We start from the raw sequence: 72,089 nt of genomic DNA, 5'->3' as shown, positions 1-72,089 counted from the left end.
CTCTTTCTCCCTCTGCCCCTCCCTTATTTGAGATGCTCTCTTTCTAAAAAAAAGAAAAGAAAAGAAAAGAAAAGAAAAGAAAAGAAAAGAAAAGAAAAGAAAAGAAAGAAGGAAAGGAAGGAAGGAAGAAAGAAAAAGAAAAGATATTTCCATATAGCTAAAGTCAGGCAAATAGCTGATATATAAGTCTCTACACTACATGTTTAAGAGAGTGATTAAGACAATTAATTCTGGCATCAAACTGGCTAGTCCTTACTAGATTTTAGTATTGATCCTAATATACATCAGCTGAAGTATCTTGAGAAAGTTTATTAACTTCTCTATGTCTTAGTATTATCATTTTAGAAATGGGAAAAATGATAGTGGATACTTTATGGAAGTATTAAGAGTGCTTCATTATTTAAAAATATATATTATGTTCATAGAATAGTGCCTGGCAGAAACTAAATGTTTAATAAATGTTAAATTATCATCATCATCATCATCATCATCACCATCATCATCTCCTAGAGAGAGTATTGAATGAGAAGACATTCAGGACAGAGTTATGAGAAGCTTCACCATTTAATAACCACTTAGGAAATGAACATGAAGATTGAAAGGAGAATCCAGAAAGCATTAACACAGAAGAGAATTGAAAATATGCCCACTAGACTTAATAGTATGAAGATAATTTTTTACCTCAAGGCCATTTAAGCAAAAATCCAATGGTTGTGTTTGAGTCATTAATGGGAGGTGACCCAGCAGAGAGTACAGAAGGTACATAAAACTCTCTTAAGAAGTCACCTGTGAAAGGCAAGTAGTCAGAATGAAAGTGGCATAGGCAAAAAGTTTACATACATATAGGAATGTTCTAGTAATAATAAAGAGACTGAAGATATGGACAATGAGAGTGGGTCATGGAAAGATCATCAATAACCTAAGTTTCTGGGATAGAAACTGAGACTGTTCTGGTACCCATGTGGTAAGGAGAAGTGCTTCTAGATTTTACCTGGAAAGAAATATAATGCCATCCTTGCGATAGAAGAATAGAGAAAGGAAGAATAAAGACTATTTATAATTGGTTGTGAAAAAATGAGGTAATTTCTCTCTAAAATTTTTCTTTCTCACTGAAAGTAGGAGGTGAAGATATTTCCCAGGCTTGCAGTTTGAAAAATATTGGAGGAAACTTGTTATAGTACATACAGAAGTGACAATTAATTAAAGTGACAATTAATTATAGATATTAGTTCACTATGAAATAATATTAAATGCAATCCTGAGATTAAAGACCATCAATTTATGGTTCCTAGTGTGCCCTAATGTATAAAAATGTCCAGTGTTGCTTAGCTATTTGGGTGCATACATGGATAAGGTGGACAGTTTTATTCATCCACAGTTGAGGTATTTCTGGTAAGAGAGCCTGGGAAATTTAGGTATAGGCATTAATTCATGGAATCTAATTTGTATTAGAAAGGAAGTAATGCAAAGAAGGTTCTGATAGGGAGAAATAAGAAGGGTTGATAAGCTTGCATTCTCCATGAGCTCAGATAATGGAGATAATAGTTTTAATAAGTGAATAATCTGGAAGCATAGTATGTTACATTAGGACAGTGGGAATTCAAGACTATTGAGCTGAAAAGACTACTAGATTTGAGTGATAGAAAGGTACTGGGTGGTAGAGTCATGGGGTCAGAGCCCTGCTAGCAGAGCAGAATTTCTTCCTCACTTCAGCCCATGTGGATTTCAGGCCTTGATCACCCACTTGGTGCTTTTGTGCAGTTCACAAGCTGCACATCCTTCCACCCTTACACAGCAGTCCTTCTTGGGGTATGGCTACTAGACTTTAAGATTACTGTACTTGAGAAGAACTAAGAAGCCATTGTGACGAATTGGTCATCTCTGGATTTTATAGTCCAGAATGATGGCTGGACTTGAAAGTAAAAGACTTTAATGCAGATACCAAAGTATCAGTGAATCAAGACTAGGTGCTAGTCTCTAACGCAGAGACAAAAAGGGGTAGAAGTGGCTTTCTCAGATAATATGAGACTTGGTTTTACTGAGACAAACACCAAACTGTCCTCCACACAGAGGTAGTTAGGCTGTTATTTAACTTTTATTTAGTGAACATTTATATAACACTGTATCTCACAAACTGTTCCGAGTTCTTTAGAAATATTAACATACTTAATCTTCATAACAACCTTATAAATATTACTGTCTTACTCATTTAACAGATGAGGACATGTAAGCCCAGAGCAGTAAGTAAATTGTCTAAAGTCATAAAGCAAGTAAATAGTGGAACTGAGATTCAACCCAGTTGGTGAGAAAGAGAAAGGGGTGGTGGGGAGGGGGAGAGAGAGAGAGGACAGAGAGAGAGAGAGAGAGGGTAGCTACTTCTTAATTAAGCTACAATGGATGTGGAAGTTAGAAGAAAATCCACTTATATTTACAGCTAATATAAATATTGAATGATTTGAAACATGGTAAAGGAGACAGGCACAATTAAGATTATGGGTGATTGGGGCGCCTGGGTGGCGCAGTCGGTTAAGCGTCCAACTTCAGCCAGGTCACGATCTCGCGGTCCGTGAGTTCGAGCCCCGCGTCGGGCTCTGGGCTGATGGCTCAGAGCCTGGAGCCTGTTTCCGATTCTGTGTCTCCCTCTCTCTCTGCCCCTCCCCCGTTCATGCTCTGTCTCTCTCTGTCCCAAAAATAAAAAAAAAAAAAAACGTTGAAAAAAAAAAAAAAAAGATTATGGGTGAAACATCAAAAGTGAAAGGTTGAATTTAGAGGAAGTAAATGAGTATGCTCTTACCCTGGGAGTAAGTGAAAAGGAAGAAACATAACAGAAGTGTCACCTAAAAAAATAGAAGATAAACACTGTAAATTGTTTTTGAACAATCTTTTAATTAAAAAACAAAAAACAAAAACCAGTTTGTGCCATGACCAGAAACAATGCTAGAGTTGCTGTGTTTGGTTGGAGGTTTTTCCCCCTCCATGCCACAAGAGGCTGATACAAATGATTCCTATTTCCCAACAAGAATGGCATCTTGTGGTCAAGCACAAGTGTAAAGCGGGTGCTGGACATTAGTTGGACGTTAGTTAACACTGACCGTCATTTTATCTCATGGCCTTGTTTATCATGCTTGATTGTAGTCTCTTTCAGCGCTTTTATTCCATTCTACTATAAGTGGGTCATAAATTTCCATTATTTTCATCACACTAAAAATGATTAAACCATATTGTTTTCCATTTTGCGAATTTCTGTATATTTCATAGAAAGGACTGGCAGGCGGCTGTTGAATAAAGTTCTTAAGGACTTTAATAAGAGCTAAGCCTCTTGCTGTCTTGGTGATTAATTGAGCACAGGAGATTAGTGACACCACTACAGGGACACTGTGCCAAGCCAATACTTAGTGACAATGTTAATTTTTCATGAAGGAGGATCCAGACTTTCCACTGCTAATCTCACATCCAAAAAAAATTTTTTAATAAAGCAATGAAAGTCACTGGGTAAAAAAGAAACACCAAGAGAGAATAAATTACAAAAGAGCTAAGGTAAAACTTAGAACACATAGAATAAAGAACCCTGGGAGTTATCTAGTCAGGAAAATGCATGGCAGTCATACAACATCATCTCTTTGCCATAGCCAGGCAGGCGTCAGCAAGTAATCCTAGTGTTCTTTTCTGCCAAACACAAATCTGGTCCTAAAAACCTAAAAACGGTGTTTTGAATCGCCTTAGAAAATTAATGTACAGAGCTGGTCTCTATTATTATGACAGTAATTTGTGTTCCTCAATGGTGCATTATCTCTTCATGTAAGAGAAAAGGAAATAGAAAATGAAAAGAGACTAAGCAACTAATATAAGTCCAAATTACTGATTAAACTCAGATTCACCAACTGCTCAATCAGGAAACTTCCCATGAAGTGCTTGGGTTTGTCTTTAAAGACTGTCTTGGAATACCTTTATTCTTTCTTTCCTGTTTTCCTTTCTCTCACAATCACTGCTGATGGTTGTTTATCCTCACTAATGCACTTAGAGCAATCTTTGGTTTTTCAACTCAAGTTTCTGGTATATGTACACATTTGATTTTTAATTTGTGCCATTCTATAGAACACTTATGGTAATCAATGGTATCCAAATTTTTTAAAAAATTATCAGGCTTCAATGTTTGTTATTAAATCTGGATTAATGAAGAAGAGAACAAGGCCCATTTCATTTCATGCAAAAGCTCATCTATTTTTTTTTATGAGGTAAGACAGGTGTGTGTGCTATACATAAGTTTTCCTAATGAAAGGCACACATAAATTCTTCCCTACGAACAGAGTCATTCATCTTTTCTGCTAGTTCATTGACCCATCTACAGGGTTGTTGAGTCAGGATGACTGCTGCCCTTATGTAACAGATGAACGTGGTATGCTCAGGAGGAAAAGTCTAGTACTTTCCCTGAAATGCCACATCCAATGATTAAAGGTGGTCCTTTTGCTTTAAGTAGAGCTACTTTTTTTTCAGCTTTACTAAGGTATAATTGACAGAAAAATTGTAATATACTTAAAGTGTACCAATGAGATGATTTGATACGTGTATACATTGTAATGAGTTAATTAACACATTTTTTACTCTAGTTAATAATACTATATTGTATACTTGATATTTGCTAAGAGTTTATAATTTAAGTGTTCTCACAAACACAAAAAGGAAGTAAATATGGATAAAGCAATATTTTAAACTTCATAGACTAAGATTTATGGGGATTTTAAGAGTCAAAGCATGTTTTTTTCTGATAAGAAAAAAGTGAATTGAAATAGAAATTTAAAAATATGGTATTTTGCCATTTTGCTTCACTGTTTTGCCACGCTTGGGACCTTTCTTCACGCATGCCCTTATATTTATTTCTATGAGCACATTAATAGTACTAAAATATCCTTTGGGATCGGGACTGAGGATCTCCCAATCGAAATGACATTCATTTCGTTTCAGAATATTGTGATACCCTAGTTGTGGAAATTATAATGATTTAGTATTATTTTATTTTAAAACAGTGTGGAGCTTAAGTCATTGTCCTCCTTCTTGAGTATTAGGCTTGTAGAGAGCCTTCCTTTTCTCCCTCCTTCCTCATTAGTACTGTGAAACAGTACTTAAGTGGACTGTAGTAACAGATTCTATTTTTGCCAACTTTGACATTTTTCTTTGGCAACTCTCCATTTCCTAGCATGTAATTTGTTCCAGATAATGCAAAATGTTCCCTTGTACCTTAGGAATTACCTGGAGGTAATAAATTATTCAAAACCCGTAACTGGATCTTCTCAGATTTTCTTCTAAGTTAACTTTCTTATATTTCAGTTTTCATTTTAGCATTCCATTGTGTGTATCATGCTTGCAAAACATCTCAAACCCTTTGGGAATTTGAGGGTAAAGGGATAAATGCTGCCTTCTTTCCAAAAGATTTTTGTCAGCCTTAGGCTAGTTCTAAATCATGAATACTTAAAAATAATAGGAATGCCTGTGAATATTTAATTGACAGAAAAATATTTGACAGAAAAATATTTTAATTACCTATATTCTTTTATAATTTTTAAATTTAAAAATAAATTATTCGATGTATAATGAAGAGCTTAATAAAGTGGCTAATGTAAAGACCAGTGAGATGTAAGCTTGAATACAGATGGTAGAAGCTGTTCATCAGTGCGGTCTTATGGTCAGCATTCTCCTTGTAAACAGCTCACATCTCTAATATGCTCTCATTTTCAAATGCTAGTGATCTTTCTCGTCTTTTCTCTCAATATATAAGTAAGAAGTTTATTGTGTCCCTAGGGTTTGGAATAGAAAGGGCATATTCACACAGTGGCACAGAGTAGATTGACCTTTAAAAGCTTGCCATTAAAATTTATTTCCCTTCCTATTTGTGAGGAAAATTACCCTTGGCTTGTTTTAGGTTCAATTTTCTGCCAAATTCTAGTCTCCCACCACAAGTATTCCATCAATTTATTCAATAACTTTGTTGGTTCTTACTCAACAGGCATTTCATGGGGCTACTACATCTCTTAAGTTTTGTACAAAGTGGTATCAGTTCACAGATAAACCAAACACTGCACCAAGTGGTGTACCTCAGAGTCCAGTGTAGGAAAACCTGAAAGGTAGACGTCAGAAAGTGAATGTTTATGTCAGAATCTTTCATAATAGCCAGAAACTATTAGTCTCAAAAATGGCCATTACAGAATGGACAAATGCAGTATGGCACATTTACATAATAGAAAGCCATGGAAATGAAGGAATTGCAGCTATATGCAGCCACATGGATGAACCTTAGAAACATAATGTGAAATAAATAAAGCTACAGGAAAAAAATACTTACTATATTTTTCTACTTTATGTATATTTCAAGAAAAAAAAATGGCACAACAAAACTAGGAATTTTAGGTAGGTAAACCTAATTGGCAAAAGGACAAAGAAAGGCAAGGAAATTATTAACAATAAATGTTAGGGTATATCTGTTAAATCCATCTGATATATGCAAAACATTCCATCCTAAAACAGCAGAATACATTCTTTTCAAATACACATGGAACATTCTCCAGAATAGATCACATATTAGCACACAAAACAAACCTCAACAAATTCAAGAAGATCAAAATGATGCATATTATCTGACCATAACACTATGAAACTAGAAGTCAACCACAAGAAAATATCTGGAAAGACACAAATATGTATATGGAGGTTAAATAATATGCTACTGAACAATGGATGTGTCAACAAATAAATGAAAGAAGAAATTAAAAAGTACATGGAAACAAATGAAAATGAAAATGGTCCAAAACCTCTGGGATGCAGCAAAAGCGGTCACAAGAAGGAAATAATAGCAATACAGGCTTTCCTAAAGAAGCAAGAAAAATCTTAAAAAGACAACCTAACCTTGCACCTAAAGGAGCTATGCAAAGAACAACAAACAAAACCTGAAATGGACACAAGGAAGGAATTAATAAAGATTAGAGCAGAAATAAATGATACAGAAACTAATAATAACCAATAGAAAAGATCAATGAAACCAGAAGCTGGTTCTTTGAAAAAATCAGTAATGTTGATAAAACTTCAAAATTCATTCTATGAGGCCAGCATTACCCTGATACCAAAACCAGAAAAAGGCATCCCTGAAAAAGAGAACTACAGGCCAATATCCCTGATGAATGTAGATGCAAAAATTCTCAATAAAATAGTAGAAAACCAAATTCAGTAATACATTTAAAAAATCATTTACCACCATCAAATGGGATTTATTCCAGAGTTCAATGGTGCTTCAACATTTGCAAGTCAATCAATGTGATACATTACATCAATAAGAGAAAGGATAAGAACCAAATGATCATTTCAGTCATGACACAGAATCAAAGATGCAGAAAAAGCATTTGACAAAGTACAACTTCCATCCATGATAAAAACTCTTAACAAAATAGGTTTGGAGGAAACATATGTCAACATAATAAAGGCCATGTATGAAAATCCCACAGCTAACACCCTCAATAGGGAAAAACTGAGAGCTTTTCCCCTACATTCTGGAACAAGACAAATATGTCCATTTTCACCACTTTTATTCAACATACTACTGAAAGTCCTAGCCACAGCAATCAGACAACAAAAAGAAACAAAAGGAATCCAAATCAGTAAGGAAGAAGTAAAATGCTCACTATTTGCAGATGATGTGATACTCTAGTTAGAAAACTAAAGACTCCACCAAAACACTATTAGAACTGATAAATTCAGAAAAGTTATAGGATAAAAAAATCAAGGTATAGAAATCTGTTACATTTCTATATACTAACAATGAAATAGCAGAATGAGAAATTATGAAAACAGTCCCATTTACAATTGCACCCAAAATAATAAAATACCTAGGAAGAAACTTAACCAAAGAGGTGAGAGACCCTTACTCTGAAAACTATAACATTGGTGAAAGAAATTCAATATGACACAAAGAAATGGAAAGATATTCCATGTTCATGGATTGGAAGAATAAATATTGTTAAAATGTCTATACTACCCAAAGCAATCTATACATTTAATGCAATCTCTATAAAAATACCAACAGCATTTTTCACAGAGCTAGAAAAAACAATCCTAAAATTTGTATGGAACCAAAAAAGACCCCAAATAACCAAAGCAATTTTGAAAAAGAAAAGTAAAGCTGAAGTCACAATTCCAGGCTTCAAGTTATATTACAAAGCTGTACTGATTAAAACAGTATGGTACTGCACAAAAATAAATACATAGATCAATAGAACAGAATTTAAAAACCCAGAAATAAACCTACAAGTATATGGTCAATTAACTTTAACCAACCAGGTTACCCATTGGAAAAAGAATAGTCTCTTCAACAAATGGCGTTAGGAAAACTGGAGAGCAACGTGCAAAAGAATGAAACTGGATGACTTTCTTACACCATATACAAAAATAAATTCAAAATGGACAAAAGACTTAAATTTGAGACTTGAAACCATGAAAATCCTAGAGGAGAACACGAGAAATAACCTCTTTGACCATGGCTGTAGCAACTTCTTCCTAGATATGTCTCCTGAGGGAAGGGAAACAAGAGCAAAAATTAATCATTGGGACTGTATCAAAATAAAAAGCCTCTGCACAGGGAAGGAAACAATCAACAAAACCAAAAGTCAATCTATAGAATAGAAGATAATTACAAATGACATATCAGATAAAGGGTTAATATCCACAATATATAAAGACCTTATAAAACTCAACACCCAGAACAAATAATCCAATTTAAAAATAAGCAGAAAACATAAACAGACATTTCTCCAAAGAAGACATTCACATGGCCAATAGGCACATGAAAAGATGCTCATCATCACTTATCATCAGGGAAATGCAAATCAAAACTACAATGAGATATCACCTCACACCTGTCAGAATGACTAAAATCAACAGTACAAGAAATAACAGTTATTGGCAAGGATGTGGAGGAAACGGAACATTCTTACACTGTTGGTGGGACTACAAACTGGTGCAGCCCCTGTAGAAAACAATGTGCTGTTTCCTCAAAAAGGTAAAAATAGAACTATCCTAACATCAAGCAACTGCACTACTGGGTATTTACCCAAAGAATACAAGAACATTAATTCAAAGGGATACATATGCCCCTATGTTTATCATAGCATTGTTTATAATAGCCAAGACATGGAAGAAGCCCAAGTGTCCCTTGATCCCTTGATTGATGAATGGATAAAGAAGAAGTGGGTGGGTACACACACACACACACACACACACACACACACACACACACACCACAATGGAATATTACTCAGCCATAAAAAAAAAAAGAATGAAATCTTGCCAGTTGCATGACATGGATAGAACTAGAGGGTATAATACTAAGCAAAATAAGCCAGTCAGAGAAAGACAAATACTATATGATTTCACTCATATGTAGAAATTAAGAAACAAAACAAACAAGCAAAGGGTAAAAAATAAGAGAGACAGAGACAAAGCAAATAAGACTCTTAATTAAAGAGAACAATCCGATGGTTACCAGAGGGGAGGTGGGGGGGATGGGTGAAATACGTGAAGGGGATTAAGGAGGGCACTTGTCATGATGAGCACCAGGAGATGTATGGAACTATTGAATTACCATATTGTACATCTGAAACTAATATAACACTTCATGTTAACTAATGAATTAAAATAAAAACTTAAACAAAAATAAATAAATAAATGTTAGGGTAGTGGTAACTTTTGAGGAAAAAGGGGGAGATTGTAATTAAAAACAGTTATATAGAAAGACATGGTACCCTTCATAGTATATACACAGATGTTTGTTTTATTCCACTTTATCAGGTTGTGCTCATTGTTTCATTTTATATGTGTGTGTAATTTTTCAAAATAAAGATATTTTTAAAACAAAGAGTGTAGGGGCGCCTGGGTGGCGCAGTCGGTTAAGCGTCCGACTTCAGCCAGGTCACGATCTCGCGGTCCGTGAGTTCGAGCCCCGCGTCAGGCACTGGGCTGATGGCTCAGAGCCTGGAGCCTGTTTCCGATTCTGTGTCTCCCTCTCTCTCTGCCCCTCCCCCGTTCATTCTCTGTCTCTCTCTGTCCCAAAAATAAATAAAAATGTTGAAAAAAAATAAAAAAAAAAAGAGTGTAATATATCCTAGAAAGTGACACATTTGTTTTTGTTGTTGTTGTTGATGTGTTTTCTATACTAGAGTCTATATTCCATGACAGTAGAAACTGCTTTGCTCAACATTGCATACTTAACAGTTAGCACTTAGCAGGTGCTTACTGTTGTTGCTGAATAAATTAGCAGGTGGAAGTATTGGCGAGTAATAAAAATTATGCATACTCCCAAAACTTATGGTATACTTATTATGGGTATAATTTGTAGAAGATTTTAAAAAATTAAAAATCAAAGTCATTTTCTATTTAACTTACTAGTTATGTTGCAGAGAGTAAGGAAAGAAAAAAAATGTCAATCACAGTGTTGATGGACAGTTCTCTTAACAGACAGCTTTTGACACACAGACGTTTTCTCAGGAAACTCCTGAAACACCAGAGAGCTGAAGGGAAGAAATGTACACCTATAGCTTGTTTAAAATGCATATTTAATACAAAATCAGTAGAAGTTCTGGCAGTTTATTTTAATAAATAATAATACAGACTATTTCTAAGGAACTGTTGTAAGTTGTCACATTCAGAGCTTTACTTTGCCCAAAACAAGTGTTTTAAGTGAAATGAAAGGCTAAAAGTGAAAAAGAACAATGGAAGCATTTCTTCACTATTTCCCTGTTTAAGTATGTACAATGAGTGTTAGACTTCCCCCACATAGTGGATATTTTTAACTAGCTATTAAAAAAGGATTTGATAATTTGACTCCTTAAATGAAATCCTGAAAAAAAAAAAACATTCCTCTATGCACAGTATGCTAAAATTGCATTTATAGCTAATGCTTCACAAAATATGTCAAAGCTGAATGTGTTCTACAGGACGTTACACAGCAGGTATTTTGGACATGAAAATGTCAGAACAACAGGAAGCCAAAAGGCTTTTCTTTACTTTCTGAAAAGAAAAGTGACTGGAAAGTGAACACAAATACTATTTAGAACTACTCAAAGCCATCAAAATAACTTTCCTGAAAATTAGCGCCATTAAATACTCAGTATCTAATTAACTCTAGCTATTGCCAATGGGACTTTCCTTAATTTTGTTTGAGGCTTATTAGTCTCATGCCATAATACTTCAATATTAGAGAAGTCACTGAAAATAATGAGAATGTTCCCTATGTGCCAAGCTTTAAGTGCTTTGTATGTCTTATGTCACTTAATCTCTAAGTCTACAAAATACTATTGGGTACTATGAGGTAGGTATTAACAGATAAACACACCCTTAAATCACATATTTTCAAGACACGTCTTTTTTTCTATAATGTCCATACTTCATTGTCACTGTGGGGTAGAGAATTGTGCTAATAATTCCAAGCTCATGGGACTGCCTTCCTGTGGGTCAGGTAGGTTTGCTATGCTCCATGGTCAGTCATTTTCCCAAATGCATGCAACTTCCCATGGAAATTAGCAGATGAGACAATGACCACAGTGGTATTATTGGGAAAGCCATCCAGTGACGCCTTAAAATTGTGAGATGGTAATGTGATCCGTATTCGTGAGGGACAGCCCTATGTTTTTTACATTGTATAATGTGGAGTCCTTTCAAATAAGGCTTACCCTTCATTTACAGATATATTATGAATTATTAAATTATATCACCAGTTTATTTCTCTGTTTATGGCTTTATCATCACCACTATTATTATTTATTAAAACAAATGATGTGATAACAATACATTGGATGCTTCTAGATGTTATCTCATTTAATACAATCAGCCCCTGAGATAGGCATCAATACCTCTCATTTCATAGACCATAACTCAAAAACTTAGAAAATCATTTGTTCTTCCCCAGGCCATATATTTGTCTAGTGGATATCAAAGCAGGTTGAAATTTAGACCACTCAACCCCAAGAACTGCTTCCTTTTTAGCATTTTCATTGTGGAACCAATATTAGACTTATATTTGTTTATTTATATCAGATATTAATAGAATATATACTACATGCCAGACTATTATCTAGGAACTGGCATTTCAGTAGCAAGCAATCCAATGTCTCTGCTTTCCAGGTGTTTATATGTGGAGACAAAGGATAATTTCAGCTAGCATTTAGTGCTATACTTCAGTTATAAATTGCTGCATAAAGAACAACTACAAAACTCAAGGGGCTTAAAACATTTTTTTGGTCATGATTCTCTGGATCAACTGAAAAGATCTACTGATCTTACCTAGGCCCAATGACAGGGCTGGCCCCCTCACTCACATGTCTGGGTCTTGCTACTTGCTGTTGGTTGGCCTACCTCTCCATGCAGCCTCTTATTGTTGGGTGGTGTAGGGTAGGCATCATTATATAATGGGTGGAGCAAAGGGGGAAAAGCCCAAGCTTGTGACTCTAGTTAGTAGCTCCCAAGGTGTTTCATTCAGTCTTCCTGTCAAAAGATCATGGAGGGGTGCCTGGGTGGCTCAGTCAATTAAGCATCTGACTGGACTCTTGATTTCGCCTCAGGTTATGATCTCACGTTTCCATGACACTGAGCCTCGCATTAGGCTCTGAGTTGACAGTGCAGAGTCTGCTTGAGATTTTCTCTCTCCTCTCTCTCTTTCCCTTTTCTGCTTGCACTTTCTCTCTCCCTCAAAATAAATAAATAAACATGAAAAAACACACAAAAGACCATGGAAACACTAAAAACGATCTTTAAAAAATTCATACCACAAGTGTGGAGTGATAAGCAAATATTACTAGGATCTTGGAGAAATACAAGAATGGTCAAATTTGACCCAAATCATAGCAATACCCCATCGTGGTGTATACAGGCAAGGATTTGTGAAAACATCCTCCCACAATAGATTTAAAAATATTTTTCTCTCTATACTTCCCCACCCTCCCACGCAGTTTACTTTATCTTTAAAAACACATGGTTTAGAATCTTTCCAATGCAAGAGTGATGATTTTTAAAGCAACTAGAATGCTTCTCCTGCAACTCTAGTGCCTTTTATCTTTTTATCTAATTAAAAGTTACAATTCCATGAAAACTTCTGAGTAGGAACCAAGATGGGAAATGAACCCACAGGGACCTACTGCAGCATCCTGAGAAGTGAGGTCCCCACACAAAGCATTATGGATGGGGTTTAAGTCAGGGAGTGAGAAATGGAGATTGAAGTTCCACATGTACTAAAGCCATTCACAGTGTCTGTGGGCCAAGCAGGGCACCCAGAAAAAAGATGCCAGCAAAGACTGTGTAGATGAGCTTATTAGGTGCATTCTTTTCAATACGTCTTTCATCAGATGTCCAGGGGGCATGCACATATCTTGCCACAAATTTTTATGACTCAGGGAAATGCACCATATGGTTGAGTTTCTGGCAAAGAAGAAGAGGAATGCTACATCTTTAACATGAAATGCTGGAAGAAAAATTCTGCAAAAAAAGAATGTCTTGGGAGCTGATTTATGCTTAAAACCTTACCTGTGTTGGTGAAATGATAAAAAATGAATTTTGTCTCTGAACAGAACTTGATTCATATAGAGTTCTAGATAGCTCACATATACTGTCGTCTTTCTTTGATAATTTAAAAAACCTGCTAAAGGCACCCTAATCAGAGCGACTTTAATCCCTCCAACACACACCACAAAGTAAAACAGGATAAGGGTTTTCTTTTAATTTTAGTTAGAAATTGCAATTGGATCTTGCAGTTCCCTAGGCAACTAAGGAAGTAACTTTTGCATAATTTTGAATAAATAGTCCTTTTGACAAAAAGGGTGAAGGATTATAGAGACCATTGTCATTTAATTAGACCATTGCATTTAATTTAATACATGCAAATTTGAGAAAGTTAATTGGAAGTATTGTATACTTGTCATTTCAGGGATTCAATCAATTTTTGAATTCAGTTTTGTTGCAGGTAAATTTTTATTAATAAATTGATTATTATTTAGAATTTTTTTTGAATGCAGTACATATTTCTTTTTATTCTCTGTGTTAAAGGTGTATACCATCACAGAATACAAAATAGTGTAGGCATGAGGCTTTTCATCCCTGCAAAGTTTCATTTAGAAGTCTTGAAACCTGTTTGCAGTTGAATTTACTTAGAAATGCTTAAGAATTGCCATTGTGTTATTTATTGTGTTCTCTAAATTTGTAGAAAGGTATAGACAAAGATTTGGGGATTGTTGCCAGATGTAGCAATTATTTTCAATGTTAGTGGTTAACACCCATATTTTGGGTTAACACTAATGTGAATATGAAATTGAATTTAGGATGTGATTCAGAAAGCTATGGAAATGAGCAGAAGTAGGATTTCAATGGACTTTACTGATAAAAAATTTATCTTACTTCAGATTTAATATGAGCTGTTCAATGATATCAAATAGAATTGATTTGCTTGAGGCCTGGTTTGTATTACTGAAAGCTCCAAGATCTTTTCTTTTTCATCTAGATGTCTATGAAGGAAACTTTGGGATGAGTACTTATATTCTCAATTGGGGCTTTCCTCCCTTCAGTATGTCACCATTGTAGACTTTCTCAAAATGTCAGCCATCTGAGGCCTGGTACAGGTGGAAGGTTAAGTTCAGAATACTTTGCGTTGTTTCTCCATTTTTGCTTGTTTATAGCTTGAGAATAGGCTAGTGGGTAGCAAATAAAAGCGTGTGGGTATCCTAAATACAACCTCACAACTTTCTTCAGCATTACTACCAGTCATTGCTATGAATTTTTCTAAGTTCTGGTAATAGAAACCCAGAAGCCAGCTCTAATTCTGCCACTTTTCTTCTTGTCATGGTGTCTAGCCATAGCTTTTGTTGACAGTGAGAGCTCTTCCTCATTGACCATGGTTGTCCTCTCCCTATGATGACCACTACTACTGCCATTGTGTTTCAGGGCAGGAGACACTGCTTTTGCAACACTAGGAAGTGGACCCATTCCTTATCATCTGGTGAAATCTTATCTTGTGGTATAAGATTGTGGGCTCTATGGGCCCAACAGGAATGGAATTAAGTGGCTTTAAAATATGTTATTAAACTATATGTTATTTGATCTTCACATACTCTGTGGTATACCAACAGTTCAGGTCAAATGGAAATGTACCAAGATCAGACCAGTTTCATCTTCAAAGTCTGGTCCAGTCTTACCTACAGCCACCATTGCTAAAGAAATCTGAAGAAAAAAATGTAGTAGAATAATACAATGACATCATACATTAGTTAAAATTATTGAAAACTACATACATCAACATGGGTGAATCTCAAGAATATAATATTGAGCCAAACAGAGGGTTGCTGAGGGGTTGTGGGAAGGGATGGTCTAAATGGGTAAGGGACATTAAGGAATCTACTCCTGAAATCATTGTTGCACCATATACTAACTAACTTGGATGTAAATTAAACAATAATTAAGAATATAATATTAAGCCAAAGAAGACAGACTCAGAAGTATACATAGTACAATTCCCATTTTAAATAAATTTTCCCAACTAAACGATATATTGAACAAACAAGTACAGTACATAGATAATATTCAAACATACACTATGGAAACTAAACAATATTATTTAAAATAAATACATAGGGGAACCTGGGTGGCTCAATCAGTTAGATGTCTGATTCTTGGTTTCAGCTCAGGTCATGATCTCTCAGTTTGTGAATTCGAGCCCCACGTTAGGCTCTGCACTGATAGTGTGGAGACTGCTTGGGATTTATCTCTCCCTCTCTCTCTCTCCACCCTTCCCAGATTATTCTCTCTCTCTTTCTCCAAAAATAAACATTAAAAAAGTTATATACTAAAAAATAAATTAAAAAATAAAATAAAATAAAATAAATACATAGATGTAAAAATATGAGGAATGATCAGCATGTGATTCAGGGTATGCAAGGTCTTTCTTCACAGGTGGAAGGAGATGTGTGCAGGCAGGGGTATTCAAAAGCCTCCTATGCTCTATCTCAGTGTTGGGCAAGTCACTTTTCATTATTGGCATTTCAACTATGTATGCGTATTCATACATTATATTATTTCTATACCATATAACAGTTTTAAAAATGAGGAAAAATTATAGAAAGTAAGTCTTAAATATGATACAAAAGGTGAACAATAAAACTAATATGGAATATTGTTTTTAAAAAGAAAAGCAAGAAAGAAAGAGAGAGAAAGAAAGAAAGAAAGAAAGAAAGAAAGAAAGAAAGAAAGAAAGGTGAGATTCAAAAGAGTTTAAGTTTATAAAATAGGTTTTAACCTATGAGGGAAGGAACTCGAGTAGAATTTTTGCAAGAAGAGCAAATCATTCTTTGTTGTTGTTTTAACCATGTTTGTCATTGTTGTTGTTTGGTTTGTACACACTACAGATTGTGTTGCGGACTGTGCTATAGATTGCTTTGGGCCTTTCAAGGAAGCCACTGCTTTTTCTCTTCTTAACTAGCTGTATCTTTGCTTTGCTTAACGTTGCCAGTGAGTTGTGCTGGTTTATATGACCAGTCTGGAGCCAACTCCAGGATGCTCATTCCAAAGGTCAGAATGAACCAGTTCGTAATTGCCAAGCTTCCTGGGTTTTTTGATAGGCTAGATGGACTTTTTATGTTTGCCTTGTTATGTTCTGATTTTTAATTCTTGTTTATTTGAGAGAATAAATACTGAATAACCTGAGTGGGCTGGCAGAATGTTTTCCATGGTGTAATTTAGCATGGCTTTATGTAAAAGACATCTAGCCACGTGGGACAAAGATAGGAGACTTGTGACACACAGCAAAGTGCGTGGGTTTATTACAACTGGGAAAAAAGCCCCCTTAGGCTGATTGCCTACATGTGACACAAAGGGGTCGACAGACTAGATGTGGTATTTCAGCAGGTCTACCTTGGGAAAAATAAAGAGTGAAAAACATGAGAAGCTTGAGATTTTAACCACCAACTTACAGAGCCGAGACCAGAAATGGATACTGTGTATTTTTATGCTTCAGTATGAAATCTCTGTGGTGGTAGCTACACTTAATAATATCTTATGTATAAAGCAGTCCTAGGTCACACAGATTCATTTCCTTTAGTTAAGATGAGCTGAATGTGTCAATGAACTATTTGCACAACCTGTTAGAAGCATTCTAGTTATTGTCAGAAGTATTGCAGTTACTGTGGTATGGTCCGACCCCTCTCCTGCAAGGCAACAGCAAAGACTCATGCAATCTGTAAACCCCACAGTTCTAGGGGTATCGCTGTCATGGTAATGCAATGAGAACAGTATTCACTGGATTTGTAGTGTGGTAGCCCTGAACCCCTGAGCTCTATCTTGTCAAACATAGTGAATGAGAAACATCAAATAAGCTTGAATCTATAGAAACTGTATCCCACAAAGTGTGATGGGAACTGCTATAGATTGCATTGTGTGCCCCAGTCAAAATCCATATGTTAAAGTCCTAACCCCTGTGTGACTAGGTTGGAGATAGGGCCTTTAACAAGGTGATTAAGGTTAAGTGAGATCATAAGGATGAGCGCCAATCCAATAGAACTGTTTTCCTTATAAAAGAGGAAGAGGGGTGCCTGGGTGGCTCAGTCGGTTAACCATTGGACTTCAGCTCAGATCATGATCTCAGAGTTCATGAGTCCAAGTCCTGCATGGAGCTCTCTGCTGTCAGCCCACAGTCTGCTTCAGATCTTCTGTCCCCCTCTCTCTGCCCTTCCCCTGCTGGCACATATGCTGTCTCTCAAAAATAAATAAAACATTAAAAAAAGAGGGAGAGACACCAGAGACCTCTCTCTCTTCCCATGCATGCTCAAAGAGGTCAAATGAGGACGTAATGAGAAGGTGGTCACCTACAAGTCAGGAGAATTGCCTCCAGGATTGCAAGAAACAAACTTCTGTTCTTTAAGCCATTCAGTCTGTGATATTTTGTGATGGCAGCCTGAATACACTAATACAGGAACATGAGCTCCTGACCCCAAAATTTTACTAGTGCTCTGATTTCTACTTGGAACACTATCCTTCCTATTCCTCTCCATTTACTTGCAACTTTGTAATATGTGCCTTCTGCATCCTCAAATCCATCTCAGATGACCTCTCTTCCATAATATGTTTTCTGACCTTGCCTGGAATGTCATCATGCTGGCAACTGAAACTGCAGCATGTTTTTGCCCCTCATACTTTATGTTCCATTGGTCTATTTATGTGATTATGAACATTATCATGATTACTGTTATTATCCTCTCAGTAAATGGCAATTGCTCTCAGACCATGAATATTTCTTTTCCTCATACCTCACATGTAGTTCACTGGCAAGTTTTGTCAGCTCTGTGTCAGCATATTGCTTAAGGCTGACGATGTCCTTAAGCTCCGTCTCTGTCTGTTGATCCCAGCTACCATCACCATTCACCTGGACAAGGGCAGTAGCCTATTAACCGTTTATCTGCTTCCACTCTAGTTTCCTGAAGCCTAATCTTTTCAGAGCAGCCAGATGGATCTTTTTAAAAAGTAAGTCATATAGCATTACTTACCTGCTGAACCACCATGCTGCCATCTTGCTGCAAATCACTCTACTTGTTTCAGTAGAGAATCAAAAACTGTGAAAACTGGGATCATTTAATCCACTGTGTTTGTTCATTTCACAGAATGACTGAGAGTCTTGAAGTAGACAAGAGGCTCCCTGAGCCACACTCAACATATTAATTGCAAAATTGGTACCTATGCCTGCTCCAAGGCCATTCTTTTCTCACAACATAGAGGGAACACGGGGCGCCTGGGTGGCGCAGTCGGTTAAGCGTCCGACTTCAGCCAGGTCACGATCTCGCGGTCCGTGAGTTCGAGCCCCGCGTCAGGCTCTGGGCTGATGGCTCGGAGCCTGGAGCCTGTTTCCGATTCTGTGTCTCCCTCTCTCTCTGCCCCTCCCCCGTTCATGCTCTGTCTCTCTCTGTACCAAAAATAAATGTTGAAAAAAAAAAAAGTTAAAAAAAATATATTTAAAAAAAAAAAAAAAAAAACAACATAGAGGGAACAATTTTTCCTTTTGGTCAGGATAAAAGAAAGACACTCTTTGAGAAGACAGAGATTAATAGAGGGAAATGCCTAGTTGAAGTATAGTAATAGAAGTATTTCTAATGAATAATTATCTTTTATTCTGGCTTCCAGAATCTATCTAAAGAGCACAAATGTCCATTATGTTTGTTTTTATTACAATTTAATTTATATGCTTTCTACATCTTATGGGAATGACTAATAAATTAACATTAAATTAATTTGTTCATTCACTCTTCAAATATTACTGTAGATGTTCTATGTCCCAGGCATTATTCTAGATGTCAGGAAAAAGCAGTTAACAAATATACAAATATGTATAAGGCCAGGTAATTAAGTAAAATAATAAAAATTCATTGGTTTTGAGTTTTTATCAGAAAGCCATCATAATTGAAAAATTGAATAGTGATTTATACATCTGTAATGGACCAAAGACAGACAAGGAGCAAAACATTCAATAAAGTATGTAGTTTGTTAGATAGCATTAAATGATGAAAAGTAAAATTGAATAGGGAAGAGCTGGGAATAATTTGGGGACTGGAAGGGGGTATAGTTTTAGGTAGAGTATCCAGGAGAGTTTTCATTGACAAGCTGGCATTTTACTAAAACCCTGAAAGAAATGAAGGTATGAGCTCTGTGAGCTCTGTGGCTGCCTGAGGAAGAGCATTTCTAATAGAGTACAGCCAGAGCTAAGGTCTTGAGGCAGGATCTTGTCTGCACACATGAGGACTAGTAGGTGAGGGCAGCCAGAGCAGACTGAACAACAGGAGGTGATGCCAGAGAGGTGAAAAGAAACAAGTCATGTCAAATGTCATAGGTTGGTTTAAGGACTTTAGCTTTTTTGCTGAGTGAGACAGAAACCACTAGAAGGTTTGAGTGAGAAGAGAGGCATGATCTGACTTTCACTTTAACAGGCTGCTGAGTGGACAAGACTGACATTGCACCAGAAGAGAAATGGGGAGGCCGGCTTGAAGACTACTGCAATAATCCAGGCATTTAAAAGTATAGGCATTTCTGAATCATCTCCACACACAGGATCTCATCTAATACCATGGACTTTTGCACCAAAAACTCCCTAACCTACTCTCTTCCAGGTAACTGTCCAGATCAATAGATACTAGATACTCCCCATTCCCTTGGGAAAACCTCCTGCTTGAAAGGGTGTGGCTGACAGGCTCTCCTCAGTTCTCTTAGGCTCAACTACCTGTCAAGTGGTAGGCCTGCCAATTCTCACTTGTCTCCTTCACACATCTTTTGTACTAATTTTCTTATTTTATGTATTAATTTATTAAGCAAGCCAAATAAATATTACTTAAACAAGTTAAATGTCTGTACAAAAAGTGAGCTATCGTTTCTATGAAAACCAAGTGAAATTCTTTCCAAAAAATTGATAAAAAGTAATTTGGTTTTGGGGCACCTGAGTGGCTCAGTTGGTTAAGCATCTGACTTTGGCTCAGGTCATGACCTGACTGTGGGTTCGAGCCCCTAATCCGTCTCTGTGCTGACAGCTCACAACCTGGAGCCTGATTCAGATTCTGTGTGTGTGTGTCTCTCTCTCTGACCCTCCCCTCTCCCCCCTCCCTTTCTCTCAAAAATAAACTTACAAAAAATCTTTTAAAAAGTAATTTGGTTTTAAAATACTGTTGACTTGGGACACCTGGGTGGCTCAGTTGGTTGAGCGTCCAACTTCAGCTCTGATAGGGATCTCACATCTCACAGCTTGTGGGCTCAATCCCACATCAGGCTCTCTGCTGTCAGGACGGACCCCTCTTCAGATCCTCTGTCTCTGCCTCAGTCTCTCTCTGCCTCTCTCTCTCTTTTTCAAAAATAAATAAATATTTAAAAACAAAATAAAATACTATTGACTTATGTGAGAAAGATGATTTTAAAAGACTAGAGGAGGGGGAAAAACTAGAAAAATGCTTTACTTAGATTGCCTTGTGGGCCTCTTTAAGTATAGTGTCCACTTTAATGTAAACCAAATGAGATGCACTTGAGGTGTGGGTAGTGCAGGAAAGATAAGTCAATATTCAATCAACAGATTCATATTCAAATAAAAGACCTCAGGCAGAAATCAAAATGTTGGTAAATATATCTGCTGTTTTTTATTTATTTATTTTTTATTTTTTTTATTTTTAAAATTTTTTTTTCAACGTTTATTTATTTTTGGGACAGAGAGAGACAGAGCATGAACGGGGGAGGGGCAGAGAGAGAGGGAGACACAGAATCGGAAACAGGCTCCAGGCTCTGAGCCATCAGCCCAGAGCCCGACGCGGGGCTCGAACTCACGGACCGCGAGATCGTGACCTGGCTGAAGTCGGACGCTTAACCGACTGCGCCACCCAGGCGCCCCTGCTGTTTTTTTATTTAAATTAAAATACCAAAATCTTACACATCTTTAAATGATTCTCTGGTTTAAATATGTGTTTTCATTTACTCATTTGCAACCTCTACCCCTGATTGCATCAAGAAGAGGGTTTCTACCTTTGTTTAATGTCAGGTAATTAAGTGAAACCGTAAAAACTAGCTGTTTGGAATTTTTATCTGAAAACAATAGCTGATAGTGATTTATTCATCTACAAAACATGGAAGAATTGAAACAAGCTTTTGCCATAGATTGTTAGGTTATACTCATATATGCCTTAGCTAACTAGAAATTGAACTTTAAATAGGAATTTCTTTGATTCAGTCCTTTCCCTATAGAAACATGTAATTAATATAAAAATGTGTAAAGCTAAGCCTACCCATAAAAAACAAATCAACTTGCCCCTCACAGATTTCCACAGATGTCTGATGTCAAAATTGTGAATTTTCAAATTATATATTTAAAAAGCATGTGAAAGCTGACAATTTTTAGAATATAGAAAGTGGTACTTCAAAGGCTAGTAGTTGAAAGGTTTTGTGCTTTATATGTGTTTTATTTATTATTTTTTTAATTTACATCCAAATTAGTTAGCATATAGTGCAACAATGATTTCAGGAGTAGATTCTTTAATGACCTTTACCCATTTAGGCCATCCCCCCTCCCACAACCCCTCTGGTAACCCTCTGTTTGTTCTCCATATTTAATATATGTGTTTTATTTTATCACAATACTTAAGAAATATTATGGTCTCCCATAGACAATCTTCCTAACTGAGGAGTAATTGTGGAAATTGTACAAAAGCAATCCCAATGCAATATAATATTATACTCTTAGCATGATCATCCTCTCTCACCTTTCTAGTGAACAGATAAATGCTTTTGGTTGAACCACATACACACTTTAACCTTGATGCTTTCCTAACTCTTCCATGTTCAAGCTGCTGACAATCAGGCTACCACAATACCCTTGCCGGATTCTTTGCCCTTTGGGGAACATTTTTTATATCTCACAGAGCTATATGAAGTAAAAAATATATAAGGAGCTGACACAATATAGGCATACCTCATTTTATTGTGCTTCACAATTATGCTTGTTACAAATTAAAGGTTTTTGGCAACCCTGAACTCAGCAAATCCATTGGCGCCATTTTCCCAATAGCATTTGCTCACTTTGTGTCTCAGTGTTACCTTTTGGTAATTCTTACAGTATTTCTAACTTTTTCATTTATTATGTTGATTTGCGATGAGTGATCTTTGATATTGCTTTTGTAATTGTTTTGGTGTGCCACCAACCACGCCCATTTAACACGGCAAACATGGTCTACAAATGTGTGTGTTCTGACTGCTCTACTGAACATCATCCCCCATCTCTCTCCCTTCCCTTCGGTCTTCTTATTCCCTGAGACACAGCAATACTGAAATTGGGCCAGTTTAAGAATTGCACAATGGCCTCTGAGTGTTCAAGTTAAAGGAAAAGCCACATCTCTCACTTTAATACAAAGCCTAGAAATGTTAAGCTTAGTGAGGAAGGCATGCTGAGAACTGTGAGAAATGAGATAGGGGGCACTTGGGTGGCTCAGCTGGTTAAGCGTCTGACTCTTGACATTGGCTCAGGTCATGATCTCACAGTTTGTGAGTTCGAACCCCAGGTCAGGTTCTGTGCTGACAGTGTGGAGCTTGCTTGGGATTCTCTTTCTCCCTCTCCCTCTGCCTGTCTCCTACTCTCTCTTGCTCTCGCTCTCTCTCTCTCTCAATTTCAAAACAAATATATAAACTTTAAAAGAACTTTAAAAAAAGAAAGCTGAGATAAGCTAAAAGCCATGTCTCTTGCACCAGTTAGCCAAGATGAGAATGCAAAGGAAAAGTTCTTGAAGGAAATTATAAGTACTACTCCAGGGAACACATGAATGGTAAGAAAGTGAAATGTCCTCATTGTTAATATGGAGAAAGTTTTAGTGGTCTGGACAGAAGAACAAACTATCCACAATATTCCTTTAGGCTAAAACCTAACACAGAGTAAGGCTCTAACTCTCTTCAATTCTATGAAGGCAGAGAGAGGTGAAGAAGCTGCATAAGAGAAGCTGAAAGCTGGCAAAGGTTGGTTCATGGGGTTTAAGGACAGAAGCCATCTCAATAACAGAAGGGTGTAAGGTGAAGCAGCAGGTGCTGATGTAGAAGTGGCAGCAAGTTATCCAGAAGATCTAGCTCAGATAATTGATGAAGGCAGCTACCCTAAAAAATAGATTTTTAAGGTATACAAAACAACCTTCTATTGGAAGGTGTCGTCTGGGATTTAACCTAGCTAGAGCAAAGTGAATGCCTGGCTTGAAAGCTTTAGAGGGCAACATGACTCTTGTTAGGAGTTAATGCAGCTGATGACTTTAAGTTGAAGCCAATCTATTGACCGGTCCAAATATTCTAGGGCTTTTAAGAATTATGCTAAATCTACTCTGCTTGTACTCTAAAAATGGAACAACAAAGTCTACATGATAGCACATCTGTTTACAGTATGATTTATTGAATATTGTAAGCCTGTTTTGAGACTATGGTGCAGAAAAAAAGATTCCTTTCAAAATATGACTGCTCATTGACAGTGAACCTGGTCATCCAAGAGCTCTGATGGAGATCGACAATGAGATTAAGGTTGTTTTCATGCCTGCTAGCATAGCAGCCATTCTGTAGTCCATAGATCAAGGAGTGGTTTTGACTTTCAAGTCTTCTTATTTAAGAAATATATTTTGTAATGCATTGCTGCCACACATAGTAATTCTGGGCAAAGTTAATTGAAAACCTTCAGGAAAAAATTCACTATTCTAGATGCCATTAAGAATATTTATGACTCATAGGAAGAGGTCAAAATATCAACATTAATAGGAGTTTGGAAGAAGTTAATTTCAGCCCGCATGGATGACTTTGAGGGATTCAGGACTTTAGTGGAGGAAGTAACTGGAAACGTGGTGGAAATAGCAAGAGAACTAGAATTAGAAGTAGAGCCTGAAGATGTGACTGAATTCCTGGAATCTCATGATCAAACAGGAAGAATGAGGATTAGATTCTTATGGCTGAGCAAAGAAACTGGTTTCTTGAGATGGAATCTATTCCTGGTGAGGACACTGCAAAGATTGTTGAAGCAACAACAAAGGATTTAGAATATTCCATAAATTTGATAAACCAGTGGCAGGGTTTAAGAGGACTTGCTTCAATTTTGAAAGAAACTCTACTGTGGGTAAAATGCAATCAAAAAGCATTGCCATGCTACAGAGAAATTGTTGGTGAAATGAATAGTCAATTGATGTAGCACACTTCATTGTTGTCTAATTTTAGGACCCTGCCCTATAAATACCAAAAACAAACTGATGGTTACCAGAGAGGAGGGCTTTTGGAGTGAACAAAAATAGGTGAAGGGGAGTGAGAGATACAGGCTCCTAGTTATGGAAGGAATAAGTCATGAGAATCAAAAGCAGAGCATAAGGAACACAGTCAATGATACTGTAGTAGCGACATAATGGGACAGATGGTAGCTACACTGTTGGGAACATAGCATAATATGTCAACCTGTCAAATCACCAAGTTGTACACCTGAAACTTATGTAATATGTGTCAACTATACTCAAACAAGAAAAAAAAGAGGAATTGCCACAGCCACCCCAACCTTCCGCAACCACCATCCCATTAGTCAGCAGCTATTAACATCAAGGCAAGGCCCTCCACCATCAAAAAGATTATAACTCACTGAAAGATGATGGTTAGCATTTTTTAACAACAGAGTATTTTTTTAATTAAGGTATGTACATTTTTTAGACATAGTGCAATTGCATACTCAATAGACTATAGTGTAAACATAACTTTTATATGCACTAGGAAAACGAAAAATTCATTTATTGTGATATTTACTTTATTGTGGTTGTTTTGAACCAAATCCACAATATTCACAAGTATTTGATCAATCATATCTACGTCTGTAAAATTTTTTATAATTTTATTTTTAATTATATTGAGGGACATTAAGAGAGGTTTCAGTAATATGTCCAAACTCAAAGCAGTATAATATAGAAATTAGAGCATGAAAGTATGTCCAACATAGGTTTCTACTCTTTTTTTTTTTTTTAATAATCTCTACACCCAATGTGGGCCTCGAACTCACAACCCTCATGAGATCAAGACTCACATGATCCACCAACTGAGCCAGCCAGGCTCCCCAAGTCTGTACTCTTCAACCAGAATTTACTAGCTGAGCATTTTCAAAGCAATCATTTAACCTCTTTAGGCCTCAGAATGTTTTGTATGTTTTCCCTATGGGCCAAATGATATAAAAGAAAAGGAAAAAATCAAAACAGGATCTAGACAAAATAAGCAAATGATACTTATTGTTGTTATCAGTGTTGGCATTTTGGGGGCATGCTTCTAATGACCCTGACAATGTAAGAGAAACTACTAAGAATGTAATGCAGTATTTCATATAAAAGATATAAGTGAATACATTCCTAAGTTGGCACAAAGTTTTATATCTGAACAAACAATATTTTCAAAGTATAAAGACAAGATCTTTACTAAACGTGTTTTCTGGGGCACCTGGGTGGCTCAGCTGGTTAAGCTTCCACTTTTGCTCAGGTCATGATCTCATGGTTTGATTCTTGAGTTCAAGCCCAGCATTGGGCTCTCTGCTGTCAGTACTGAGCCTGCTTTGGAATCCTGGGTCTCCCTCTCTCTCTGCCCTCTCCCCACTTGCACTCTCTCCTCTCTCTCTCTCTCTCTCTCTCTCTCTCTCACACACACACACACACACACAAAATAAATAAACTTCAAAAAAAAGAGTGTCTTCTTTTATTATGTATATCCTCTTGAATCCTCCAAAGCCTCTTAAAATCAAACGAAATCTAAAATATATATTTTATCCATCCCTCCCAATGTTTACCTATCTTTCTGCATCACCTTGTTTGTCCACATTTACAATCTTTAGATAGTGATTCCCCCCAGCTCTGTGCACACCCTATGCCGTAGGCCAACATCACCTTTAAAAATATTTGGAGGGGTGTGCGCCTGGGTAGCTCAGTCGGTTGTGTTGGAGCCTCTGACCTTGGCTCAGGTCATGATCTCACAATTCATGAGTTCGAGCCCTGCATTGGGCTGTGGGCTGATAGCTCAGAGCCAGGAGCCTGCTTCAGAGTCTGTGTCTCCTCTCTCCTCTATCCCTCCCCCGCTCATGCTCTATCTCTCTTTCTCAAAAATAAATAAACATTAAAAAAATACAGAGCTATCTTTATTTGGGGCACCTGGGTGGTTCAATCAGTTGGGTCTCTGGCTCTTGGTTTTAACTCAGGTCATGATCTCACAGTTTGTGAGTTTGAGCTCCTCATTGGGCTCCATGCTGACAGTGTGGAGCCTGCTTGGGATTCTCTCTCTCCCACTCTCTCTGCCCCTCCCCTACTCTCTCTCTCTCTCTCTCTCTCTCTCTCTCTCTCTCTCTCTCCAAAATAAAAATAAATAAATTTAAAAAAGATATTTGGAGGAGAAAATAAACTTCATTCCATTGGCTCTTCTTAAAATGAAACCACAAGGTTAGGGTGCCTGGGTGGCTCAGTCAGTTAAGTGTCCAACTTCGGCTCAGGTCATGGTCTCACAGTCTTGTGAGTTCGAACCCTGCGTCGGGCTCTGTGCTGACAGTTCAGAGCCTGGAGCCTGCTTCGGATTCTGTGTCTCCCTGTCTCTCTGCCCCTCCCCTGCTCGTGCTCTGTCTCTCTCTGTCTCAAAAATAAATAAAACATTAAATTTTTTTTTAATGAAACCACAAGGGCACCTGGGTTGCTCAGTTGGTGAAACAACCCACTCTTGATTTTAGCTTCAGTCATGATCTTGTGGTTCATGGGATCCAGCCCCATGTCAGGCTCTGCACTGACAATGTGGAGGCTGCTTGGGATTCTCTCTCTCTTTCTCTCTCTCTCTCTCTATCTCTCTCCTTCCCTCCTCCCCCTCTCTCTTCCTCTCCCCTTCTCTTTCTTTCTCCCAAAATAAACATTTAAAATAAAATAAAATTGCATATGCAAATATTCTTATTAAATGCCTTCTTATGTAACTACATTTTTCTATATAATAAAAGAATCATTTTCTTAACCCATTTGACCCATTTGACCATTTCAGCACTCACAATTTTAGGTAAATAATATCCTGTATGATATTTAAATAGTCTATCATGTGCTTTTAATATTCATTTTTATTTTTCTTTCTTATCTACTTGTATTTTTCTATATAAGAGTCATAATTTCCACACATAACCCTCTTAGACTTCTGAGGCAATGCAAACTGAATTTGCCCTTCTTTTTTTTTTTTAATTTTTTTAACGTTTATTTATTTTTGAGACAGAGAGAGAGAAAGAGCATGAACAGGGGAGGGTCAGAGAAAGAGGGAGACACAGAATCTGAAACAGGCTCCAGGCTCTGAGCTGTCGGCACAGAGCCTGATGTGGGGCTCGAACTCACAGACCGCGAGATCATGACCTGAGTCGAAGTCAGACGCTTAACTGACTGAGCCACCCAAGCGCCCCTGAATTTGCCCTTCTGAAATAAATCATGGTTGGTACTGACATCAACCTTCAAAACACACCATTATGTTTCTCCCACGACGGCCTGCAAATATGACAAGCCTTACATACTAGCAACTCCTGTACCTCTCAGTATCTTTCTCTGTACGCTCCACATCATCTTTTCTTACCATGAACTGATACCTAAAATAAAAGAGTTGATTTACCCCAAGCCTAAAAATATACATATTAACCATTATTCAGTAAGCACAAACCTGCGACTACCAAAGCTGGAGACACACTCGACTGAGTTGCCACATATGAGAATTAATACAGTTGTCAACCAACAACCCCAGTTTAAAGCATCTGCATTCATAAACCCTTAAGGGATCATATTCAAAATTACTCTTTGTAATCTCTTTCTGGAGCATCTAGCACATAGGCCACGTTTCTGTTAGTCAATTATTACCTGGGACTGTTACATTGCTACTTATTTTCAAGTTATTTAAAGTAAACTTCATACACGTTACATTGTGCCAGTCCATCTCAAACAAATATTCTAAATCTGATGACAATCATCACAGATTTAGCTGCTCTGGGGGATGAATATTTAAGCCCTCTCTTACCTACTAGTATTATTTTATGTAGTCTGGTTTGAATAACTCTCATGTCCACATATCACCTTGCTATTTTTATATTATGTGATGTTAACCAGACTTCCCCCAATTGCATTTCATATGAATCATATACTCTGTAATTTAGTCAGCCCATCCCATACATCCCCTCCAAATAGGGAAAATATTCATATACTGTTTTAAAGCGATGCAATGTTAGAAAACAGTGCTCCATTTTGTATATACATAAATTATTGGTTATTGAATAACTCAAATATAATTGAATGAAAAATATAGTTGCTTTCACTTTTATTATTTATTTTTATTGACAAAATAAAATGTATTTTCTTGTGGGCACAAAAATAATATGAGCTCTTTTACTGCTTGATCATTTTTTTCTATATGCTTTTCTAGTAATTCCCTTAGATTTTTCCCTCACCTGATCTTGTCTTTAACCTTCTTATCTTTTCTTCTTGTCTTTAATTTTAATGTATAATTATTTTTGTGGACTTTTATGCTGACTTTTAAATTTTTTTTAACGTTTATTATTTATTTTTGAGAGACAGAGAGAGACAGAGTGCAAGCAGGAGAGGGGCAGAGAGAGAGGGAGACACAGAATCGGAAGCAGGGTCCAGGCTCTGAGCTGTCAGCACAGAGCCTGATGTGGGGCTCAAACTCACTAACTGCGAGATCATGACCTGAGCTGAAGTCGGATGCCTAACCGACTCAGCCACCCAGGAACCTCTATGCTGACTTTTAAAAATCTAAATATTTTGTTTTTTTCTATTTACCCTTTAAATTCTTTACAAATTAAATTTTGAATTGACCTAGGATTTCAAAGTAATGAAAAATGCTATAAACACTATGAAATATGTTACACACAGAGATACATGAATTTGATTAACTAAATCATTACAACTTTAGGTAGCCCAAAAATATGTTGTGATAATTAATTGAACCTAGAAAACATAACATTTTGGGGCACCTGTGTGGCTCAGTCAGTTGATTCTGTGTCTCCTTCTCTCTGCCCCCACCCCTCCTCTCTCTCTCTCTCTCTCTCAAAAATAAATAAACATTTAAAAAAGAAAGAAAGAAAACATAACACTTTGGAAACAGAAATAGATACCAAAGTAAGGATTATTATTATCAACTTATTTACAGTCTAACATTATTGAAGTAATATTGATGCCTTAAAAGCAGAGATATAGAGTTACTAATGATTTAAAATGAGAAGCTAACACTAAAGTATTGAACTGAATTGGGAAAAATTCCCATAATATGTATGCTGCAAGAAAAGCCCTTATAATTCAAATTGGAAACATATGATGGTGATGTTATAAAATGAATTGTCAAAAAGCAATACAAGGTTCTAGGAAAAATCCAGTTAGCTCACATAATACATGACTTCCACTACTGCTGGGTCTCTTCACCAAGTCAGAAAGAAAAGTAAAACAATATTTTGCTATTCAAATCCATTAATCTGTATGTGTATCCCTTCTTAAAATATTAAATATCATAAAGAATTTATAAATATTAATATTTCAATATAATAAGAGACTTTTGGTAGCTAACTTAAACAGCTTTCAAATCTTTTGAAGTGACTTTGCATATCACTAGCTATGTTAATTCAAACTCTTATTTTTAAAATGAGAATCACCAAGAAGCTCTGCCTATCAATGCTTTTGAGTTAAAAATGGTACAGATATAACTTCAGTCTTCTTGCTAATTCAGAGTATTTCCCTCTGATTATTTCCCTAACATCAGAATATTTTCCACATTGAACAAATTCTATTCATGGTCCTTATCTCTGATAACTCTTTAAATGTAAAATATTAAGATGATTTCTTCTTTTTTTGAAAAGTTTATTTATTTTGAGAGAGAGAGAGAACAGGAGAGGGACAGGGAGAGAGGTAGAGGGAGGATCCCAAGCAGGCTCCTCGCTGTCAGCGCAGAGCCTGATGTGGGGCTCAAACTCAGGAACCGTGAGATCATGACCTGAGCTGAAATCAAGAGTTGGACGCTCAGCCAACGGAGCCACCCAGGCACCCCTCAAGATGATTTATTCTTAAAGTGAAGAGATGAGCATATTAAATATTAGCTCACCTTTTTCTTCAAAGATATATGACTTCCTGGTTACATGCTTAAAAAGCACAAAAATGCAAATTATCATGGAAAGATTAATTGAAAATTGCAAATAATCATAGACAACCAAGGTTTTATTGAGGTGGGTCTCCTATTGAAGAGTTTATGTTTTCAATGAATAAAATCCCATGCAAATTAGTGTAAGAGTGAAATGTGAAATTGTAACATAAAGCAGACCTTGTAGTGCTCTCTCCTTATCCCTTCAGTCCATCAGATCTTAGCACAGCTGTCCTAGTTTGTTGCATGCACATTGCCAGCTTCCTACCTCTGGGTCACATGGAGTCTGCTTTACAGCCTAAGGGCTTTCTCAATGGTGAGGACAACCACCAGAGGATCTAGACATAACCAGCATACCCAGAATTGCAGGGGACTGTGCTCCTGAGGACAGCCCTCACCCTAAGGGAAAAATGACCTGGTGGGCAATTGCCCTAGCTTCCTGGTCTTTGGTGAAAAAACTATGAAGTATGTACTGTATGTTTTCTCAGAAGGTCCCTATGGGAAGTAAATCCATCCACTCACAGTGGTACCCAGCTTATAATGCACTTTTATCAGCCCTTTCCCTTCCTTGTCTCACTCTCTTTTTTACTTCTGCCTCCTGGAATCACTTTCAAATAAACTACCTGTTCCTATGGCCATGTTTCAGGCTCTGCTGTCAATAGAATCCAGAAATACAGGGCATAGAACTCTCATGCAAAAATTTCAGCAGATTTTTACTGGGTGTGAAAGAGCATCGAGAATGTAAACTTCTCAAAAATGTTCTCTTATATCTACTTCTCTTGATGGGGTCTCTCTTTTTCCAAAGTTGAGCAGTTTAATTCTCTTTTTTGGTTTATTTATCTTCTGTAAATCCACACAATCAAGGTCTCACCCTCCATCCTGGGCAAGTTATAAACAGGTTTTCTTAAACAAAGACAATTTTGTCCATGACAATTTTTCTGCCACTTTTTGAGATAATTTTTAATATGTTTATATATACGTCAAATTCATAAAGTAGAACTTGTTTTTATCTTTCGGGGACATTTTTATTCGCGTCCTTTTTCCATGATAATTCTAGGAGATAAATACCATATTTTGTCATTTCTTCATCTGTTACTTGATTGTAGGTTTAATGATAAGACCTAATATGTACCATGTGCTAAAGAAAAGGAGACAAAATGTAGTCAGGCAGAACTGACCGAGAATTTTAATTGGAATGACATAGCTAGTGAACTGGAAGTTTCAGTTTAAATCGTTGTATGGAACAGAATCCTTGGAACAAGTCTGGATTAGTGGAAAAATGTGTCAAGATCTGTTAGTGATTTCTACCAGGGGTGCAGAAGTGAAAATGCACATAGGTAGGCATTTTGCTCTTCCTAATTAAAATGGGTTAGAAAGAGTATGGGTTTTGAAACCAAAAAAAATATGTTCTAATTCTAAATCTGCACTTACTATGTGATTAAGGTAAATTGCTTAACTTCAGTGAATCTGTATCTTCATTTGTAAAACCAAAGAACAATAATATCTACTTCAGAAAAAAAGATTAAATCACAATGCATTTCAAAGTGCCAGTAGAATTCTTACTATATAACTGTACCCAATTAAAATTCACTGAACCCAATTCTTTTACTTCCTCATTAAGGGTAGATAATCCAGGGAAATGCTGTGATAGTGCCAATAATTGTCAAATTTATAAAAAATAATGGGTGTCAAAAGTTCAGGAAAAAAAATGAAGTGAAACCAATAAATTATTGAGGTAGTAACTAGTAAAAGCTTATTGTGCACACACCAAAAAGACACTTTGCAGTCCAGGAGCACTTAAACCAAAACACGGAACGAGGCTCTGAGATAATAGTGCTATAAAGCAGCTCATATAGTATGGAAGCAGTGATTGCTTATTCTTCACAGGGATTGGTTACAATATTATAATTGTTTTTTTAATGAAAGGGAATTGGTTAGTGGTTACCTCATGTCAGTTTTGGAGAGCAATTAAAGTTTTGTTTATGATTTTCAGAGGCATAAGCAAGAAGTGACCTAGGTCAAGTTAATATCAGTTGTTTTACAGAATAAACCAAATTACATTATTGTATTGTGGGAATTTTCAAATCTGGTTTCCATTTGTGTTTGGTTTTAAAACAGCTAAAGGTCAAGCATATACTTACTACCTGCTATGGACAAAGAATTGCACTAAATAATATAAAAGAAACAAAAATAAATGAGTTACTTAATAAACAATTTCTTTTTTCTTTTTTTTAATGTTTACTTATTTATTTTTTGAGATGAGAGAGGGGCAGAAAGAGACAGAGAGAATCTCAATCTGATAGCATAAAACCTGATATGAGGCTCGATCTCATGAATCCATGTGATCATGACCTGAGCTAAAATCAAGAGTCAGACGCTTAACCCACTGAGCCTCCCAGGTGCCCCCAAAATTTATTTTCTAAGGTAAATCTCTGCAACATTCAAATGTTTGCATTCCTGTTGAAATATTTTCTTTAGACAAGTTGTATTTTTAGGATGTTTCTTAAATTATTTTTATTGTACAATTAATATTTTCTCATGTTTGTAATACAGGCTCCGTTATATAGAAATTACTTCTATTTTAATTTTCAACTTCAGAAACACTTTTCAAGTACCAAGAAATATATTCAGTTGTTTTTTAGGACAATATAATATTTGTCATGTTGGGGCATAACAAAGTGATTTTTTTGCCATTATATAAACTTTGTTCTCCTATGCTTGTACTCTATAGAAAAATATTACCAGTAGTTCTTTGTTTTTCTTCCCCTAAATGCTGCATATTGTTTCTGATAGCATTCTCTCTGTACAAATCAATAAGATGTTAACAAATTTTTACCTTAGACATCTTTATATTTAACATCTTTTGCTCTATTAATTTTAAGGAAAGATTATTTTAAATTGTTTATTAAATATCAATCATAGACCCACCCTCTGAAGATCCAACATAGAGAGAACTCTAGGCATTTAATAGCCAAGAGCCCTAATATGGGACTTAAAAGTCAGCTACCAATCATATGCCATATTAACATAGGATTTAGTGTGTCACCTTCCACCTGATATCTGGCCCCGGGACCTACAATCCAAAATTACCACCTCTTCATGAGTCTTCATACTTTTAGTTTAGAACACAAAAGCCCCTGATTTTCAGGGCTTTGATGTTTTCCAAATCATGGTTAAAGGCCTAGACTTTTTGCTCTGGCCCAATCACTCCCTCCTGGCTGAGCCACTATCCCCTTCCCTTTTTTGAGGGGAGGGGAGACATTACCCTTTCTAGAGGAGAGGTGCCTCAATAAACTCATTAATCCTAGCTCACTGCTGCCACCTTCTGGTCTTGAGTGTTAGTTCTGACTCTCCTACCATCACCCCCCATCCACCCCACACAAGCTTTAGCCCTTAAAATTTAGTTTGTTAAACTTGGATAAAAAATATATATATTATTTGATTTTGAAATTAGAGTTTTAATTTACAACAGGGCCACATGCCCCTTATTATCTTGACATGTCATTATATCTATGGATTATTTTAAGCTTCACCATACTGGCATAATGTAGTCATAAAAATACAGCTTTCTTTGTCTCATCTTGACAAGCAACTACTGTGATGTAAATACTGTTGACTTAATTTTGTAATTATTGTATTATTTTCTAGTTTAAATTTAAATTCTGTAGCAAAGACTTATAATCAGCTGGATACCACCAACACGTCAGTGGGAGGTTATAACAAAGCACGTTGATGTGGACAAGCATTTCATGAACTAAGGGTAACAGCATTGGTATAATATGCTTCAAATTGGCTCACAGGCTCAGGTCCAAGGACAGATGTAACGTGGGTGGACAGCTAGTGAAGCTAGTCTAGGCTCCATCCCAAGCTTCCCACTCACTCTATGGACACAGCAGAATGTTACTAATAGAACCATGACTGTTATTACATCAAAAGTGTGGGAAAACATGGAAAGATAAGACAAAAAAGCATCAATAATGTCATAAGGATTCTTAAGATTTTCATTCAATAGTTAAACAGTGAATCTGAGCCAGAGAAAGTATTTCTTTTTTGTGAGAAATGTACTTATCTCTTGCAAAATGATGAAAATCCAAAAATATTGTCATTATAAATGTTAGCTTTTTCAACAGAACCACAGATCCAAGTGTGCTTTGTCTATAACCAATGCAGAACCTAAGTTCTATCACAGTAAGATGGAAGCCTGTAGGGGCTCATTTTATTCTCTCACATGAGGTCAAGGTTTGACCCAATCCTAAGCACGTAGGTCAAAGAAAAAGCTACTACTAGTTGTAGGACCAGCGACTACCTTTCAAAGTCAAGAGAAAACAGGTTAAAGCAGAGTTTGTAAACTCAGATGCATAGAGGGACTAGATTGGTACACTAAATTAGAGAAGAAATTTCTACTGTGCAGTGTAGCTATAAGGAAAAAGCCTAAGTGTGTGAAAACCGCTAACTGACCTTAAGCCTTAACATTTAGAGGACAATATAGAGTGATGGCTGCTATCATCAAGAGAGATGATCACCAGATTTACCTGAGTGAGCAACCCCAAGTTTGCACATGTAAACACATGGGCCAAGTAGACTGGAGTTGTTTTTTTTTTCAGTCAATAATTTGATTATTTAGGTGAAATCTCTTGTGAAAATTCATATAATTTTTATAATCATTGTAAGAACCAAAGGGGATGTCAAATCCCAATGAACAGCCTGACAATTGGTAACTCTTGAAATACAGGCTGTTGTGTACATCATCTTCTCGGGGCTCTGTTCGTTCATTTTAGGGTTTATTCTGTGATTACCCTTGGATTCCTTCAACTTCTGAGGGCCTCACTCTGAAGGTCTGGTGTGATAGAACAGGACTTGAGTTGGCACTAATTTAGAATGGAGCAGTGGCCTTTGGAAAGCAGGGCACCATCTGGAGTAAAGTAAAGGCACCATCTGAATCCAGCACAGTTGTCACTGTCCTGGGATTTGAGCCCAAATTCTTATAGGTACAGACATCATAACTTTCCCCAGAATGCCTCCTGGGTATTTCTTCCTCCCTTATAGACAGAAGTATTCAACTGGTAATAAATCAATCATTCATTCCCAACTGCTAGGTGTCTTTTAGTCTATTCTTTCATTTTGCATCTATAAACATAGTAATTAAATGCTATGAGACAAATAGAAAATTATAGAAAATTGTCTCCCATATCTTGTGTAGATAGTAATGTCTACCTGTGCCAGGTTTATGATAGGGGTGATGACTTACACACACTGATATCCAATTACTATGCCACTCACTGCTGGTCTCACAAATCTGTGCTTGACTACAGACCATGGAAATTTCTGGGATGCAGATCTCTTGCATTTCTGCATGTCTTGTTAGTGAGGCATTAACTCCTTTGTTGTGAATAATCTTTTCATGGGTGTTTGGTGAATGCCCTTGGAAGAGAGAGTATCTCCCTCGGCAGCAAAGGCTGAGCATACTTCTGCCCATAATATGAGATTTGTGTTCCTCAAGTTCAACACCACTACAATGCAGACATCCTCTGAGCCCATTCACATTATCCCATGAAACTCAAGGTCAAAGAAAACTGACACAAATAATGCTGATTCTCATGCTGCTGGCTGGATCATGAATAATAAAGCCCATTGTATTTGACCCAGAAGCCTCATGTCTTCTTCCAGCATCCAGAAAACTCTTGCTTTCTACCTTCTTAGTTTCCAAGTGAGGTGAAATTTCAGATACTTCACAGTTATCAATAATACCTTGCCTGTAACAGAATGCTGGTCACCTAATGCAACTTACCCTAGGATATATGCTTCCCATTCTCCTTCCTGCTTCTACTACCCTGTAAGTTTGGATCTCAGACTTGATTCATCATCTCAGGTTACTCTATTTTGCTGTTGGTCCAGTTTGCCCTTTCCTTCTCCCCGACCTAGAATTCTGCTATTGCTTTACAAGATAGATTTTGATGTCCTCTGACCATTTGCCGTAAGATAGGATTTTAATCAATTCTGTTCTCTATTCGTGCTAACTCTGCAAGGCAATGACAGATGACAGGGACTGTGGGTCACTACAGATGCTGACATAGCATTTACTTTTTCATTCTTTCACAAAACTGTAGAATAATTTAATGCTCCCAAATACATACTTATGATAGCTATCATTTGTTTTCAATCCAGATATCAATTATGTTATACTTGCTTCTAATGACCTGGATGAGGTTTCCTCAACAAACTATTTTTTCTTTTCTTTTTCTTTTTTTCTTTTTTCTTTCTTTCTTTTTTTTTTTTTTTTTTTTTTTTTGCATAAAAGGCAAACAATATTCTTCCAAAACTTTAAATCCCTACGGGTCTTGTGTCCTCAAGTTCTTCTCTGGCTCTGACTTCTTGACTCTGCTGATATGTTATTTTCTGTTCTTAGTCTTGCAGGGTTTTTTTTCATTTTTAATCTCTGCCCTGGCATTAACTCAAATACAACATGGTGTCCTTTATCTTGATTTTCACTGAGGGAAAAAATGCCATAAAAGTCCAGTGTACATGTATGAGATTTATTAAAGATTTGAAGACTGTTTTACACTGCAGCCAAGATACAGGAGTTAGTAGATATTTTGCTCTTCCTGTGGTAGAGTGGATAGTTAACACATGCCAGTGAGTGTGATGCCTATTCTCAATGTGCATTACCCTTAGGGACACCGTCTGCCTTTCTCTGGTGTACGGTGAGCTCCAGGACACCATGAACTGTGTCATTTGGGTACTTTTGTCTGCTAGCTGCCTGTTGCCTTTGGCCAATAGAAGGCACGAGACAAGATTAGAGCATAGTAGGAGAGTATAGGGCAGACTAACTGTTCCCCTGCTTCCTCTTTACCTCATCATGGTCTAGCAGAATCTATTACTCTACCAAAGTCCACTTTGGTAAGCCCTTCTGCCCCTGGCCCTTTTAGGCTTAATGCTGCTGCTACACTCTTGGTGCTTCACCATCTCTTACTGATTGCCTGGCCCAAAGTTCTTGAAATAGTCCTGTCGTTAAACTACCTTTGGCTAACTTTGTGAGTGTATCGTCTCTTTCCTTCTGCTAACCTGCCTCATGTACCCAAGTGCTGAAAATCTATTGTTTCTAATCCCAATTTTATAGTAAAGAAACTGAAAGAGAGAGTAAGTGACTTGCCCAGGGTCACTCAACCTCTAATGGGAATATCCAGGATAAATCTATCAATGAGTTGTTTCCAAAGCCTGCACTGTTTTTTAGCATGTAAGGCTGCTTCTCAAACAGTGTTTTATAATTCAGTTGATTGGTTTCACTAATGGATGCACCAGAATAGCAAGCATGTTTTAAAATACTTTTCTAAATGTTATTCTATTGCTTCTGTAAACTTCTGGATGTTTAAAAGTTGAAAAACAATAAAATCCCTACATGAAGTGCTTGAAATCATGAAATGTCTATATGATTTATACAAAAGAAAGAAAGAGAAAGGAAGGAAGGGAGGGAGGAAGGACAGAAGGAAGGAAATAAGGAAAAAGGGCTGGTAGGAGGGAAGGAAGGAAGGAAGGAAGGAAGGAAGGAAGGAAGGAAGGAAGGGAGGGAGGGAGGAAAGGAAATTAAAAAAATAGTCCAGATGTTGTTCAATTATTGCTTTATAGTTTCCCATAAAGCATTTATTTCTCTATCTGAATGAAGCAAAATCTAAAAGCAGGATTCCCTAAAGCTTCCTCAGTTTAATTAACCAGGATTAAAAACAAAAACCTGTTATTCATAATTATCTCTATCTGTCCATCACATTGTCAAGAAAAATTTAGAGACAAGTCTTAAAATTTAAAGTAAGAACAACAAGTACTAGAGTATCAATATAAGATATTCTTGAGGATGATTTTAAATTTTCTTTAATTAGAACCTGCCATGGAAGTCTTGGATAATCCAGAAAACAAAACAAATAAAGCAAAACAAAACAAAAAGATACAAAGAAAAAGAAAACCATCAAGATTGATTTCAATGGATGAAATGAAGCTTGGTCTCATTAGTTGTTAGAAATGCAGGACTAGACAACCGTTCTCTGCACAACTATTGAATAGATAATTGTCTTTGCAGACAGGCTCACAGATACTACAGACATCTAATGAAAATGTGTAAAATTAAAATCAGTTCCAGTTTTCTCAGTCACATTCAGTGTATCCCTCAGTATATTAATGTTCTTGCTTTTCTCTAACTCCCATGACTAATTTTACTTAAAATTATTTTTTAAAGAAATTTAGTTAACAGTTTGGCCATTTTTAAAAGAAATTTTATTGTGTCCCCTTTTCATTCCTTTGCATGTATAGCATGAAAATATTGTTTCCTAATATATTTAGTGGAAAAAACAACTCCCTCTCTTTGGATAGTACTGCCAGTTATATATATACACATATATATACATATATATGTATGTAGATATATGTATGTAGATACATACATATACATATATATATATATATGTATATATATATATGTATATGTATGTATCTAGATACATATACCTGTGAAAATTTTACCTCACTAAAATGATTCTAATAACAGCCCTGGGTTTAGATATTTGTTTGCAATAAAGAAATTTTTAAGACATTTAGAGGAAAATAGAAATTTAAGGCTAAATAATTGCATTTTGTCTAAACTTTCTGCCACATCTGATGAGGAATCTATAAACTAAAATGTCCAACAGTAAAAATAATGAAAGCATTTTCAATAAGAAATGGTAAAAAGTCATGGTAAATACAGGGAACACAAGAAGGTCACTTCAAGTACCATTAAAGAACTATAAAGTATCTGTGCCAGGAGCAGTGGGACCCAAACAAAGAAATTTCCGAGCTCTTTACGCACAATCTCAGGAACTAGAGTGAGTCATATCCAGATCTATACTGAAGCCCCACTTACCCTGCTCAGCACACATTATCCTGGCTTCAAGCAACTAAACTTCATAGTGGGGCTCAGCAAGATTGAGATGCTATCAGGTCAAAAGGCACTCATTTTCAAAAAGGACAACTCAGCTCCCTTTTTTCCAGCTTTTGATGTTCCTCATAGGTCGGGCTGTTCCTTCCAAACAAGTACCTGCATATTGTACCTATGAATCATGTCTCAAAGCTACAGTCGTCATTGCTGCTTTCTGGTTACAGCATAATATGGTCCTTCTCTTTCCTTTCATCCTGTGAAGACATAGCTCTCTGTGTGTCTTTGCATAGAATAATGTGTGCAAGAGTGCCTACCAATGTGCACCTGTGTACAGAGGTCTTTGTATATTGTGTGTGTGCGTGCATGCATGTGTGTAGGTAGCTAGATACATAGGAAAATCTTTAGAAAATTTGAAAAATATGAATACATTTTAACAGGTTTTCAGAACTTAGACTATTCTTTTGCTTTGGCATATATATAAGGTTCCCCCTCATTAAGATGTATAAACCCTACAAAAAACAATTCTTCACCTTTATTTTGTTGTTAGTGTCAACTTCATTTTCTACTTCCTGACTCTCATTTCATTCCTTCCTAGTGAGAAGATACATCCTGCAGTTCTATTTTTTCTCAGCAAATTAAGTTCTTTCATATATTTCAAAGTATAAAAATAATCACTGCTATAAATTTGGGAAAGCAAATAAGAGAACATGGAATATAAACAACTTTCCTCCTAAAATGACATATACTTAATAAACTATGAAGTCTAATTTGTTAAGTAATTTCTCTAGAGCTCACTGTCACTATGAGGAGCAGTTTACTGCATATTTTACTTGAGAAAACTGTCAGAATGTTTCTCAGGATTCCAAAACAATGTTAATGAAAGTCTATAGAGGTATTTTATATAGAGTTCATATTCAAAAACCATCTGTTGTATTTATTGCAAGTATAGAAGAAATAATAAACATAAATACACATGTGATTGAAATTACAGCTTTCCATATAAAAAATAAAAGCACACTTAGACATTTTAAACTAATACCTAATTATTTGAGTTCCATCCTAAACAAGAAGAATATTCTTAGAGAGTCACTGATACTCTTCCACTTTAAAAATTAAAAATTTTTTGGGGTGCCTGGGTGACTCAGTTCATTAAGCATTGGACTCTTCATTTTGGCTGAGGTCATGATCTCATGGTTCATTAGATCGAGCCCCAGGAGCTGCTCTGCGTTGACAGCATGGAGCCTGCTTGGGATACTCTGTCTCCCTCTCTCTGCCCCTCTCCCACTTTTGCACGAGCACACACATGCTCTCTCTGTCTCAAAATAAATAAACTTTAAAAAAATTAAAAATTAAAAAAATAAAACTTGAAAACGTTTCTTAGAATTTCATAAAGAGATCCTTGAGATGAGCTAGTCTATTGCTTTCTTACGTTCTGAAACTTTTGCTCAGTTGAAATCTTTCCAGAACCATAAACAAATGAAAATAGATCTGTTCTATTTGAAATGGGTTTTGGGGACCTATAATGCTGTCAGATACACTCTGCAACACCGTTTTCACAAAACCACCAGTGGGACAGGCTCTCTGAAGTTTCAAAATGTAAAACAAAGACAAGCAGAACCCTCTAGATTTAAAAGCTAATTCATGGATCCAGATCAGCTTCCAGATATCACAGAAGATACTAATTCTATAGAATATAATTTTAAAGCCATAGCTAATTAATATCAAGTTCAGGGCCACAGGCTCATTTTTTCTTAATTCCCATTTCAGCCCTGTCTATTTTGATTTAACTAACTTAATTTTCCTGTTTAAATTTCAATTAATACATATTGTATAGATGCTCATTTGTGTAAAAATATAGTTAACAACATTGTCCATGAATAAGCATCACTTCATAATTTTGTTATACTATAACAAGAACAAACTTTACCTAGCAGAAAAGTGCATTAAGGAGTTCAAAGAAAGGCAAAACCAGTAGCACAATGAATCACAATCTTGGTACCTACCTTTCATCTTTATCCTTTCCCCTCTTTGACCCTTGATAATAAGTTCCTTGGAATATTTCTCAACTCCTGGAGCAGCTTCAGGATTTCTAAATAAGATAGTCATCAGGTTGGCAATCTATTGGGAAGTAGTGGTGACAATGGCTTAGAAAATATTTTATTTATTTAGATTTTAGTTGTATTATGGAAGGCTTTGAGGGAAGATTGATGAAGGCTACAGCAATGCCAAACCTTAGTGATTCTACTGTCTAATCCTCAAACTGCCTTAAATCATGCAATCCCCAGTAGTTATTCTTCATAAAACTCTTTCTCCTGCATTTAAAAAAAATGGGGGTGCCTGGGTGGCTCAGTTGGTTAAGCATCCGACTTCAGCTCAGGTCATCATCTTAGAGCCCCGCATCGGGCTCTGTGCAACAGCTCAGAGCCTGAAGCCTGCTTCAGATTCTGTGTCTCTCCCTGTCTCTGCCCCTCCCCTGCTCACACTCTGTGTCTCTCTCTCTCTCTCAAAAATAAACATTAATTTTTTTTTTAAAAATCTATATTCCCAATTCTCCATTGTTTACCCTAACTCTTGACTACGAGGCTCCTAATATGCCTTTCTTTTAAACCTTTACATTATGTGATCAGACACACCTCTCCTATAAAAGCAAGATCATTATTCTTATTGACATACTGACTATATTCACCTATTCAGCTTTACTGAAACCTCTTTCCATGGATGCCACTTCCTTTCAAAGATCTCCAAAAGAAAATATCCAACGTATATCTTTCACTAACAAAGAAAATAATCCAGAACACATTTTTCATTATGATGTATAGCATCCATACATTCATATATATATGTATATGTATATATATATATTTAAAAATACATGTATACTTTAAATGTATGTTTTAAAGAAAACAACCCCCCCCAACTCAAGATATAAAACATTGCCAGTAGGTCCCTATATATCTCTCTTGATTCACAACCTAACACCCAGAGATTGCTACAGAAACTCATTAACATTTTCAAACCACTTTAAAGTGCATTCATTACTTCAGAATTTTTGAACCATATAATTTAAGCTGAGAATCCAAGAGAGAGCTGTCTTGTGGTTACATTTAGTATTTTTTTTCCTTTGCAGTCACACACAGGTAGACTTCAGTGTCACTCTGACACTCTTTCTAAGGAGCTCTTTGAAACTTTTCTCCTATAGTGTCTTATATACATTTTTTGTTTATTTTTATGTAAGAGTTCATCTGAACAACTTCTCCAACTATATGCCAAAAAGAGCAAACCAGTATTTATCTCCTTTTTTTTCCAGATGTAACAATAATTTTTTTTTGTTTTGTTTTGTTTTGTTTTTAATATAATTTATTGTCAAATTGGCTAACATACAGTGTGTAAAATGTGCTCTTGGTTTTTAGGGTAGATTCCCGTGATTCATTGCTTATGTACAGCACCCAGTGCTCATCCCAATAAGTGCCCTTCACAATGCCCATCACCCATTTGCCCCTCTTACCACCCCCATCCACACTCAGCTTATTTTCTGTATTTAAGAGTCTCTTATGGTTTGCCTCCCTTCCTTTTTGTTTGTAACTATTTATTTCCCTTCCCTTCCCCCATGGTCTTCTGTTAAGTTTCTCAAGATCCACATAGGAGTGAAAACATATGATATCTGTCCTTCTCTGACTGATTTATTTCACTCAGCATAATACATTCCAGTTTCATCCACATTACTGATAAATGGATAAAGAAATACGGAAGGGAGCTGAGATGACGGAACCTCATGGAAGTTTTTTGTGTGCCTTGCATTCATGAAATACAGCCAGACCAACACTAAACCATCCTGCACACCTAGAAAACTGATCTGAGGATTACCACAATAATCTGCACAATCTGAACCACAGAATTCAGCAGGCACGCAGCATGGAGAGGGGAACTTGGGGAGTGAGAAGCTGTGGGTAGGGAGGTGCTTTTGTGGGCGGAGAGAGGACGGAGACGGGGTGGGGGGAGTATACGGGAAAAGCACCCCTCCCCAAAAGCAGCTGGAGAGAAAGTGGAAAATTGGAAACAGCCACAGGGACTAAACTAAAAAGGGAGAAAGGAGAAAGGAGAGGGTTTAAATTCCATTCATACTGTGAACAGGGGGAGCACATTGAGTCTGCAACTCCACAGCTCGCTAACTGGCAGTGTTCTGGAGGGAAGGGTGAATCCCCAGGAATAGAGTGGGGTCCAGGAAGTTTGGCCACATGGGGAAAAGTGCTTCCACTGCTGGAAAGACATTTGGTAGAGACTGTTGAAGCCACCTGGTCCCAGCAGACCCCAGAAAATGGCCACATTCTCTGGTGTGGGAACAAGGTCGTTAAGGGTGAAGCCTGGTGCCAGATGTATGTTATGATTTTCCACAACCCCTGAAAAGCTGCTACTACACTATCTTGCAAACTTTTTCTGGGGTGGCCTAGAAACTGGCCGCAGTCTCGGGGCACTGACAGCAGCACAGTTCAGCAAGTGTTCCTGGGTGCAGCCGACATTCGGCTATTGCTTGGTGAGACCCTCCCACAGAGGGGCTGAACAGGTCAAGGCCACAGTACTTCAGAAGGGGGGGCCAGAGAAAACATTTGCATCTGAGACAAGACTCGGGATAGAGGTACTGCCTGGGGCTCGGTCACGGATAGTGAAAAGTCAGGGAGTGGACAAAAGCTGAAGATAGAGGACGGGTGCACAGTTGCTGATCAGGGAATATAGATTTCCAATACTAGAGACTGGGTAGCTGGGTGATGCCATTTTCACTGCTCCCGCGCATCCGCATACTCACCTACAAGCGCTACAAGAATCCACCATAGTAGGCTAGCAGCACCATCTAATGGAGAACAGAGTTGTTACACTAAGCCTGGCCCAACTGGGCCAACCTCTCTCCTCAAGAACACAACTCTCACCACCGGCTAGTTTATGGACTATAAAGCGCTTCAAAGTCTGATTTCTAGGGGCAAACGAAGTAATTTCAGTCGTATTTCAATCTCTGAGCATGCCCATCTATTCAATTTCCTTTTTTTTCCTCTTTTTTACTTCTTGAATACAGAAAGAGAAAAATTCTTTTTTATTTTCAATTTTTATTAAAAGTATTTTTTTTCATTTTTTTAGTATAGTTTTTACTTTTGTGTAAATTTTTCAAATTCTATTTTACTTCCATCATTTTATATTAGTCTACATCGTGTATACACTTTCTCAAATTTTCAAATGATTTCTTTTTTCTTTTTCTTCTCTTTTTCATTTCTTTTCATTTTCTTGAATACAGAAAGGGGAAAAATCATTTTATTTTTAATTTTTAATAAAAATATATTTCTTTAACTTTTTTCTACTATATTCTTTACTTTTGTGTAAATTTTTTCAAATTCTATTTTACTTCCATCATTTCATTTTATTCTACTTCAGTGTATTCATTTTTTCAAATTCCCAAACGATTTACTTTTTTTTCTTCCCCCTTTTTTCTCTAATCTAGCAAACCACTTTCTAACACCCAGACAAAAACACACCTAGGATCTAACATCATTTATTCAATTTTTGTGTGTGTCGGTTTTTAATTTTTTACTTTAATATTTTTTAAGTTTAATTTTTTTCATTTTAATTTTTCTACCTCATTAATTCCTTTTCTCCCTTCAAAATGATGAAATGAAGGAATTCATCCCAAAAGAAAAAGCATGAAGAAATGACAGCCAGGAATTTAACCAACACAGATACAAGCAAGATATCCGAACAAGAATTTAGAATCACGATAATAACAATACTAGCTGGAGTCAAAAATAAACTGGAAGCCATTTCTGCAGAGATAAAAGAAGTAAAAACTACTCAGGAGGAAATAAAAAATGCTATAACTGAGCTGCAATCACAGATGGATGCCACGGCAGCAAGGATGGATGAGGCAGAACAGAGAATCAGTGATATAGAAGACAAATGTATGGAGAATAATGAAGCAGAAAAAAAGAGGGATATGAGGGCAAAAGAAACTAAGAATTAGAGAAATCAGTGACTCATTTATTTATTTTTTTTTTCAACGTTTATTTATTTTTTTGGGACAGAGAGAGACAGAGCATGAACGGGGGAGGGGCAGAGAGAGAGGGAGACACAGAATCGGAAACAGGCTCCAGGCTCTGAGCCATCAGCCCAGAGCCTGACGCGGGGCTCGAACTCACGGACCGCGAGATCGTGACCTGGCTGAAGTCGGACGCTTAACACACTGCGCCACCCAGGCGCCCCATCAGTGACTCATTTAAAAGTAACAACATCAGAATCATCGGGGTCCCAGAAGAGGAAGAGAAAGAAATAGGGGTAGAAGGGTTATGTGAGCATATCACAGCAGAAAACTTTCCTAACCTGGGGAAGGACACAGACATCAAAATCCAGGAAGCACAGAGGACTCCCATTAGATTCAACAAAAACTGACCATCAACAAGGCATATCATAGTCATATTCACAAAATACTCAGCAAGGAGAGAATCATGAAAGCAGCAAGGGGAAAAAAGTCCCTAACCTACAAGGGAAGACAGGTCAGGTTTGCAGCAGACCTATCCACAGAAACATGGCAGGCCAGAGAGTGGTGGGATATATTCAGTGTGCTGAATCATAAAAATATGCAGCCAAAAATTCTTTATCCAGCAAGGCTGTCATTCAAAATAGAAAGAGAGATAAAAAGTTTCCCAGACAAACAAAAATTAAAGAAGTTTGTGACCACTAAGCCAGCCCGGCAAGAAATTTTAAGGGGGACTCTCTCAGGGGAGAAAAGATGAAAAAATAAATAAATAAATAAATAAATAAATAAATAAATAAATAAATACATAAATACATAAATACATAAATAAATAAATACCAAAAGCAACGAAGATGAGAAAGGACCAAAGGGGGATTCTCCAAGGGGAGAAAAGATGAAAATGAAAATATAAATAGGTAAATACATACATACATACCAAAAGCAACAAAGATTAGAAAGAACCAGAGAACACCACCAGAAATTCCAACACTAGAAGAATCATAATGGCAATAAATTCATATCTTTCAGTACTCACTCTAAACGTCAATGCACTTAATGCCCCAATCAAAAGACATAGGGTAACAGAATAGATAAGAAAACAAGATCCATCTATATGCTGTTTACAAGAGACCCCCTTTAGACTAAAGACACCTTCAGATTGAAAATAAGGGGATGGAGAACCATCTATCAGACTAATGGTCAACAAAAGAAAGCCAGAGTAGCCATCCTTATATCACACATTCTAGACTTTAAAATGAAGACTGTATCAAGAGATGCAGAAGGGCATTATATCATAATCAAGGGGTCTATCCACCAAAAAGACATAACAATTATAAACATTTATGCACCAAATGTAAGAGCACCCAAATATATAAATCAGTTAAGCACAAACATAAAGAAACTCATCAATAGTAATACCATAATAGTAGGAGACTTCAACACCCCACTCACAGCAATGGACAGATCATCTAATCACAAAATCAACAAGGAAACAATGGCTTTGAATGACACACTAGACCAGATGGACTTCACAGATACATTCAGAACATTTCATCCTAAAGCAGCAGAATATACATTCTTCTCCAGTGCACATGGAACGTTCTCCAGAATAGACCATTTACTGGGACACAAATCAGCCCTAAGTAAGTAAAAACAGATCGAGATCATATCATGCATATTTTCAGACCACAATGCTATGAAACTCGAAATCAACCACAAGAAAAAATTTCGAAAGGTAACAAAAACTTGGAGACTGAAGAACATCCTACTAAAGAGTGAATGGGCTAACCAAGCAGTTAAAGAGGAAACTAAAAAGTATATGGGAGTCAATGAAAATGATAACATACAACCCAAACCCTCTGGGATGCAGCAAAGGCGGTCATAAGAGGAAAGTATATAGCAATCCAGGCCTTCCTAAAGACAGAAGACAGATCTCAGATACATAACCTAAACTTATGCCTTAAAGAGATGGAAAAAGAACATCCCAAAACCAGCAGAAAAAAGGAAGTAATAAAGATTTAGAGCAGAAATTAATGCTATCAAAACCAAAAAAAACAGTAGAACAGATCAATGAAACCAGAAATCGGTTCTCTGAAAGAATTAACAAAATTGATAAACCACTAGCCAGTTTGGTCAAAAAGAAAAAGGAAAGGACCCAAATAAATAAAATCCAGAATGAAAGAGGAGAGATCACAACCAACACAGCAGAAATAAAAACAATAATAAGAGAACAGTATGTGCAATTCTATACCAATAAACTGGGCAATCTGGAAGAAATGGACAAACTCCTAGAAACATATACACTACCAAAACTGAAATAGGAAAAAACAGAAAATTGGAACAGACCCATAACCAGTAAGGAAATCAAATTAGTAATCAAAATCTGACAAAAAAACAAGAGTCTAGGGCCAGATGGCTTTCCAGGGGAATTCTACCAAACATTTAAGGAAGAGTGAACACCTATTCTCTTGAAGCTGTTCCAAAAAATAGAAATGGAAGGAAAACTTCCAAGCTCTTTCTATGAAGCCAGCATTACCTTGATTCCAAAACTAGACAGAGACCCCACTAAAAGGAGAACTATAGCACAATTTCCATGATGAACATGGATGCAAAAATCCTCAACAAGATGTTAGCTAACTGGTTCCAACAATACATTAGAAAAATTATTCACCAGCAGCGCCTGGGTGGCTCAGTCAGTTAAGTGTCTGACTTCAACTCAGGTCATGATCTGACAGTTTTTGAGTTCAAGCCCCACATCAGGCTCAGTGCTGACAGTGCAGAACCTGGACTCTGCTTCAGATTCTGTGTCTCTCTCTCTCTCTCTCTGCCCTTCCCCTGCTCATGCTCTGTCTCTGTCTCAAAAATAAGTAAAAACATTAAAATAAATTAAAAAAGAAAAAAGAAAAATCATTCACCACGTCCAAGTGGGATTTATACCTGGGATGTAGGGCTGGTTCAATATCTGCAAAACAATTAAGGTGATTCATCACAACAATAAAAAAAGGACAAGAACCATATGATCCTATCAATAGGTGCAGAGAAAGAATTTGACAAAATACAGCATCTTTTCTTGAAAAAAACCCTCAAGAAAGTAGGGATAGAAGGAGCATACCTCGAGATCATAAAAGCCATGTATGAAAAACCCAACACTAATATCATCCTCAGTGGGGAAAAACTGAGAGCTTCCCCCTAAGGTCAGGAACAAGACAGGGATATCCACTCTTGCCATTGTTCTTCAACATAATATTGGCAGTCTTAGCTTCTGCAATCAGACAACACAAAGAAATAAAAGGCATGCAAATTGGCCAGGAGGAGGTCAATCTTTCACTCTTTGCAGATGACAGGATACTCTGTATGGAAAACCCAAAAATATTCCACCAAAAAATTGCTAGAACTGATTCATGAATTCAACAAAGTTGCAGGATATAAAATCAATGCACAGAAAAAGGTTGCATTCCTATGCACCAACAATGAGGCAACAGAAAGAGAAATCAAGGAATTAATCCCATTTACAATTTCACCAAAACCCATAAAATACCCAGGAATATATATAACTGAAGAGGTAAAAAATATATACACTGAAAACTATAGAAAGCTTATGAAAAAAATTGAAGAAGCCACAAAAGAATGGAAAAAGATTCCACGCTCCTGGATAGGAAGAACAAATATTGTTAAAATGTCGATACTACCAAAAGAAATCTACATATTCAATGCAATCCCTATCAAAATAACACCAGCATTCTTCACAGAGCTAGAACAAACAATCCTGCAATTTGTATGGAATCAGAAAAGACCCTGAATAGCCAAAGCAATCTTGAAAAAGAAAACCAAAGCAGGAGGTATCACAATCCCAGATTTCACGCTATACTACAAAGCTGTAATCATCAAGACAGTATGGCACAAGAACAGACACTCAGATCAATGGAACAGAATAGAGAACCCAGAAATGGACCCACAAACATATGACCAATCTTTGACAAAGCTGGAAAGAATATCCAGTGGAATAAATACAATCTCTTCAGCAAGTGGTGCTTAGAAAACTGGACAGAGACATGCAGAAGTATGAACCTGGACCACTTTCTTACACCATACACAAATATAAACTTAAAATGGATGAAAGACCTCAATGTAAGACAGGAAGCCATCAAAATGCTCGAGGAAAAAGCAGGCAAAAACCTCTTTGATCTTGGCCACAGCAACTTCTTACTCAACATGTCTCCAGAGGCAAGGGAAACAAAAGCAAAAATGAACTAATGCGACCTCATCAAAATAAAAAGGGACCTCATCAAAATAAAAAGCTTCTGCACAGCGAAGGAAACAATCAGCAAAACTAAAAGGCAACCGATGGAATGGGAGAAGATATTTGAAAATGACATATCAGAGAAAGGTTAGTAACCAAAATCTATAAAGAACTGATCAAACTCAACACCCAAAATACAACTAATCCAGTGAAGAAATGGGCAAAAGACATGAATAGACATTTCTCCAAAGAAGATATCCAGATGACCAACCAACACGTGAAAAAATGCTCAACATCACTCATCATCAGGGAAATACAAATCAAAACCACAATGAGACACCACCTTACACCTGTCAGAATGGCTAACATTAACAACTCGGGCAACAACAGATGTTGGCAAGGATGTGGAGAAAGAGGATCTCTTTTGCAGTGTTGGTGGCAATGCAAGCTGGTGCAGCCACTCTGGAAACCAGTACAGAGTTTCCTCAGAAAAGTAAACAGTCGGTTAAGCAGCCGACTTTAGCTCAGGTCATGATCTCGCGGTCCGTGAGTTCGAGCCCCGCGTCGGGCTCTGTGCTGACAGCTCAGAGCCTGGAGCCTGTTTCAGATTCTGTGTCTCCCTCTCTCTGACCCTCCCCCATTCATGCTCTGTCTCTCTCTGTCTCAAAAATAAATAAACGTTAAAAAAAATAAAAATAAATTTAAAAAACCTAAAAATAGAACTACCCTATGACCCAGCAATTTCACTACTAGGCATTTATCCATGGGGTACAGGTGTGCTGTTCCGAAAGGACACATGAACCCCCACGTTTATAGCAGCACTATCAACAATAGACAAAGTATGGAAAGAGCCCAAATGTCCATCAATGGATGAATAGACAAAGAAGATGTGGTATATATATACACACACAATGGACTATTACTCAGCAATCAAAAAGAATGAAATCTTGCCATTTGCAACTACATGGATGGAACTGGAGGGTATTATGCTAAGTGAAATTAGTCAGTCAGAGAAAGACAAATTTCTATGACTTCACTCATATGAGGACTTTAAGCGACAAAACAGATGAACATAAGGGAAGGGAAACAAAAATAATATAAAAACAGAGAGGGGGACAAAACCAAAGAGACTCTTAAATATGGAGAACAGAGGGTTATTGGAGGGGTTGTGGGAGGGGGGATGTGCTAAATGGGTAAGGGTCACTAAGGAATCTACTCCTGAAATCATTGTTGCACTATATGCTAACTAATTTGGACGGCTATAAATTGAAAAAAAAATTAAAAGAAAAAATCAAAATTATACTAATTACTGTGTTTATCAATAACACCTGTACTTGTAATTTCTTTTTTCTAAAACCAAATAAAAACACAACCATTTTTAACCAAAAAAAAAAAAAAAAAGAAGAAGAAGAAGAGGTGTGGCATATATATAAAATGGAATACTACTTGGCAATGAGAAAGTATTTATCTCTTAATTATTTAATTACCGTCCCTTGATGACATCTACTCCAGAGACTTACATCCTGCCAAAATTTTTAGTTAGGGTCTTCACGGAAATGGGGTCATCTATAATTCTAACGAGAACAGAAAATATTGACATTCACTGTAAAGAATTTTATATAGATGGAGTGAAAAGATTGCTGGTCCATGTAAAAGCAAAATTGAATGTAACGTTTCAATTTGTTTTGAAACCAAACAGTAAAGATTTCCTCCGACAATGTTGGCAACTCAGAAATGGAAGCATGAAGTTCAAAGGCGTATTTTACCCGAGGCAGATTGACAAGTCTGTTATACTAGAAAAACAAAGTTAAAAAATTAGAATATCTTAATGTGCAGGTCTACGTTAGTAAGGCAGGAAAGTGAAATTTAAAAAGAAACTGACAGTCTATGAAGAGGAGGGATTCGAAAACCAAATATCAAAGAGAAAAATTAATAATGACATGTGTATGAAAAAATTGAAAGAAAGAGGAAATTTTTAAAACTCGGAATGTAGATCCATTTTTAACAAGGTACAAAAGGGGAGTTGCTCCTGATGTGAGTGAATGAAGAGGGTGGAGATCACTGCAGTATGAACGCTGCATTTCTATGAAGTCATTTTGATTATTTTTTAATGTTAACCTTTTTCCTAAGAAGATAACAATCAAAAATTAATATTTTTATAAATTTTCAGATGTCTCCTTGTAATGGTTAACTTTATGTGTCAACTAGCTACAAGATGCCCAGATTAAGCATTATTTCTGGTTGTGTCTATGAGGGTGTGTCCAGACGTAATTGGTATTTGAACCAGTGGACTCTCCAATGTGGGTGGGCATCAGCTAATCTGTTGTGGGCCTGTATTGAACAAAAGGCAGAAGGAGGAATTCTCTTTTTTTCCTCACCTCACTGCTTGCACTGAGATACCTCGCCTCACCTTCTCTAGCTCTTGGACTGGAATTTATACCATCCACTTCCCTGGCTCTCAGGCCTCAGACTTGGACTGAATTATACCATCAGCTTTGTGGGTCTTCAGACAGTAGGTCATGGGACTTCTCAGTTTCCATAACCATGTGAGCCAATTGCTCATAATAAATATATTCTTCTGTTTCTCTGTTGAAGGCTGATTAGTGTACTTTTTGTATATCAGAAACTCAAGTTTTAAAAGAAATCTTTTGCCTCAGCAGAATATTGCTTTTTACTATTCAACCATTTTGACATTTACCCCAAATACTTATCTTTTCGCTTCTACCTGAGACTGTGTGGTATACACAAGCACCAACCATGAAGGCACCTCGATTGTATGGATCTTTCCAATGTCTCCTCAAAGGTAAATTCAATTCTATTCTGTCATTATTTTCGAAAATGAGGCAAACATATAAAATGCATACCTCATGTGTGGAAAGCTTGGTTATTTCCATTGGCATATGGATAAACTTTGTAAAAATTTTAATTTTTATTAATTTAAGGCATATTACCAAAAAAATGACCATTTTGTTGCTTAGGTATTTATGAATTTAACTAGAAATACTCAGCCTATTTAAAGAAAAATATTAATTAGCCAGTATTACAGTTCAAATGTAGTTAAGCATAAATCATGAAAGCAGTAAATGACTGAGTTAAGTTTAGAATATTGAAATACATATAGTGCCTCCTAAAACGTCTCTCTTGCTCTAATCTATATCTACTCCAAACTTAGAGCTTTTATGTAATATAGGAAGGAAAAATGTATATAGTTCCCATCAAAAATGCATGTTCAGTGTATATTATGTAGATTTTATTACAAAGAAGATGACTCAGTGTAAGAACTTTAACCAAACTATCCTTGTTTACTCTCCTCTTGCATCTAAAGTTGAGAAATGCTACCAAAGAGCCAGAAATAGTAGTTAAAAGGTTCCACAGCATGAATAGTAGAAAATTACATAAGGGATAAATATGTATATATGACGTACTTATATGGACACATGTCCAATTTTGAATATGGACCAAAGTTAAAAGACAAAATAAATTATCTTGCTTTATTTTTTATTTCTTAGAGTGCGTGCGCACACACACACACACACACACACACACAAGAATCCTTCTACTTGTTATTATATATTACTACACATTTATGACAGTGCTTTATCCTTTGCAAACTGCTTTATTATATATCATCTTGGTGAAGATAGTATAATAGAAGGATAATAAACATGGACTTTGAAGCCTGGCAGCTATATTCTTAAAGTAAATTTGTGAACTTAAACTTCTTGTTTCCTCATTAACTCCAAAATAGATCTAATAATAGTATCTTCTCACTAGCATTACTGAGAGATTTAAACATGACTAAATATAAAGTTTCATGTGCATTCTGTTCATTATTTGCATGTTAATTTATCCCATCACTGTTTCCCTCGATATGTATTTATTCTTCACCTACAATGTGTCAAGCACTCTCCTAGTCTTTGGGAATGCATAGTGAGCAATACAGAAAAAAACAAACAAACAAACAAAAAAAACACTGCCTCATGAAGACTCAACTCTAGTATGAGGAGAGAGATAGTTTAAAAAAAATTAGATAATCATATTGTGGGAGGGAAGGTGATAAATGTCATGGAGAAAATAAATCAGACAAGGGAATGAGGAGTGTAGGGGGTGGAGAGTTGGACTGTTTAAGAGGATATTTAGAAGTGGCCTCACGAGGAAGATGAGAATTGAGCAGAGATTTCAAAAAGGGGAGAGAGTCAGTCAGGGATTCTGTAAAGGGGAGAGTCAGGGATTCTGTAAAGGAGAACATCTCAGGCAGAGGAGAGGCAAGTGGTAAGGCCCAAGGTTGAAGAATGGTTGGGACGCTGAGAAAGATGTGAAAGAGCACATTGAAGGGAGCGAAGGCCCAGAAACCAAAAGAGGACCAACACAAGCAAAGTTTTGTTGCTATGCCATTATAAGGACCTTGACTTTTACTTAGAATGAGATGGGAAACTACTGGAGATTCTTGAGCATGGGAGGGACATGATCTGATTCATGTTTTTAAAGAATTATTTTTAAAATTTTATTTATCTATTTGTTTAATTTTTAGTAGGAGAACAAAGTGGCCTTTGCTCTTAGAATTTTTATTTTACTTTACTTTTTAATTTACTTCCTTTAATTTTATTTAAATCCAAGTTAGTTAACAAAAAGTGTAATAATGCTTTAATAAGTAGAATTTAGTGATTTTTCACTTACATATTTTTCACATACACTCGGTGCTCAATTCAATAAGTACCCTCCTTAATGCCCATCACCCATTTAGCCCACCCAACACTCCAAGGTAGGGTGTAGGTAAGAATGTAAAAAGGGACACCAGTGAAGAGTCAAATGCAACAATTCAGGCATGAGTAGAGGGTACTTCTGTAAAAATGACAGCAGTGAAGGTGGTAAAAAATATCATAATATATTTTAATAATAAGCAACAGACGCCTGGGTGGCTCAGTCGGTTAAGCATCCAGCTTTGGCTCAGGTCATGATCTTGCAGTTCATGCGTTCGAGCCCCACATGGGCGTCTCTGCTGTCAGCTCAGAGCCTGCTTCAGATCCTCTGTCCCCCTCTCTTTGCCCCTTCCCCCACTTCTCTCTCTCTCAAAAGTAAGCATTTTAAAAAATAATATGCAACATAATTTGCTGACAGATTTTATGCAACCTGTGATAGAAAGCAAGAAAGAAAAGAATGAAGAATGATTCCCCCATATTCTCTGAGACTACCATAATAATAATTACCCTACAATCCCTATTTATAAGTGAATAAAACTAAAACCTAAATACATTAAAGAGACTTGATCAAGTAAATACAATTAGTTTGTGGTGTATATAGAATCCTACAACTAGAATCCAGGCATCTAGACACAGAATCTACATTACCTTTGTCTATACCCACATTGCTTCTCAATATGATGTTTATGCTATTTCACCTTAAATCATAAACATTTTGTCCAAAACAATCATAGGAAATCAGAATTTCTGGAATTCAGCCGAATAACAGCTGCCTTGTGGAGTTTACTGTTGTTGCATGAGATAATGTAGGATTATCAAAGAGTTCACAGGTCCAATAAGATGCAATTTCACAACTTACAATGCATTTGCTCAGATGCTAAGGCAAAGGAATGACTTATGATAACGTGTGAATAAACTAATCGTTTCTTGAATGAAAAGAACAATTCTGAGTGCATTTTTCTCTTCACTTGTTATAAGCTCCGTGACCATGTGAAACAAATGAAAAGCGCTGTGGAAAATCTGAGACAAACAACTCTATTACCACAGCTGTGTGAACCTTCATACTAATGGCTCCCTACCCAGCTCCTTCTCCCCGAGTGGGTAACAATTCTCATTTAATACAAGAAAGCAATTTGTTCGAAGAGTCCTTGAATTAAGCCTTCAGAATAAAGGGAAGTTCAGGCACTATTTGATGAGTCTTAGAAGCAATGCGAGCCACACTATCAGGGTCTACATCAGTTGATGGGGCAATACATTCCCAAGGGCTCTCTCCTGCGGTGGCCTTTGATTACAGGAGGCATTCAGAGCCGGAGAATGATGACACGCCAGAGTTACAAGCATCCTAGAAGGATATGGGGGCAAGCTTTTTGGCATCACACTGCTCCCACCTGTTGTAGTTCATGATCGTACCCACTTCCGGCTTTCCATAGTCGAGTTTGGTGGGGAGAATGGTACATTGAAGTGAGTTCCAGGAAAACAGTGAGGTCCAAATGAAAGGGGATCATTTGGACTTACGTCTTGTGAGCTAACCAGTAGTCTTTTCCTAACGTGGATTTTTCCATACACAACCACTTAGATAATAAAGTCCAAATATATCTATACTTATGAGACAACCTTGTACAACATACTACAAACAGTTAAGATTCTGACCATCGAAAACATATCAAGAAGAAGGAATGACTCTTTGGTGGTGAGAACGAGGCCATAGAAGAGAAGTATGAGACCAGCTTTCATTTAGGGTTCATGAAAATCTACCACATCAATTTATGTCTGTGCTTTGTACACATCTGTTTTTTAAATTATTTAGATGGCTGAAAAGTGATCTAGGGCTGCCAAGAATAGACAAAATGAGCAAAAAACTTAAAATCGTTTATAAAACACCAGTGATGAAAATTAGATTGCCAGAGGAAATACAGGATGCTCTGTTCAATTTGAACTTCAGACAGATGATATATCATTTTTAGTACAAATATGCTGTAAAGATTGTAATTTTAATTCATTTAGTATTATATATGTTAGTATTATTTAGTATTGCATAGTATTTAGTGTTATTGATTATTGCATATTTTTATATTTAAGTATGTCCTAAATATTGCATGGAGCATATGCAAACTAAAAAATCATTTGATATCTATATGAAATTCAAATTTAGCTGAGCACACTGTCTTTTTATTCGCTAAACTTGGCAAACCTGGATAAAAAGAGGGCATTTAGGATAAACCCACACAGTTTTTAGGAGAATACATTTTCCAAGAAGCTGGCAAACTTGATTCTAGTCTCAACATTACCTCTAATCAGGCGTGTGATGCTAAGCATGACTTTTAATCACTCTGGGTCTCTGTTACCTTAGCTATCATCAGTTAAGTCTTTTAAGGTACTATTACTTTCAGTTTTATAATGTATATACATTCAAAAGCTAAAATATCCTGTTATGACTTATGAAAGCCTTCTGTCTGGATTATCAAACACCACCAGCCAGCACTAATTGAGCACTTACAGGAAATGTACAGAGCACTATATTTATAGGTTATTAACCACTTAACTTCTATATAATCTAATAGCATAACATCAATAGAATTATCCCCTATTTTACAGATAGGCTTCAAAATTTAGGTAACCTGGATTGAGAACACAAAACTACTAAGTGGCACATCCGGGATTTAAACCAAGATCTTTACGATATGAAAGCTCATACTCTGGTAATACTTACATTGGATGAGTTAACTATTCAGCTTTCTTTCCCTTTACATGTATTGTACAGTCAACCAACATTGGATGCATTTATTTGCATGAAAGGGGAAAACAAAGACAAGGTAGCAATTTTACCATGTGTGTGAACAAAATATAGATCAACTGCTGTTTTGCCAACGTGCCTCACGAAGTTACAGCAGCTTTCTTTCCCTTCGTAGATGCATTTCTTCAGAAACCTCATTTCAAAAAAAAAGAAAAAAAATAGCAACCATTTGGCAGAGCCTAAACTAGTTTCAGTCATCTGGCAAAGCATCTATCTAAAGGTCATAGATTCACAGCTTAAATCAATAAGGATACAGTATACACTGTGGTGCCCACCGATTTGCAATATGGCTGGAGGATAGGAAATGTGAAGTGTATATTAGGAAGTGTAATCAGTTTAGTTCAGCGATAAACCCATTGATGGTAACATAAGTCACATTATGCCAAGTCATTGAAAGTTGAAAGCAATTTTCTTATTCAATCTTCTAAACATCATAAACACTACTTGATTAATTGCTACATCTCTAAGATGACAGGCAAACTAAGAAAGTATTCCAAAAGTAGCATGCTGTCTTAGATATAATATAAATTACTTTATGATGTCATTAAAATGTCAGCACAACTTGCTGAGTCTATATATAATGTTAAATTTAAAAACACGTGAAACCTTACATGCATGTTATGGTTCTTTCCGGTATGAGAACAAGATAAGCAGGTGTGTAGCAAATGAGAGAGAAAATCGCAACATTGGAAGTGAATCTGATCCAATTCTGCTTTAAGTAAATGGAGGCACAGGGAAAGAGGGTGTGAGTTTCCAGCAAGAGGGAGACTAATGAGAAAAATGTTTCTGTTTGTCAAGGGAGAAAACAACGTTTGCATTCATCCTTTGCCACTATATGGTGTTAGGAACCAAGGAAAAGAATTGACAAACTGGTGCACGCCATCCATCTTGGCACCTGACTAAGGAAGTTTTAATTCCCTATGAAGGATTTCTAATGTGGCAATAATATAAGGAAACAAAAGGGGGTACAAAAAACCCAATACTGGCTCCTCAGAAATATGGCTGCTGTGAAGGAAACAGCTTTCTTTTGTTGCTCACATACCAGCAACTCTAACACATTTCTAATCCATTTGAAGAGCTTCTCTATGTTTTTGAGCAACCGCACAGATCATGCTTCTTTGTGACAGGGAGAATTGTTAAAGGAATCCACTGCAGTAAGCAGAAGGAAGGTATAAACAAACTATTTACATCAATAGGATGTCCAAACACAGAATCAGTGAGCTTCACTACCTCATGGCAAACTCTGTCATCTAAAGCATTTACTAATCCGCTCATGAGGTTGATAATACAAGCTATTCAGTTTTGTTTAGTTGCTGCTGTAACAAATTGCCACAAATTTAGTGGCTTAAAACAACAGAGACTTGGGGCACCTTGGTGGCTTAGTCAGTTAAGCATCTGACTCTTGATTTCAGCTCAAGTCATGATCTCACAGTTCATGAGATCAAGCCCCAACTGGGGCTCTAAGCTAACAGTGCAGAACCTGCTAGGAATTCTCTCTCTCCCTGTCTGTCTCTCTGCCCTTTCCCCTGCTCACACATCTGTGTTCTTTCCCTCTCTCTCAAAATAAATAAATGAACATTGAAAAAAAATAACAAAAAACAGAGACTTATTCTGCTACAGTTCTGGAAGCCAGAAGTCTGAAATCAAGGTGGCAGCAGGGCCATGTTCCTTCCAGAGATTTGAGGGGGCATTCTGTTCTTACCTATTCCAGCTTCTGGCAACTCTAGGCATTCTGTAGGTTGTGGCCACATCATTTTCACTTCTACCTCTGTCATCCCATTGCTTCTTCTTTTCTATGCCTTTCCTCCATGTGTCTCTCATATGGTCTTGTCATTGGACTCAGGTCTTGTCATTGGATTATACCCAGATAATCTAGGATGCTTTTCTCATATCAAAATCTTTCACTTAATTACATTCACAAAGATCAGCTCATCACTATTCCCAAGGTCTGACTCTCATGGTGCCAGATCAAACTTACGAGATGTATATAAAATAAATGTCTCGCTTCTGAAGGAAGGTTGGTCTGCGTACCTATTCCCCATTTCCCAACATCAAACATTTGCACACTAATTTATAAATTATGATAAAGATTACTAAGACAGCAGTTAAAATGACATTTCTATATCATTTTACTTCCGCAAGCTACAAGACACAGGCATGTAGAACAATAAAGCATTGGTTTTAAGTTCCTATTTCTGCAAGACTGTGTGTAAATGATTAACTGCAACAATAAGGAAATTTTTCATTATATAACTTATTATAACCATTTTATATATAAAAATAGATGAGGGTATTTACATTTGGGAAGATAGAAATCACGAAGAAACATTTAGGTTGCAAATTAGAAACTATCAACTAAGACACGCTTTAATTTGTCCTGAAACCAGTCCGGATTTCCCTTAATTTTCATTATCCACTAAAACTCAAAATTATGATTACTCAGTCTATGGAGTAGGCAGTCTTTCTGTCAGTCAGCATTGCTTCTACTGGTTAGTCAACTTATTTAAATCTATTTTAAATTGAAGGGAAAACACACATCAAATTGAAAGGGAGCAAATAAAGGACAGCTTCTTTCTTGCAAATGATTGAGATATTAAAAAACCTTCTCTAAGCAAGTTATTATTCATTTAAAAGTTGGAACAAATGTGGAAATGAATATGCTTCTCACTGTATTATATTATTTCATTTGAACTCAGAAAGTCCAAACTGATGTTTCCTTTTTTTTTTCCTCTAAACACATCTCAAGGGAGACAATCTCTCTTGGCTTCTCAGTGAAAGGGAAGTAGATCACTTTGATCAATCATAAACAGAGGTTGCTTCAAAGACAATTTTGGCATATTCTGAAACATCTTTAGCTCTCACCGTCCCCCCCCCCGATCTAGAGACTAACTGACACCAAAGATGCCTTAAAATCTAAGATTCTGTGATATAATTTTTAAAAATCACATACAAGCCTTAAAGAAATGAAGATTACTACTACTAAAAATATATGGTTGCTATTTTTTTTAGAGAGAGAGAGGGAGATCACGCATGAGCGGTGGGGTGGGGTGCAGAGGGAGAAAGAGGGAATCTTACGCAGGCTCCACACCAGCATGGAGCCCAATGAGGGGCTCGATCTCACTACCCTGAGATCATGACCTGAGCCAAAATCAAGAGGCAGATGCTTAACTGACTGAGCTTCCTAGGTGCCCTTATGTTTGCTATTCTTAAGTGAATTGTTTCTCATAAATTATTTAAAAAATCATTTCACTATGATATATTTGTCCTTTGGAAAGAATAACGACTAAAAATCATTGAGCTATTGATATGTCCAAGACAAAGAATGTAGCACTTTACATACACTGTCTTATTTAATCTTCATAAAACTATTACTAGGTCAAAATGTAATACTCATATGTGTATAAAAACTTTACTATGTTACCTTGTGTTTGGAGGGGAGGGAAGCAGGGAAAAAAGAAAGAGGAAAGTGTCAGAGAGAAAAATCTGAAAATATAAATTGTTTGAGCCACTTATGTTTAATTATATAAATACTTTAGTTCTGGGAAAAGCATACAAAACATGATCAGCTATAAATATCATTGATTGCTATCATATGCCAAGCCTGGAAAGTAAGAACACTTTCCTAAGGTTACCCAACTATTAAGTTGTGGGTTAGAAAATCAAACGTTGATTTGTCTGGCAGAGAATTCCAGTCACTTGCTGACTATGCTACACAGCTTTTAACTCAATTTCAAGATGGTAGATAGTTGACACACATAGTTGTGACTGTAATTTCTTTAAAAAAAAATCTAGTATAGAAATAAGGTCAAAATTGACAGTAGTATAACTATAAAGTTTAATTTGATTTCAAGCCAATACTACAAATATAGGTTAAATCAATTATAAAGCTAATCCCTACTTCAAGTAAGAAATGAGTCCAACAGCTAGTGTTAAAGCTGGTATAATAATCCAATCTAGTCCCAGGAATATCAGCTATCTCTCATAAATGAGCTGGTCTACTTCATGGGCTTTGTGGTTACTTGTGCTATATATATATGTATATATATATATATATATATATATATATATATATATGTATATATATATATATATACATATATATATATACACACACACACATACACACACACACACACTGGATATAAAGACAAGATTTTATTCTAATAAGAGTCCTGTGTCATGGCTCGGAAATTAACAAATCCCCAAAACACATCCCTCTCTCTTCTCTTACTTTAAGAATGCTCTTAACAGAACCTGATAAATCATCTTAGCACTAATGACACTTTGGTGGTTTAATTCATACTTTATAGCTCTTTTTAAGCAGGAAGGGGTTGCTATCATTTGTCCTAGAATATGGATGCCAGAAATTTTAGGGTCAAAATGCTTTTTTCCAGAGACATTGGTGGAAAATTAGCAATTAACAAATTATCTATCCTGAACCAAGTTTTAAAGAGAAAAAATGCACCTCAAACCCAAAAATTAATTGAAAACTATCAGCAGAGAAAATATATTATTAATCCAAAATATGTCATGAGGCAGAAATAAATGTCACACATTTAAAATGTTGGAAATATTACACTTTGAAGATATATTTTTCCAATAAAGATATTAAAAATTACCTTCAAAAACAAAGGAGTGTGTTGTGATTATATAGTTGTCACTCTCTTCAAAGTCCATCATCATATTGATCCATGACATTTGTTTACAAGTAAACCAAACTAAAATGAACACCAAGGGTAGACTCAAGGGGGTGGGGAGGGGATTTCTGAAAGACAGCATGAGGGATAGAAATTAGAAGAAGAAATATTCCCATTTTGCCCTAGAGCTGTGTTTCTCAATCTTGGCACTGCTGACATTTTGGTCCAGATGCTTCTTCGTATGGTGATTTGTCCTGGTCATTGTAAGATGTTTAGTATCATTGTAGCTTCTGCTCACTGGGTGCTACTAACACTCCCTTACTCCTAGTTGTGACCACCTAGAATGTCTCCAGTCATTGCCAAAACTCTCCCAATTGTGAACATTGCCTTGGAAGAAAGGAATTACTGGCTGATTTTAATGGAAAAAAGCCATATATCTAGGTCTGTTACTGATTACTGGCTAATGAAACTGAACTGGGGAGTCCAACATCTTACAAAGGTCCTTTGACTCTTGTCCCTTTTCTACTTTTATCCCCATCACATCTCCTCCAAGTCTAATGGAACCATTAAAGCTTATTACTGATTTATGAAAACTAATCTTTTTATCATATTGATTTAAATACCAATCTTTGTGTTACATACATCTTTAACTTTCCAAACCTTGGCTCCTGCATACCTTTTTGTTGTTTTCTCTGAATTTTTCCCTTGACAACATGTCCAATAAATGCTTTTATGGAACTTTCTATATAAGATATTTAAAAATAATATTAATAAATGCTAGGAGAAATTAAAATTATTATAAAACCACATATTGGGCATGGAAATTCTGAATGAAATTAAAACAAGCAGACCAGAGAATTCCTTAGAATCATAAGAAAAGTATATAAACTTAAGAAATACTGATAATCTTCGTATTTGAGAAGAGTAACTACTTTAACTTGTATTACAATTCTAATTATTTTGAAAAGATATGATTTTTTTTCAATTTTAAAAAGGTTGTAACTTTATTTATTTTTTCAATATATGAAATTTATTGTCAAATTGGTTTCCATACAACACCCAGTGCTCATCCCAAAAGGTTCCCTCCTCACTACCCATCAGCCACCCTCTTCTCCCTCCCACCCCCTATCAACCCTCAGTTTGTTCTCAGTTTTTAAGTCTCTTATGATTTGGCTCTCTCCCACTCTAACCTCTTTTTTTTTCCTTCCCCTCCCCCATGGGTTTCTGTTAAGTTTCTCAGGATCCACATAAGAGTGAAACCATATGGTATCTGTCTTTCTCTGTATGGCTTATTTCACTTAGCATAACACTCTCCAATTCCATCCACGTTGCTACAAGGGATACAGGAGTACTGATGCATAGGGCCACTTGTAGCCCAATGTTTATAGCAGCACTCTCAACAATAGCCATATTATGGAAAGAGCCTAAATGTCCATCAACTGATGAATGGATAAAGAAATTATGGTTTATATACTCAATGGAGTACTACGTGGCAATGAGAAAGAATGAAATATGGCCCTTTGAAAAGATATGATTTTATATGTTTAATCAATATAACATGAAAGAAATAAAAATTTCTGAGCATTTAATTAGGTAGATTTTTTTCCCTCAGTGTTAATATGAAAGTAGTTTGACTACTTTCCAAGTCAATAAAGTATACTGAAGGAATAATTTATAAAATTCTCATTTGTGATAAAATGAAGAATGCCAGTTTAGAATATCTGACATGCAACTCATGATTAATTTAGCAGTTGTTTTAAAAAAGACTTATACTGACTATGAGTAGTATTATAAGTGAATTGTAAAATATTATAAAAATGTATACATGCATATTTTCAGCAATTGTAGAATTCACAGGTTGAATGTCACATATATTTGAGAAAAATGAAATGTAAAATGGTCATGTCTTCCCTAGAATCTCAGACTGAATATGTCATAAACTATTTTTTCCATTTGTTGTAGAGCAAACCAAGAAAATTGAACCCTGCAGAGACCTCCAAAGAGTCAAACCATTTTTCAAACATTCCTCCTTCTTACTGTGAATGAAATTCGGCACTCACCTAACCTTTGAAGACTCCCCTAGGCACCTGAGAATTAGATCCAGGATTACTCACAGTTAGAACCACCCCCAGAGGGTTAAGACACTAGTAGTTCTCAATGATGCACTGTTTCAATTTTCTGCCTCAGTTGTGTGTGTCCGTAGAGTTTTTGTAAATGCAATTTTACTTAAGTGAGCAATGAGAGAAAAAAAATTATTCACAAAGTATTTAGAAATGAAAATAGACATTTACTATTTATTTTATGTATACTTTTACTTCAAAATATGCTTCCCCTACTTGATGTGTTTCCCACAAGAGTACCTTATCTATCACTTCCCAGTGAAATTGCAGCTGTTAGGCTCAATCATTTCACTCCCTCCCTTGCATCATTTAACAAACAAACAATTCATCATTATCACATTTTTTCTTCTCAGAAAAGGTGTAATTTATCTGTCTTATAGATTCATCTTTTTACATAGGTTCCATATGTTTCTGCCTCATTCACACAGCAAGCGCTGATGTAAACTCTGTATTTTGGTTAGCAATATTGAATCAATATTAGCTCATCAATGGTAACATAGCATATGAATACAAAATGTTAGTAAAAGGGAAAACTGGAGGTTTGAGAGGTACATGTGAACTCTGTATTTGCTACTCAATTTTTCTGTAAACCTAAAATTTCCTTAAAAAATAAATCTAATTTTTTAAATTAAAAATATTATGAAGAAAAAAAGATGCGGTAAATTATCCTGAAGATTCAGAAGAAAAAGCATAGTCCTGGAAAGGGTTTAATAGAAGAGACAAAGGACCCTTTTGAAAAATAAGGACAAAGTATAAAGTCCAAGGAAGGAGATCAGAAAATCTTATAGGGACATAAGGATTACATGAAAAGATTATATGAAAAGGTCGATAAAGGAAAAATTTGCAGTGATGCAAATGAAAAAGCTGACGTGGTGAAACATCAATAATATATGAGAAAATTTCACAAGAAAAATAAAAAATAGAAATAAAATAGAGTTTCTTCAAATTTGAGCCATAATGGAGTAACAATGGTTAGATTCACAAGCTCAGGTTAAATAATGTGAAATGGACAAATATATCAAAACATGTTTTCAGACATTTGCAAATAGACTGCATAAGACTGTTTCTTCTAAGAAAAGGAGAAGAAAGCAATTGAGATCTACAATTGCCCCCAATTTGCTGTCAGGGGACAGTTTCCAGGCCACTGCACAGACAGGGGGAAACAGCCCAATGTCAAAAAATCAGTAAGGATATGGAATATCTGAACAACACTGTCAACCACTTTGACCTAATTTACATGTTAAAAAAAAACACACAACACATTATTTCTAAATGCACATATAGCAGTCAATGAATTATACTATATTCCAACAATAAAATAAAACTCAAGCAATTTAAGAGGCTTAAAAATAATACAAGATATGTTTGCTAACCACAGGATATTAAACCAAAATGCATAATACAAAAATAAATTCCAGGAGGAGCCAAGATGGTGGAACAGCATGGAAGTTTTCTGTGTGTCTTGCATCCATGAAATACAGCCAGACCAACACTAAACCATCCTACACACCTAAAAAACTGACTGGAGGATTAACACAACAATCTGCACCACCTGAACCACAGAATTCAGCAGGTATGTGGCGTGGAGAAGGGAAATTGGGGAGAGAAAAGCCGGTGGCGGGCAAGGAGAGCCACTTTTGCAGGCGGAGAGAGGACAGAGACTGGGAGAAGGGGGAGAAGAACATGGGAAAAGCAACCCTCCCCCAAAGCAGCTGGAGACAAAGTAGAAAATTGGAAATAGCCACAGGGACTAAACTAAAAAGGGAGAAAAGAGGAAGAAGAGGGTTTAAATTCCATTAAGACTATAAACATGGGGAGCGCAAAGGCTGCAACTCCACTGCTCGATACCTGGTGGTGCTCTGGTGGGAAGGGTGAATCCCCAGGAACAGAGTGGGGTCCGGGAGGATCTTGGGCCACACGGGGAAAAACGGTTCCACTGCTGGAAGGACACTTGGTAGAGACTGTTGAAGCACCTGGTCCCAGCAGACCCCAGAAAACAGCCACATTTGCTGGTGCTGGAACAAGGTCGTTAAGGCTAAAGCCTAGTGCCAGATGTGTGTTATGATTTTCCATAATCCCTGAAATGATGCCGCTACACTATTGCGAGAATTTTTTTGGGGTGGGCTCGCACCTGGCCGCAGTCTCAGGGCACTGGCAGCAGCAGGGTCCAGCAAACGTTCCTGGGTGCGGCCGACATTTGGCCATTGCTCATTCGGCCATTGCTTGGTGAGACCCTCCCGCAGAGGGGCGGAACGGGTCAAAGCCACAATCCTTCAGAAATAAGGGGCTGGGAAAACAGCCGCATCTGAAACAAAACTCTGGAGAGAGGTACTACCTGGGGCCTGGCCACAGAGAGTGAAAAAGCAGGGAGTGGATGAAAGTTGAAGACAGAGGACAGGTGCGCAATTGCTGATCCAGGAGAACAGATTCGGTAGCTGGGTGGCGACATTTTCACCGCTCCCACGCATGCGCGTACACACTTATGAATGCCACAACACTCCACCTCAGTAGGCTAGCAGTGCCATCTAGTGGAAAGCATAGCTGTTACACTGAGTCCCGCCCAACTGGGCCAAGTTCACTCTGGAAGAACACAAGTCTCACAGCCAGCTTAATTTATGGTCTATAGAGCACTACACAGACTGACTTCTAGGAGAAAAGTAAGTAATTTCAGTCCTACTTCAATCTGTTAGCAGGTCCACCTATTCAATTTTCTTTATTTTTTCTCTTTTACACTTTTTATTAAACAGAAAGAGAAAAACTTCATTTTTATTTTCAATTTTTATTAAAAATATTTTTCTTTAATTTTTATTACTATATTTTTTACTTTGTGTAAATTTTTTCAAATTCTATTTATTTCAATCATTTTATTTTAGTCTACTTACAGTGTATTCACCTTTTCCAATTTTCAAAAAATCTCCTTGTTTTTTTCTTTTTCTTTTTTCTCTTTTTCATTTCCTTTCTTTTTCTTGAATGCAGAAAGAGAAAAACTTCATTTTTACTTTCAATTTCTCTTAAAAATATTTTTCTTTAATTTTTTTACTATATTTTTGCTTTTATGTAAATTTTTTCAAATAATATTTTACTTCTATCATTTTATTTTAGTCTACTACAGTGTATCCCCTTTTTCAAATTTTCAAATGACTTCCTTTTTTTTCTTTTCTCTTTTTTCTCTTTTAATTTTTTGTTTCTGTTCTTTTTCTTCAATATAGAAAATGAAAAAATTCATTTTTATTTTTAATCTATATTAAAAATATTTTTCTTTAATTTTTTCAAATATATTATTTACTTTTCTGTGCATTTTTTCAAATTATATTCTACTTTCATCATCTCATTTTAGTCTACTTCAGTGTATTCATTTTTTCAACTTCTCAAATGATTTCTTTTTTTTTTCTTATGCCCTCCTTCTTTTTCTCTAATCTGTCAAAACAATTTCAACACCCAGACAAAATCATACCTAGGATATAGCATCATTTTTTTTATTTTTGTGTGTGTGTTTTTAATTTTCTAATTTTAATATTTTTTAATCTTAATTTTCTTTAATTTTAATTTTTCCACCTCATTAATTCCTCTTCTCCCTTCAAAATGACAAAAAGAAGGAATTCACCCCAAAGAAAGAGCACAAAAATGACAGTCAGGGATTTAACCAACACAGATACAAGCAAAATGTCTGAACCAGAATTTAGAATCATGATAATAAGAATACTAGCTGGAGTTGAAAATAGGTTAGAATCCCTTTGTGCAGAGATAAATGTAGTAAAAAATAGCCAGAATGGAATTGGATGCAAATGGATGCAAATGGATGGATGCAGCAGCGGGAAGGATGGATGAGGCAGAACAGAGAATCAGTGATACAGAGGACAAACATAGAGAATAAAAAGCAGAAAAAAAGAGGGAGATGAAGGCAAAAGAGCACGATTTAAGAATTAGAGAAATCGGTGACTCATTAAAAAGGAACGACATCAGAATCACAGGGTTCCGAGAAGAGGAAAAGAGAGAAATAGGGGTAGAAGGGTTATGTGAGCAAATCATAGCGGAAAACTTTCCTTAACCTGGGGAAAGACACAGACATCAAAATCCAGGAAGAACAGAGGACCCCCCTGTGCTGACCATCAACTGACCATCAACAAGGCATATCATAGTCAAATTCACAAAATACTCAGGCAAGGAGAGAATCATTAAAGCAGCAAGGGAAAAAAATGTCCCTAACCTACAAGGAAAGACAGATCAGGTATGCAGCACACCTATCCACAGAAACGTGGCAAGCCAGAAAGGAGTGGCAGGATATACTCAGTGTGCTGAATCAGAAAAATATGCAGCCAAGAATTCTTTATCCAGCAAGGCTGTCATTCAAAATAGAAGGAGAGATCAAAAGTTATCCAGACAAACAAAAATGAAAGGAGTTTGTGACCACTAACCCAGCCCTCCAAGAAATTTTAAGGGTGACTCTCTCAGGGGACAAAAGAGGGAAAAAAACCCACATAAATACATAAATACATAAATACCAAGAGCAACAAAGATTAAAAAGGACCAAAGGGGGACTCTCTGAAGGGAGAAAAGATGAAAATATAAATAAATAAATAAATAAATAAATAAATAAGCAAACAAACAAACAAACAAATACATACCAAAAGCAGCAAAGATTACAAAGCACCACAGAACACCACCAGAAACTCCAACACTACAAGCAACATAATGGCAATAAATTCATGTCTTCTGGATTCAATGCTCCAATCAAAAGACATAGGGTAACAGAATGGATAAGAAAACAAGATCCATCTATATGCTGTTTACAAGAGACACACTTTAGACCTAAAGACACCTTCAGATTGAAAATAAGGGGATGGAGAACCATCTATCATGTTAATGGTCAACAAAAGAAAGCCAGAATAGCCATCCTTATATCACACAATCTAGACTTTAAAATAAAGACTGTATCAAGAGATGCAGAAGGGCATTATATCATAATCAAGGGGTCTATCCACCAAGAAGACCTAACAATTGTAAAGATTTAAGTGCCAAATGTGAGATCACCCAAATATACAAAATAATTAATCACAAACATAAAAAAAACTCATCAATAGTAATACCGTAATAGTAGGAGACTTCAACACCCCACTCACAACAATGGACAGATCATCTAATCACAAAATCAACAAGGAAACAATGGCTTTGAATGACACACTAGACCAGATGGACTTCACAGATACATTCAGAACATTTCATCCTAAAGCAGCAGAATACACATTCTTCTCCAATGCACATGGAACGTTCTCCAGAATAGACCATATACTGGGACACAAATCAGCCCTAAGTAAGTACAAAAAGACTGAGATCATACCGTGCATATTTTCAGACCACAACACTATGAAACTCGAAATCAACCACAAGAAAAAAAATTTGGAAAAGTAACAAATACTTGGAGACTGAAGAACATCCTACTAAAGAGTGAATGGTCTAACCAAGCAGTTAAAGAGGAAATTAAAAAGTATATGGGAGTCACTTAAAATGATAACACCACAATCCAAAACCTCTGGGACTCAGCAAAGGCGGTCATAAGAGGAAAGTATATAACAATCCAGGCCTTCCTAAAGAAGGAAGACAGCTCTCAGATACACAACCTAACCTTATGCCTTAAGGAGCTAGAAAAAGAACAGCAAATAAAACCCAAAACCAGTAGAAGACAGGAAATAACAAAGATTAGAGCAGAAATTAATGCTATCGAAACCAAAAAAAACAGTAGAACAGATCAATGAAACCAGAAATTGGTTCTCTGAAAGAAATAACAAAATTGATAAATCACTAGCCAGTTTGGTCAAAAAGAAAAAGGAAAGGACCCAAACAAATAAAATCCAGAATGAAAGAGGAGAGATCACAACCAACACAGCAGAAATAAAAACAATAATAAGAGAATAGTATGAGCAATTCTATGCCAATAAACTGGGCAATCTGGAAGAAATGGACAAACTCCTAGAAACATATACACTACCAAAACTGAAACAGGAAGAAATAGAAAATTTGAACAGACCCATAACCAGTACGGAAATTGAATTAGTAATCAAAAATCTGCCAAAAAAAAAAAAAAAAGGGTCCAGGGCTAGATGGCTTTCCAGGGGAATTCTACCAAACATTTAAGGAAGAGAGAACACCTAATCTCTTGAAGCAGTTCCAAAAAATAGAAATGGAAGGAAAACTTCCAAACTCTTTCTATGAAGCCAGCATTACCTTGATTCCAAACCAGACAGAGACCCCACTAAATAGGAGGGGAATTTTGACCGAGTTCCGTGATGAACATGGATGCAAAAATCTTCAACAAGATATTAACCAACCAGCTCCAACAATACATTAGAAAAATTATTCACCACGACCAAGTGGGATTTATACCTGGGATGCAGGGCTGGTTCAATATCCGCAAAACTATTAATGTGATTCATCACATCAATGAAATAAAGGACAAGAACCATATGATCCTCTCAATAGATGTAGAGAAAGAATTTGACAAAATACAGCATCCTTTCTTGATAAAAACCCTCAAGAAAGTAGGGATAGAAGGAGCATATCTCGAAATCATAAAAGCTATATGAAAAACCCAATACTAATATCATCCTCAGTGCGGAAAAACTGAGAGCTTTCCCCCTAAGGTCAGGAACAAGACAGGGATGTCCACTCTCACCACTGTTCTTCAACATAATATTGGAAGTCTTAGCCTCTGCAATCAGATAACACAAAGAAATAAAAGGCATCCAAATAGGCCAGGAGGAGGTCAAACTTTCACTCTTTGCAGATGACAAGATACTGTATATGGAAAACCCAAAAGATTCCACCAAAAAACTGCTAGAACTGATTCATGAATTCAACAAAGTTGCAGGATATAAAATCAACACACAGAAATCAGTTGCATTCCTATGCACCAACAATGAAGTAACAGAAAGAGAAATCAAGAAATCGATCCCATTTACAATTTCACCAGAAACCATAAAGTACCTAGGTATAAATCTAACCAAAGAAGTGAAAAATATATACACTAAAAACTATAGAAAGCTTCTGAAAGAAATTGAAGAAGACACAAAAGAATGGAAAAAGATTCCATGCTCCTGGATAGGAAGAACAAATATTGTTAAAATGTCAATACTACCCAAAAAATCTATATATTCAATGAAATCTGTATCAGAATAACACCAGCATTCTTCATAGAGCTAGAACAAACAATCCTACAATTTGTATGGAACCAGAAAAGACCCCGAATAACCAAAGCAATCTTGAAAAAGAAAACCAAAGCAGGAGGCATCACAATCCCAGACTTCAAGCTGTACTACAGAGCTGTAATCATCAAGACAGTATGGCACAAGAACAGACACTCAGATCAATGGAACAGAATAGAGAACCCAGAAATGGACCCACAAACATATGTCCAACTAATCTTTGACAAAGCAGGAAAGAATATCCAGTGGAATAAACACAGTCTCTTCAGCAAGTGATGCTGGGAAATCTGGACAGTGACATGCAGAAGTATGAACCTGGACCACTTTCATACACCATACACAAAAATAAACTCATAATGGATGAAAGGCCTCAATGTAAAACAGGAAACCATCAAAATCCTCGAGGAGAAAGCAGGCAAAAACCCCTTTGATCTTGGCCACAGCAACTTCATACTCAACACGTCTCCAGAAGCAAGGGAAAAAAAAAGCAAAAATAAACTATTGGGACCTCATCAAAATAAAAAGCTTCTGCACAGAGAAGGAAACAATCAGCAAAACTAAGAGGCAACCGACAAATGGCAGAAGATATTTGCAAACGACATATCAGATAAAGGGTTAGTATCCAAAACATATAAAGAACTGATCAAACTCAACACCCAAAAAACAACTAATCCAATGAAGAAATGGGCAAAAGACATGAATAGACATTTCTCCAAAGAAGACATCCAGAGGGCCCACCAACACATGAATCAAATACAAATCAAAATACAAAATCAAATACA

Source organism: Leopardus geoffroyi, chromosome B1 (assembly GCF_018350155.1).
Source record: "Leopardus geoffroyi isolate Oge1 chromosome B1, O.geoffroyi_Oge1_pat1.0, whole genome shotgun sequence".
Lineage (NCBI taxonomy): Eukaryota > Metazoa > Chordata > Mammalia > Carnivora > Felidae > Leopardus > Leopardus geoffroyi.
The sequence above is the reverse complement of the archived record's forward strand: the minus strand, read 5'-3'. Positions refer to the sequence as shown.